We start from the raw sequence: 72089 nt of genomic DNA, 5'->3' as shown, positions 1-72089 counted from the left end.
TTGAGTTCTCTCCTTCTTTCAGACTGATGTTACCCAGCAAGCCATGGTGATCCTGGCAGCCACTGGAATCACAGCTTATCAGTAGCCATGTGACAGATGATAGACCACTGAGATCTCCTGTAACCTTAACTAGGCCACATGACTGAAGCCAAGTAGTCTTTTACTTTTACTCTTCTTTATCATGGCATAATGAAGAACTAGAAGTAAGCTATGTCTTTGCCAATAACAAAAAGAAGAAATTATATTGCTTTAATTACTCACTACATACAGTAGCTATCAGAAAACCAAAGAAAGTATACAAAATAGAGGTGCTTTCACATTTTATTTGTTAAATGTTTTCTGAAGGAAATTGTAGATAATAAAATCTACTGTTATTTGTAAGGGCAGGAGTGAAAGTGCTAGGAATTAGTCCACTGGCAAGGTAAAGATAAGAAACCAAGACAAAGAACAAAAAATGAGAGCCTTTTCTTCAAACCATCACTCATGAAAGCAAATTTACAAGAGATGTAGCAGTCGGTAAAAAATGTGGATTGAGATTTACAGCTAACAGAAGTTTGGAAGTATCACCAGAAAACTACTCCATGAGAACACAGCTAAAAGAAGAGATATAATTTCAGCGTCTTTGTCAATGCTTCGTTAAATGAGATTTGGTGATTTGCAGTGACATTGAGTAGAGGTTATTCTGACTTCAGGCACCTAGACTAGGAGTCCAGGTGCTCCTAGAACAGTCAGTGTAGGCTGCTTTAGAGGGCTGGCCAAAGTGAGGAGGTTAACTTTGGTGTTCAAAGACTCCTTCACAATGGACATATAGGAAAACCATCCTTACTAAGCTACCTACCTCAAGTGTTCCTAGTAAGAAGTTGTAAATAATTTCTATCAGATGCTGTCACGTTAATAGTCAGCACATTTGCTAATGAAGAAGAAGCCCCATTCTACGTATGATCATTTGACCTTGTGTTAGGAATATGTGCTCTGAAGTTGTCACTTCAATTCACATAATTAACAAATGGATTATTTGTGTTATTGCTGGTAACTAGGTCTAAATAAGGTTATTGAAATAAATTGACTCTGCTGTGTGAAGAGAGTGAAAATGATGCTTGCCAGTGAAAACATTAATAAGTAATGAAAGGGCAGAATAAGATTTAATTAAAAAGGCATATAAAAGACGGCAGAAAGGCAGAATAAAAAGACAGAGAAGTAGCACTAACTAATAAATACAAATGAGGTGTTGTATTCAGCAGTCCAGGAAGGAAAAGAGACAGGCAGAGACCAGTGTTTCACTTATTTTCAACTACAAAGAATTACCAACTATAGTACAGCCCTGACATGGAGTACAATATTTTTTTTGTTGTAGGCATGAAAAGATGATGATGCAAATCAGGATTTTCCATTAAATCATTTAAAAATTGCCAAACTGTAAGTCCAGATTCTGTTAATAGTTTTCTGATAAGTCAAATGAATTCCCAAAAATCAAGTATCTGTCTGAAACTAGATCTGCAGTGATCTAGGATAATCTTTTAAGTGAGAAGAATTATTTCACTAACAAAATATTATCACAGATTTTCTTTTCATGAAAAACAATGAAGTTCATTACAATCACTTTCCTCAAAAAGAGATCTTGGCTTACAAAAAATGTAATTTAGTTCATTATGGGTTTTTTCCATCAACTTCTTTTTCATTAGCTCATCAGTTTACCTGTGCCACATCATTGTTTCTTTTAGTGGATTGAAATGCTTATCAAAGAATTTATTTTTTTATCAATCATGTTTTCAGAGCTTGGTAAGACATCTAGGGATTTTCTTCAAAGACAAATCAGATTTGAAATGACTACAGTAAAATGGCATACCTGGAACTCAAAACAGTAGAAATATTATAATAAGCATATTAGTTTGTTACTTTCTGTGTATGATCACTGAAGATGCTTTCAGACAATGAAAACGTGAAAAACCATGGTAGACAACATTTTTCAGCTCCTTACAGAGAAGTTAAATGTTTGCTGTTAGTTCTTCACTCACTGATATTACATAGTATGTTTAATAACCATAAATTAATCGATTAATCAATAAATTAGTCAGTCAATCAAGGGCATTGAAGATAGCATCTATATCATATTCTGTAGCCAAGTGAGGGACTGAAGAGATGGGACTGTCACATGGAAGGTGGTGGTGGGGGGGTGCTTTCCTAAAATCCTTTTTGTTTTTTTGGTCTGTGAGCATCCCAGGAAAGCTGAGCCCCTCGTGTCTGACCAGTCTGTCTGTGTCCCACTAAGGGCACACTGCTGCTGGATCAGAGGGTGGTTTGGCTAATATGTTCAGGGTCACAGCATAAGAGGCACCCCTCCGTGGTCCCCACTCTTAGCTGAGTGTGTCACCCACTGCAGGTGAGTGCCATGAACATTCCCTGTGCATGGAATAACACACTTGATTTATATATACCCACTGTTAACAGAAAAGTGTGGCAGGTTAATTTGAATATTTGAAAATTTGAAAATGTTTGAAAAGTTTTGAAAAGGTGATAATATCTGACTGCAAAAATGTATTCAAAGCAGTATAAAGACATGCTCTAATCACCAATAAAAGTTAACTCAAGGTAATAATTTAGCAAGCATAGAATATGGCTCCTTCACAATAGACATCCCAATGGGGGAGAAGACAGGTTCAGTCCATCAACTGATTCCACAAGTTACAATGGAGTCTTCCCTAAATTCTCCCCATTCTTAACTTACTCTTATACTATTTATTTATATTTAGTTGGAAATTGAGTGGCTCTAGTCATGTATACCTTTGTTAATGATGGGTGCAAAATTCTCTTGCTTCTTGCATTAAAATGATAATCAATAAAATATAGAGCACATGCTCAGTGAAATGTGGTCATACCTTCAAGGCAGATAATTTGGGATGAGTGTTAGTCTAACAATTAAATTATAATGAACCTGGTTCATCCAATGAGAGCCATTTCACCCCAGTTGCTGCTTCAGCTCCATACCTGCCCTACATGCTATGCAGCTTCTCCTTCTGCTCTATTAACTATTCTGTAGCAGTGTTATTAAATTGATATTGTACTGTATTGCTACTTGAAGGGTAAAGATAAAAGCAGACATTGAAAAAAAAGAAAATGCAGGTACTTGCCATTTAATAATCAAACTTTTCCTGGAAATCTGATCTGTGCAACAGGACCCAGCTGTCTTCTATCATTGCTATATTTGGCATTTATAGCAACAGAAGCCAGATTTTCCTGGGTCTCATCCAATGGTGTAGCCTGACCTACCATGTCAGGCTGGCGGAGTATGAGGAAATGACAGATGGAGAGAAGATGAAAAAATGAAGTCAAGGAAAGGGAAAACAACTGTTGAGGAGTTGAAGGAATAGAGACAAAGAAACAGATGTCTGCTCTGTTCCAAGAATGAAAAGAAAAAGACATAAGAACATAAGAAATGTGACGGGGAAGTGTTCAGGCTTGTAAAACAAACTGTGGAATGAAAGAGACTGAGAAAATTCATTCTAGGGGGCAAGAACTGGCTGGAACAATATTGTGGTGAGCAAAGAGTGGGAAATATTTTAAAAGGGCTAACTGGAGAAAAATATGGAATGTGAACAAAGATGGTTGTAAGTGCACAAAGTATAGGGTATAGAATTGAATGCGGCACACACAAAACAATCAATACATTCCAGTAAAACTTAGTGGATTCTTTGTACCCAGCAGATGGTAAGTAACTGTTTATGAGTTATTTATACAAGCCCTCTGGAAAGGCTTCAAAATGTATCAGTCCTGGTTAGACCTATTTTAGGCTCTATCAAGGATAGATGGTTGTCCACAAGACCTGAACTGGCAGCTGGCCTTGCTGGGGGTTCTCCAGGACAACTTGATACTTTCTGCTTTCCTAGGAGATGCGGTTGCAGGAGGCAGTGTGCAGCTTGCCTTGGCTCGTGTTACCAAACGTACTGTGAGTTTAGGGAAAATGTTGAACCACCAGAGGTCCAAAGCACGATTTGAAGAATATCTGCAGTCCAAGGAGGAATCAAGGCTTCCCCAAGAGATTTGGGAGTGTTATCTCATGCAGAAGAAAAGGCTGGGTGCAGGCACGGAGGAAGCTCTATGAACTGACAGAGGCACTGTACTGAGAGCAGCAGCCTGGAAGGGTATGGAAGTTGAATAAGGAGTTGGTTGTGGGAAATGTGAAATACTAGAAATATTTTCACTATGATATTTTAAATAACTCTTCTACACCTGAAAAGATATACATTATAATTAAAGCTACTTATTACAAGCTTTGTGATTAGGAGAATTTTGGCCTTTAGTTTCCTTACAGAAATCCCTACAGACATTACCATTCCCAAACACTTTTCTGCACTTAATGCTGTTTACTTTACGTGCCTTTATACCTTAAACGGTCTTAAATTTAAATGTTGGAAGAAACTGCTTTCTTAGCATTTTTTAAAGAAGTATGATATTTGTTATACATCTGGAAATAATGCATTATATAGCTCCCTCAGAACATATTTTCTAAAGTGTATTTTAGGAACCTTAGAAATTTCAGTTATTTTTATCATGATTAGTTAAGCATAGATGTTGAGTCTTGCTGACAGGCCATTTTTCAAAACCTTATCATATGTCAGTGAGTGGGTGGTCCTAAAGTCAGGAAGTGATTGTGGAGGGAAACCTGGCTGAGGTGAGAAAACATGTAGAGTTAAAATCTGCCCAGAGGCAGGTGGGTCACCACATTAATGCTGTGTGGCTTTTTATCATGATAGTAATATTTTGAGTACGTGATACACTATCATTCATACATAGTAATTCCATTGTCAAATTCATGTGATATGAAATATTTAGGAGAAAAAGGCCACAATACATAAAAATGTCATCCACAAGTTTTCACCAAAACCACAAGGATCAGTTTTCACAATCTTCAAAAAAAACTTTCAACTTCTAAGAATTTTCTGAAAAGTATTTATCCCAGGCATAAGAACCTTTTAAGAAAACCTTCTCAATATGCACCCTGACAACTTTGCACATAAGTGGCAGAATTTTACCATTTTTACTATTTTCAAAATGTTATGAGAATTAAAAAAATGAGAGTGTTAAATGAGAATTAAAAAAAGCACAAGCCCAAACCAAACTGCTGTACACCTCTTGCAGAATATAGTACAAACCCCCAAGTATTAAAATGCCACTTTCCTAATAACAGACCAGAGATCAGAAATTTTGTGCCATTCTATTACAAGACTGACAAGCAATATCAAAGGACACAAACACAGCAGTATTTTGATTTTCTAACTGCAAAGGACATACAGACTATCAACAATATGTGAGGGATAGCTCTTTTTCCCCTCCATTACTGAGTCAATATGATTTGCACTGAGGAAATGAAGAAATCAAACTTTCCCCCTTTAGCCATGCACTCACAGATGGGGAAGTTGCGCGTCTGGTGATAACAGCAGCAGACGGTGATATCTTTCCCAAGCAGCCTAAATGTCCCAGTCCATGACATTTCCAGGTACACATCTCCACAGCACAATCATACTGTGACAGCCACAGACACTTCAGCATCCTCTTTGATGTGTGCCAAAAGGATGATGTGAAAAAGCCTTTCAAATTCCTGCAAGACCCAGACCACGAGTCCTACTGCAATTTGAACATTTCACACCTCCTCTCTCAAATAGTACAAACTAATTAAAATAAAGCCACATCAAATTTCTTTCCCATAGGAAACAGGCTTTGGGCAAATGTTGTTAGGTTTCTTCCACCTGGCTGCACTGAATTTTATAGCATCCTTTGGAGGATCATTTGCAAAAGACCATATGGGTCACAAAGTTTTTCCTCACACTGGTCAGGTTACTACTGCAAAGATGCCAAGATCCCAAAGCCCTTCTCATCAGGAAAGACCTGCCACTTTTCCTCTTTTTTCAAGGCAAGAAGGATCTGTGGTGTGTAAATACTGCAGTCCATACCCTCTGTAACAGTCTTGTTTGCACATATGAATACTGCTTCTTTAAGAAAAACAGACACTGGCACCAGTGTAAGAATGTATGTTTTAATACTTGCACACATACAGATATCGGTCTGTTTAGAGCAAAAAGGCTGAAGAACAGGCACACACAACTGGCACAAAAGCGGAGCTGACCTTTCAGTGTTTACCCTGGTGGTGTTTGCAGTGGCACCTACCTGGCTGACGTTGGCGACGCCGTTTTGGAAAGCGCCAATAGACTTTGCAAACCTGAAAGCTTCTTTGCAAAACTTGTACTACACTGCTTGCTTGAACTTCCTCTGCTGGGGCCCCACATTCTGTAAGCAACTAATTATGTTTTATAACATAAACAGGTCAGTATTTTGATGTGTATATCCTGCACTCCTTTAAAGGTTCTATTCCTTCAAAGCAGCAACTCAAATCCTCACATACCCTCTTGTTGCTGTAGCTGCAGCAGTAGCTGTGCGAATTTGCCTTCTGCTGCAAATGCTGTGGATGCAGCATTTTCCCCAGCCCTTGGCTGTGGTGCTCTGTTTTAACAGTGGGTCTGAGGAAAGAGGAAGTTTGGATTATGGGATGCAGAACATCAGAATATGGAAGACTAATGAAATGGGAGATTCCTAGGGAAAAGCAGCTCTCTAATAAATATCCCTTTATATTTTTTCATCCACCTGTATACCCAGTCCTATACTCTTGCTGATTTTTTAATGCTCTTACTTTACAGACTTGCTATACAGGCAAAACAGGTGGTAAATAAATGACATATCTATTTGGAAACAAGCACAGTTATTCTGAGTGGCAAGGTAGGAAGTTAAGGAATTGTAAGGACATTGCTCCTCCTCAGATTTCCCAATATAAGGCAGGTAAGTAAATGCAGTAGCAAAGTTGAAAAGGCATAAAATAAAGGGCTGGGTGTTGCTGTGAGAGTACAGAGTCCGGTTGCTTGTAGGCGGAAGACACAGCAGACATGTGGAGGGAGGGGGAAGTGTGGGACTGGGACAGAAGGAAGTAGAGAGGAGAACTGGCTGATTTCCTTCTATTAACATTTGACGCTGTTTAGTTTAAAGGAGAAATAAGGGAATAATGGCTCTTCCTGTACCACCTGCACTGGAGGCACAGAGCTGAAAGCTGCTCCTGCTGGGGGTGGCAGCCCATCCACATCATGGTATCCTTGCAATGGTTTTAGTCTTCCATGTTCGTATCTGTATCGCCTTGAGCCAACCAAATGTGCCCCATGGATCAATCCCCAAAGCCATCATTGCCTCAAAAAAGACACTGCAGCAGACACTTTTTCCTGATGCTGGAAAATAATTTACCCAGCATGAGAAATGAGTATTTAGAGGTGCTAACAGTCAAGGCTACGCACTGAATTGTAAATGACTGGCAAATAAGCTATTAATTAAAATAGAAATTGATTCCATCTTGTGGGATTTAAGGAGAAATAAGATTCTCACAAGGTCTCTTTTGAGTGCTCTTTTAGTACAGCTGAAGGCAGTATTTTAATTTTCAAATAATCCAACCCCATAATTAAAGTTACATTTTTTGCCACAAATTTTAAAATATTAATGAAACTTGAATAAGTCTGGCTGAAGTGCTCCCGGGCAAAATATAGAAATATGCTAATGAACACCTTCTTCAAAGATCTACTTATGAAAGAGCTATATTCCTACTGACAAAGTTCATTGCTTTCATTGTCCCTCATAATTGTAATTAAAACTTCTTTTATGAATCAATTTTTAAACCATTCTATCCTTTCATGAGCTTTTGGAAACTTATATTTAATTATACTTATCTGGAAATTTACAGGGAATACAATAATAATAAAAATTAATAATATTAAAATCTTTATTTTAAACATTGTGTTGTTTTTTTGTCATTTAGAATGAGCTGGTATTGCAAACTGAGGTGATATGTAGGATGACATAAATTAATTCTTAATAATTTGACCATAACTGCCTATACTGGTATAATTTATAAAGACCCTGTTTTGCACAGAAAGGTATGAGTGCTTTATATAGAAGAAAAGAAAAAAAAAAAGATTTCTAACAACCTATAATAGTAGAATTAGCATGCTTATTCATGCCAACGCAAAATCAGAATTAAATATTCTTACTGATTATGAATATCTGCAATGAATATCTGCACCGACACAGATGTGCTGGATGTATGAGATCTCTAGAAGGTTGCTGCCAAAGGGACACTTACTAGCGTGGCATGGATGGTGTGAGATGTTGTAGGTGCTAATGCAGATGATTCTGTATTGGCACCTGAACGTGTTTCTCACATGAAGAGCCTCTGCTGGTGCCACTGTCAGCCTAGTTTGTTATTCTCTTTCAGTCATATGAAGTTTGACCTAAGCAAGTAGGCTGGCTCTTCCCACTTCCTATCCACACAATGGCACACAGATTTTAAGAACCAGGATGATGAAGATGAATCCAAGATAGGGGCACAGACATGGCAGAGGCTCTCCCAGGGTAAAAATGTGCTCTTTAGAGAAAGATTACTCCTGACTACTCAAGTCATCTGAAATCCTCTGATTATGCTGCAGGAAACTGTGAGTAAAGAGCAGCCCATGTAGAAGCTGTTCTATAGGTCCTTTTCCATTTGTGTTTGATTTAAAAACCAAACAAATGACACTTAGGGACATGTTCTAGTGGTGGACTTGGCAGTGCAACGTTAACAGTTGGCTTGATGATCTTAAGGATCTTCCCCAACCAATGATTCCATGATTCTATCAGTATGTACGTAACATGGACAAGACAGACCCAAGCATTTCTGTCAGCTGGAAACATTTATGCCTTGCACTGTTTCTAGCTCTAGGGCTGGGCAGTGCTATTTCCTATACTTCTCATCACTTCATCCATCTCCCAGCTTACTTACAAGAGCTCAGGACCTGCACGGTTTGGAGCACTGGTATCAGTTCAAGGTACCTCACAGTGCCGGTCCTTCCAGTGCAGTGTAACTGCTGCTTTTGCCAGAGACAGGGTGATAGTGCTGCTGAAATCTGACAAATTCACATGAAGTTATAGTGTGTAACCATCTGCCTTACCACTACTGTGAAGGACAAAACACACAAAAAAAATAATAGGACATCAAGTCTGACACCAACGCATCTTCATCTTCCTTCCAGATAGCAAAATGGATAATTCACATGCAGTCGTACAGTAAAGGTCAGCCTGGAATTTGCTGGCAATATAATATTTGGAATCCTAAGATGGTGGCTTGATACCCACAGCATCTTCTTCACTGTCAGTGGGAATCTAGTTTGCTCCGTGGCCGAAGCAGCTCAGCACAGATGCCTGTATCATTTTTCCCACACAGTAAAGATCACCAGTCATTTCTCCTCCAATATTCCCAACCATTTTCAACAGGGAGTAGAGATGAGGCTCTGGTGCAGGTGTTACAGCACCATGGGGAACACGTGTGAGGCTGATACTTGCAGGCTGTGTGTGCCATAGCTGTGCACAGTTTGAGCTGTACAGGTTTGCTGGAAGTCTCCCCAAAGAGGCCACATGCAAGAGGCCTGGCAAGTTGCTCTTGCAGAGCTGTTCACTGGCGATAGCGAAGCGATAGCTCCCTTCACATTTAATATAAAATATAAGAAAAATGATGAAATCTGATATTAGGTTTTGTTCCAAACTTATCCTTACAAAACTTCTCTCTTGAAGTACAAGTTAGTTTTTGGCAAAATTCTCCATTCTTGTCTCTGCAGAAACACTGTGCACAAGAGCAACAATTAATTCAGTTAATTTTGCAGGAGAAATAGCTGGAGACAATAACCTCCAACAAAGTCCTCAGTTGTATTCCAAAACAATCAGTGACAAAGGGATTTAGAACAAAGTGATTCTGCACTTAAGGCTTGAATTTATTTGAGCTGTCTGGGTATATCAGTCTAGGCAGAAAAAAACAACATGCTCATAAGTACCCTATTCCCCCAAAACAATAAAAAAGGATATGGTGGTGAGCTTGAGAGTGAGCATAATTGTGAGACTACATCAATAAGAATATATATGATACCATAAACCTGCCACAATTAGTTCTTTATTTCATATAGATTAAATGTAAATATTGGTTTTCAGTGTGACTGCATTTTACCAGAAGTGCCCTCACCACTGGCTTACAGAAGTGTTACTACACATCCTTCTGGCTCAAAGTATACTTGATTATTTTGTGAAATAGAAGTGACAGAGAGAATGTTGTTCTGACTCACTCTAATGTACAGGTTGGAGAAATTAATCATGGGCAATCAGGCTCAAATTCCTTTAGAGAGGGGTGGAAATAGAAACCTACTCCTTCAGATGCTGGCTGATTATGTCTTGTGATACTGTGTAAAGGAAAAGGCGGCATGTGTCTTTTGTTTTGTTTTGTGAACAGCCATATTGAAATAATGATTCTATGTACTAAAATCTGATGTCAGAGACTATTTCAAAGGAGTCCAATTGTTCTTTATTTCAAGAGCTTTTTGTTTGGTAAACAAAATACCTTTTGATCTTGATGCACTTATGAGTAAATTAACCAGTTATATAATAAACTACCATTCAGAAATCGCAATAATTTCCTGTATCTTTATTTTAAAATGTATCTTCAGAGTAATTTAAATAATGGCATTTTTCTTTTTAATGATATCCTGCCTTCCATTCACACCAGCTCCCCAGTGGCCTGCCGCTCTGACATTTCCCCATTGGTTAAAATCTTTATTGGATTTCATACCAGTTGAAGAATGTTAATTGATGATAACTTTTGTTCATTGTTGATCTTAGACAAAATCAAACTAAAAAAATAAACAGTCCTTAGTCTCAATTAGAAGCAGAGTAGAAGATTCCCTTAGTAGAAATAATTGCTTCCAATTCCTGTAAATGCACAATAATGCCTTTTTCAAAGTAATACAGTGATATAAAGTAATAGTTCTGACCTCATGCAATCTCTGTATTAAAATTGCAAAATGAAATTTTTAAATTAGTAACAAAAAAGTAAAAGTTTAATTCCATTTATTCATAACAAGTATAAAAACTTATGTTCAACTAATTGTTCTAGGAATCATTGCATGACTTTATTTCATAGACTTCATGTATCTTTATATTTGACTATTTGCTTTTACAGATTTTTATGATTACTTTTTCAGTTACTTCTGTGAAATAGCTGGTGAGGGCGGTGCAGAAAAAACATTTCTGCCAATCTTGCTCTTTATCAATGCAATGGATAGTATGTGCTACCACATAAGGCTGCTATTCCTGAAGGCCAGGAACTGTGATGTGCTAAAAGTATCTGTTAGATGCTGTTCTTTCAAATATTTTTCTGAGAGATGGATGGTAAATATGATCTTTGGGAACTCTGATGGTATACCACCAAAACCAATGGATACAAACTTTTCTCTATAATGTTACAATGTCTAAAGATGACCAGCACTTGAATGAACATCATGTAGCACAAACTTCACTGGGGAATGCACAGTAACACCGAAAGGAAAAGGTATGGAAGATAAAGGAAAATGCATGGAAATGCTACCTGGTAAATGCAATTTGTCCAGGCACTTATACAACTGCTGATAGGTGATACAGGATCTTAATGAATCTTTTTGTTCTGGTAAATCTAGCCAAAGGAAAACTATTCCTCCTCATTGTTTTGTTCTGCATTTTTTTTTGGTTTTTTTGGGGGTTTTTTTGTTTGTTTTTTTTTTTTCTTTCTGTGTATGTGTGTGTGTATGTGTGTGTGTGTGTGTGGTTTTTTTCCCTGCTGAGTTCTGTCTCTGAATTACCAATAAAGCTGTGCTTCTCAAGGAGAAGTCAGTTCACAAAGTCCTCAACAATGATGTGTCCAAGATATTTGTGGCTGAAACAATCCATCTATCAAAAGATTTTGCAGCACTGGAATAATCTTGCACAGCATTGTAACCACACCCAGAAGAGCAGGGATACTGACACCCATCATCATCTCATCATCTCTTTTCTTTATTTGTTGTCCTCCCCAGAAGTATTTAGATTATTTTTTTTTAATCTGAGCAGAAAATGTAAAAAAAAACAACCCCCCACCCCCCCAAAAAAAAAAAAAAACAACAAAACAAAAAAGTTTGGCAAAAGCTTAAAGCAAGGCTTTGAGCAGAGTTCATCCATTTTAGTCAGCAACTTTCTCATGGATATATTTACCTTCTCTAGCTCTATGTATATTTAATTGTAGGGGAAAAAAAAAAAAAAGAACAAAAAAAAAAAAAGAACATATTAAACAAGAGTCACCAAAAGCAAAATCAGTTAAGACCACTCAGCAACATAGCAGGCATATTAGATCTCAGCAAAGGAGCATTCAAGGACCTGCTCCACATTAGGAAGAGACTAAATCTGAAAACTGGTCTCTCACTGTAGAGACATGTCTCTTGAAATATCTCCTGCTTGGCCATTTTTGTGTCAGTCTGAAACAATTGGCCACATTGTTAGTACAGACAGGCAAATGGGGATCCTGATTTGGGAGTCACTGGACTTTATGTGTCTGAGAGCAAGTTTGTGATAAACTCAGTAATGTACACCTCCAGGGGTTAAACTTCAGGTGTACAGCAGGTCTTTCTGGCAAAAAAATGTTCCCATGATTATTAGTTGCCTATTTAGTCACCGTCAGGAACAGGTAACAACTAAACACTGTTTTTGTGAGTCTAATTTTTAAGTAAAAACAAGATGCAAATTGCATGGATCAGACTTTTTAGTGGCTATTTTAGTCAATACAGTGCTGTGATGTTATAACATCAAGCAGAAAATCACAAGGTGGATTAGCTAAAGCCACTTAAAATCAACAGAAAAATGGCCTGAGATTCTTCCTTCTGTTTTAAATTAAATTTCAACTCTTACAGTTCAGCAGATTTGTTAAATATTCTTTATATGTATTACAGTCTTTCCTTGTCTTCTTAATTGGCGGTGTCACTCTTTCTTAGCCCAATTATCCATATTTGCATACTCCATATATTCTTTCTATTAGGAAAGCAAATTGATGGTGAAGTAAAGTATCTTTTATTCATACCCTTGTTGATGTACAATGACTGCTGGAACTTGCTCTCATCAAATGCAGGAAGATTCAGTCAGCAGAAGATACTTTTTTCCCCTCACACTTTAAATCTCTTTTAGTCAAAGTTCAGGCTAAAATCTTCCTTTCAATGATTTTCTTAGTGCCATGTTTTCTTTGTGCAGCATGTACCTGGTGACCTATTACTAATTTCTTTCAAGTGGGTTTTTGGTTGCAATTTTTTTTGTTGCTGTTACAGCAATTCAGAAAACAGTTACTCAGTCCATCTGTTTGAACATGCACATGCACTGTCTGCATGTGCCTTTGGTAAGGGACGATACTTAGTATTAGTTTCAAGAGATGGAATGGTGCTTAACTGTTTATTATAATAATTTTAAATTGTGGGTGGCAGTTACGTATCCAGTGGCAGAGGTTTAAACTAATCCAGAAAAAAAAAAACAAAAAAAAACAAAAAAAAAGAAAAAAAAAAAAAAAGAGAAAAGGGCCACTCCAATTCTGATTAAGAAAAGAGATCCAGCAATGTTTAATTATATTATACACAAAAATTAGTGGATGTGTCAAAATACTGTTTGTCAAAATCATAACACTTTTATGTGGCTACAAACCATAGAGCCATAAAACAAACTCAAAGGGCATAGTCATGGAGTGCAAAGGATTTATTCATTTGCTGAAAAATTAATAATTGACAACCAAAAAATAAAAAAAAAGAAAAAAACCAATTTCAATGAAGCCTATCTCTTTTTACATTAACATTTATTTTAATGAATCTGAAACTTGCATCATAAAACAATGTCTTCAATTTGACAAAGACCAAATATGATCAAGTGCTTTCAGGAAAAAGTATGGTGAATACTCAAAATCAAAGACAGTTACTGATATTTGATCTATATTCTGTTTGAAGCCCAGCAAGTATTGTGTTGATGGAAAGGGGCAACTATTGCAATTTCCAGTTGATGTGAATGCCATAAATACCCTCACTCTCTTAAAATTTTTCAGTTTTTTGTGTGCAAGCATTACTGGGTCTAATAATACAGCTATTCTACTGCTTTATAATGAAATAACACTCGTGCTGGTACACAGAATTAAAGACACTTTACTAGGTGATAATGCTAAGCTATGCCTTGATGGCACAGAATCTGCATCTTGGTCTGCAGAGGCCTAAAGAGGATGGAAACAAGATATAGCAATGCAATAGTGATGTGAGCATTAACAAAAAATCCAGATGTGACATATAGATTCCAGCAAATACTTCTAATATTTTGTTTCCTTCCCGTTTCTTTAAACTCTTCTGCATGGCCAGTCTGTAAGTATGGCTCATTCTTCTGTACTCAAAATGACAAGTGATAAGTTGTCCTGGTGCGTGAGCGCTGAGAAGACTTGCATCAAGTCTGTGTATGCAGCTGCAGAGTGGTGTTTTACCTCACACAGTCTTGTTATTAAAAAAAAAAAAAAAGTTTAGTGCCCAATACTTGAGAACAGAAATCCAATTCCAGGATTGCAAGAAAAAAAGCTATTAAGATCAACCAATATGGAGCATAAGAACTTTTGAATATCACAGTGTGTAAGTAAAAGAGTATGTATAGCATCCTGCACTTAGTTCCAAAGACTTTGGGGAAATTACAACTAAAACTGAAAAAGAGAGAGCACAAGAAGCAGCAGTGTGTTACTTGCATGGCATTGTTTCTCTTGGGCCCACGAAATTTGGAAGCATTTATAGAGCTGGTCTGAAGCCAGCTGGATTCTGATGAATTTTAACCTCAGCCTCTCAGTTTCTGAAAATGAAAATACAGAAAACTTCTGGAAGCTGATACAGCAGTCCTGTGAAGACTGGAAGTTGGTCAATCCAGCCGTTAGCTCAATGTAACAAATTATACTAAGTAAATTAAATGTCAACCCCATCAGCTCGCAAAAAAATTCAGTCTAGAAGACTTCTATACAAAAAAAGTATGTATCTGATGCCTATTCTTGCTACGCACAGAAATGAGTGCTTACAAACTTTTGAATTCTACTTCGCAAAGAGAAGTCTCATGTGGCTGGTTTGAATCCACAATAAAATTCCTCTCCTGATACCTCCAGCCGTATTCACATGTTCTGGACTTCTGCGGAGCTCACAGCTTTTACTCTTTCCGTGTCTCACCAGGAGCAGGCCGGTTTAGCATCCTCTTGCCTGCTGCCAAGGATGGAGGCGGTTGGGGATGGGGCCTCCCTCGACTTTTCTGGGCGATCGCTTTTGCAGGACCGCGGCCAGCTTCTGCTTGAGGCTGCGGTGCCAGCCAGCCCTGCTGCCCGCCGGACTCCAGGTATCGGCCCGGGAGCTGTTGCGGGTTCCGCCGGCCCCGGGTGCCGATGCCGCTGGCGGGGCGAGGGCGCGGGGGCCGGGGCCAGGGGCGGGCGCGGCGCCCGGAGCGCGGCCGTGCCGTCCGCGCCCGCCGCGCCGCTCCCAGCGCTGCTCCGCCGTAGCCGGCGGGGCGAGGCCGTGCCCGCGCCCCCCGGCCCGAGGCGGGCGTGGCGAGGAGGCGGGCGGCGGAGCGAAGCTGGCTGCGGGGAGAGCAGGCAGCCGCCGCCGGAGGGGTAAGGACACTGGCGGGGAGCAGCATCCTCCCCGCAGCATCCTCCCCGCAGCATCCTCCCCGCGGCGGCGGGAGGACGGGCTGCCGGGGGCCGGGGGCGCTCCGGCCGGGTCGGCTGCCCCACGGAGAGCGGGGCCGGGCGCGGGAGGCGGCGGCGGCGCGCTGGGGAGCGCTCGGCTCTGCCCGTGCGCCTCTTTGTGTTTCCCTCCCAGCGGCCGGGTCCGGTGTGGCGGGATTCGCGCGTGCTCGCCCGGAGTGAAGGAGCGACCTCGGCTTTCCTGCCTAAAGCACTCAGTCGTGTAGCAGGCGTTGTTAGAATATCGCGTTCTTGGAAGTGGTGCTACTTTTTCTGAGAGTTTTCAGTGCTTTCCCTTGTTTGGTGACTAGAAAAACGCCGTCTCCTCCGTTTTCGTGTCCGAGTTGAATACCTTTAGTTTCATTAGGGTTTTGCAAATTGTAAAACAAAAACTTGAATCAACGTCATATTTTGAAATTCACTAAGAGGGGATACTTTGTATCAAGTTTATTGTGGATTTCAGTTTACACTCTGGCAATGACTGCAAGCCTTTAACATTTTTTTGTTAAGTTCCAATACTGGAAGACCTTATCTACAGTCTAATCTTCATTGAAGTCTGGCTCCTTTTAAGTAGATATGAAAAGCATGCTGTTTGCATGCAAGCACTGAAATGTGCATGTCAATGCAATATATAAAACCACTTGAACAAACTGAACTTCAGAAGGCTGGAGATAAGCTATCTTCCCAAATCAACAGTGTGCACTTTTAGAGTAAAAAATGCAGCATCCTGCTTTCTTCCCCTAGAACAACAGTTACAAAATCTGTATGAACTAGAGATTTTGTTGATTAATACGTCCATACAGGCCAGTCCTTCAGTCTACAAATTACATTACTCTCTCTTATGCATTTACAGCCAGCAAACGTGGAAGAAAGACTTTGTCTTGGAGCTAACTGCTGAGCATTTTGAGATCATTCATCATGAAGTATGTAGTACAGGAATGGCTCAGAGTAACTACCTTGCTATTCATAGCTCAAGCAGTTTCTGCAATGGTTCTTCCCAATGCCACACTCTTAGAGGAACTTTTGGAAAAGTACATGGATGAAGATGGTGAGTGGTGGATCGCCAAGCAGAGAGGGAAAAGGGCTATCACAGACAGTGATATGCAAAGTATCTTGGATCTTCATAATAAATTACGGGGTCAGGTGTATCCACCAGCTTCCAATATGGAATATATGGTAAGGAAAAACGGATAGTGACATGCAGAAAAAAATGTGCTTAGAATAGTTGCTATCACTTTATAAAACAGCATACTTTCAGTATTAGCTTGCTTGTTTTCTCATTTAAAGAACGTGTCACTTGTTTGTCTTTTTATTTTGTTTTTTGTACAGGTATGAACTGTGAGATAAAAATGCCTGTTTGCGGATCAAGTGTCATGCTCTAGTTATAGTAATGTGTTTAATCTCTCATAGCTGTCCTAAATTTAAGTGGCAGTTCCTCAGTGTTAGGGGCCAATTTCCAAAATTGCAGTACTCAATAAAGTTGATTGTAATTGTGGCCTAAAAAGTTACCATCTGAGAAGAGTACTGAGCAATGAAGTTTCAAGATAGCATGCATGTATTCTTTCCCATGCTTCTAGGTTGGATGGCATTTCTGAACAAAATGAGGGTCTTACTACAAGGAAGTCTTCTCTTTAAGTTGGCACGTGTTACTGGAGGGCTGTATATTTCTGTGTTCAAGTTAATAATGTGATTTCTGTTTTTTTTTTCCTTAAGAAGCCTCTATATTTGGACTATTATTAGTGGCGTTAAGTTCCATGTTTCTGAACTTTGTTTTTATGCCTTAGTTCAAGGCTAATTCTATCTCTCCTTGCTAAATAGATGAAATCAGGTCATTAGAGCTTTTAAGAAGTCTAGAGGTTTAACAAAAATGGGCAACTTTTCTTTTATCAGCACCTTTTTCCTGTGTCCACGTGGCATATCTGTTCATGCACCAGAGAAAGAGCATTGGTATAGGTTGAGTTGTTTATATCAAGTATTATACAGGTTTCTTGGCACTTTCCATGACAGAGGTTTGTATTAACACATTTCCATATCAAAATATCTTTCCTAGACTGGTGTCATTCAGGTTGGAGATTTGCTTGAACTGAGCATATGTGGGTCCTGGAGAAACCATGCTTGCTTAAACCATCAGTAAAATCATAGAATGGTTTAGATTGGAGGGGACCTTTCAACGTTCTCTAGTCCACCCCATATTAAAGGCAGTTTAACTTAAGTTTACCTATGTAAACTTAAGTGTTTAAGAGTGTTATTGTATTAGACTAAGAGCCGCCAGGAATGGAATCACAGGATATATTGCCACATCATCTCCATACAAAGGGATGATAATACCTGTAACCGCTTTAACCCATTCAGTTACAATTGTCTGCACATACTCATAAGCTTTGTTTTCTGTTGTGATTTTTTCAGACTTTGCTATAATGGAGGTTAACATTTTTTTCCCCAGTCACTCAGGCTTTTTTCTGGAAAGCTCAAGAACAAGCTATTAAGTATTTTTGTAAAAGAAGAATTGGAAAGACTGTTTCTTTCCCTTGCTAAAATACTGCAAGCCTTTTTCTTGAGATTCTCTGAAAGTGTAGATATTTGTAGTTATGTGGTTTTTTCCATTCCTAATGCCATACTACATTTTCGTGTCTTATATATCTTGGAAAGGAGAATTTGGATATATTCACAGAAGTAAGGTTTTTGACAGCTTTATTCAAAGATTCCTCCAGCACTGCACACACTTGGGCTTAAACTCTGTGTTAGGTCTACATCTGGAACAAGTTCTTTTGGTTTTGTTGTTTTTTCTGTGCTCTCCAGTGATGCCTGAGCCAGAGAGTACAAGTAGCATGGAAAAGCAATTACCCAGTTTTAACATCAAGGATGTTACTCAGAACAGGGCAGCAGCTTTCAAGAGGGTGGGATTCAACTTTGGCATAATGTCCTAGGGAATGAGGGATTTGGATAGGCAAGGGTTTGAGACCCGTGAAGGCAAAGGGTCTGTGTAAAGTGTGTGGTCAGAGGGATAGATACCTGTGGAGGGTATGAGAAGGGTGTGGAGAGAGCGGTCAGAAAGGTGTTGAGAAGCCATGGTGATGGAGAGAAAGAGCATTTGAGGAATAGATACGGTTAAGCTAAGACCTGTGACTGTGATTTGGATCAGAAGTTTATGGAGGGAGGTTAAGAGCACAGACATTTGCTAAGAGAGGCTACTTGAAAAGTCTAAACCTGTTAGGAAATGGGGAGGAAGATTGTATCTGGCAGAAGCAGGTGAGAGTTGATGTTGGGAATGGAGACAGGAGCATTTAGAAGACAGTGGGAACCACATGCTGCTTGAACAGAACAAGGAAAGGACAGGACTGCTGATTGTTTGCACATATATTTTTATGGTAATCTTAGAGATTTTAATTTCAATGTCTTAACAAATATAATTATTAGTGCTTCAGAAGAGGGAAACCATCCATCTAAATGCTTGCCTGATGTTTAGCAAGATAAATGAGTGCATTTGAAATACTTTTCTCTACTTTTGGTGTGGTTTTTTACTATAGATATACTGGCAAACAGGTCTCCTGCTACCGGCACACTCATGTCCCTGTAAACTGCCCTTTGTATTAGTAAACCCTCTCCTTGTGAATAGAGCTAGTTCTGCTTGGGGGAGTGAAGTTTTGTGTCTCACTGAACCTGAATGGAGATGAGCAAGGTCCAGGTGCCTCCCTGATAAACTTGTGTCTCTATAAATCTGTGGCATAGCTGAGAAACTTAAGATATTCAAGAGTGCTTGGAGCTGGGAGAATTACGTGGGGGCTGCATGCTCTCACTGCCCTGTTAGGTTACCTAAGATGTTCCAGACTAAAAGGCAGCTCTGGTTGAAATGCCTCTGTCCTGCTCCTGCTGATGGAACACACCTGAGTTGATGATGAGACTGATCCAAGTACTTAAATAATCAGATTTAATTTAAAAAAAAATGTAATTTTAGGTTTTTTTTTTTTTTCATTCTGAGTCATGACATTATCTCCCTGTTTGGCAGAATCAGATGAGTACCACTGCTGATAAAAGAACATTGGAATGCATAACTAAGGAATGGGTGGGATGGAGAACCACATTGGGTAGGAGCTATTGGTTTTATTATTCACAAAGTCCAGCATTACCTTTGAGATAAGGCCTGCAGCATAAGATCTTGGTTCTATTAAAAAACAAAACAAAACAAAACAGAACAAAAAAAACCCCAAAACCCAAAATAAACAACCAAACAAAACCAAAACAAACAAACAAAACCAAAAAAACCCCAAACAAACAAGCAAACAACCAACAAAAAAAACCAAAGAAAAATTAAAAAGTTGCATTACTGAGCTGTGCACACTTTCCATATGCTTTAAAAAAGCAAACATTACTGGGCTGTCATAGTTCAGAGACCTAAAATTACAGTAAGATTCACAGTAGCTAGGTCTAATGAACAAAGTGTTCTCATGGTTGTCTGGCTGAACTTACTGGATGAAAAGTTCATTTTCCCAAGTACTGTGGCTCTGGTGGTGAGCAGTAATGGATTCCTAACACAAGAGGATAAGAATAAAGCATATGAAAAAAGAAACTTCTGCAGTGAAGCCCCCCACTTTTCAGCAAACATCAGCTTAGGGACTTCCTCAATCTGCTGTTATACTTTTTGCATCAGATAGAATACTCTCACATGGAATTTTTTTACAAATCTGAAAGCTTCTGAGTCCACTTGTATTTTTTGAATCCGTGGCATCAATTTGCAGAGCTCTATAAATTTAATTATGCAGTGGGTGAAAAAGTACATTTGTTTTCCTTTAAACTTGGTCTTTTATTTGATGCCTTATTTTTCTTTATTGTGAGAAATGATAATTTCCTCAGTGATCACAAGGCTTTCAGCTGAAGAATCCTAATTCCTTTTCTTGAAAACTGTTCTATCTGAAAAGCTGTTCCATTTTCCTGTTTTCCTTTTAATGCAAAGGGGACAAACCAAACTGTGGATAGTTATGGCATACTTCAGATTGTTATAGTTGTATTTATTTTCTTCACTTCCTAATAATTTCGAACATTGTTTTACTTTTTGACTTAGTGTCCTACAGCTGACATGTTTCACAGAGCTATTCACAATGACTTCAAGATCTTTCTAATGTGCTAAGAGGTCATTTACTATACTACTGTGTATATATAGTTGGCTGTTATCTCCAGCAATGTCCTTATTACTTTGTATTTATTCACGTTGCATGCTATAAATAATTTTGTCTTCCAATCACTTAGCGTTAGTGAGTCTCCTGTCTTTATCTTTTATTTTTCCCATCCTGTTTTTGCCTATATTAAATAGTGAATACTATATTGCATTTTCTTTTCTTGGGCTTTTGTGGAGAAGGTGTGCTGCAGAGATCGTGGACACATCTTGTAGGGAATCTGAAAAATTATTTTGTATTCTTAAATCCCTTTTCTGTCATTTATCACTTCTTCCTTTACCTTATGATAGCTAAATTTTGTTTGTTATTTTTATGTAACTTAGGAACTCTGTGGAAAACTTCACTGCACTTACATGTTGACACCTTCAAGGTGTAATATATGTGGGAGTAATTATCTGTATATTTCATATTTTTTTAACTTACCCTATCAAATCATCCCAGTGGAAGTCAGTTTTTAGTCTGTGGTTTCTCAGGATCTTCTAGAAGCTTTTAAAAATATTATCAACCATGTGCTGTTTTTTTTTTTAATGTGGTAACAAGAGAGATAATGTACTGCACAGTAATTAGAAGTTTAATGAGCAAGTTCTTCCAGGTTCTTGAAAGATATTGTTTGGTCCCAGCAATTTGTTACTGTCAGTATTTTCAGTTTTGGCTATCATTTCTTAAGGCTGATTTGGATTTTCCACCTCTCCTTCTGTCTCTTTTTCTATATGGAATAATTCTGGTGTGAGAACGTACATAAGTTCCTCTGTAGGGAACAGTATTGCAAAATTTCATGAAACTCCTCTCAGTGGCCTTATATGACCTTATGACTGCATGTTAGATCATTCTTTCCTAGACCTCCTCCTTCAAAGCTGAGAGTTTTTGGGTTGTTGACATTATGACTTAAATAGAAAAAGAAAAATCTTTTTTTGAGGTTGTGATGAACAGTGTGCTATGAAAATGGCAAATGCATGTTATATATATTTTTTTATCTGGATTGCTTTCTTTTAAAGGAAGGTGTAAGGAACATTTTCTTTTTGCTGCACACATGAATTTAACAACAGTGGAAAAAGAGGAGAGAGGAATGAGGTTTCCCTGCTCCCCTTTTAAAGCACCTGAACAGATCTTAGAGCATTGTGTCATGCTTTCAGCATTTCCCTCCTGGGCTGTTGCCACCAATGTGGACTTCACACCATGTGTGCACTTGGGGTACATCCATGTGGAAGAGGCACTTGAGTGAGTACTGGGAGCTGTGGCCAAGAGCTGCTGGCCCTGTTCAGTCTGACCAGAGGAGTGGGGCTGTGGCTCTGCTCTTCTGCAGCTGCTCAGGTGTCCTTGTCTGGTCCTCTGCTCTGCTGGAGCTGCCTGTGCCTGCCCAGCCTCTCTTGCCAAAGACCTGTCCTTTAGGGAAATAATGGGAGCCATCATGCTTTGTCATATACTTGTCAGTGGGATTTGTTGTGGGTTCATGCAAAGTAGTCCCCTTATTCTTTTATTCAGTTAGAAAGGGTTTGCTGCATATTAATAAATTCTTACTAGATTGTAAAGGCTTAATAAAACGTGAAAAACTTTCTAAACTCCTAAACTCCTAATACTTTTTTTTTGTTTTTAAGCATTAGTTGTGTATCATGAACTGAAATTGGAAAAACTTTTTCCCAATAATTTCATTGGTAATATTGCACCTTAGTAAATCTGAATATATTAATGTAAACAAATCTTCTTCATGATTATTGCAGTCAAGACTTCAGAAATAGTCATTATTATTTGGATAGTGAAAGTTGTTAATTCCTTTATATTCTAAACAGTTTGGTTTGCAAAATAAAATGATTCACCAAGAATAATATTCACAAAAGTCATTTTGGTTAATGAATTTATAATGCACTCTATTTTAAACCATTCTTTTAGTATTCATTCCTTGATTTCATACATATTTTCCCAAACAAAGAAGTCAAATCATTCATGTGAAATCCTCATTCCATGCGTGTGCCTTTGCTGTACTTAAGAGTATTCAGGTTTCAGCTTGATAGATAGCAGAGCATTTCAATCTGGTATTTCTTGGCCCCGAGCCATGCACTGCATTTTGTAATTACTGTAATTGGAGACACCAGTGTCTTCTGGGGCGAGGAAGTCTTTGCTTATTTCATTATCTCTAGTCTTTTGGCCAGGTCTTGCCAATAAATACCAGGGATGTCATTGCAAAGCCCATAACTTGCTTCTATAAAGTTTTACTTTGGAAGACTTGTGAAGAAAGTACAAAGTTCTAGAGGTGCTTTTAAAACAGTTCAGATTAGAATATTTATTTGTGTGTAGCTGTACATGTAGCTGAACATATTTTGTTTATAGTTGTGTGTAGCTGTACATATTTTCTGTATAGTTGTACCATATAGCTGTGTGGTTCTTCAGGAAAATTCTGGATGTGTATTTGGCAGCAGTGTTGGACCCATATTTTGTTCACAGAGGGGAAAAAAGAAATATTTTTTCTTAGTTTGGTATAATGTTTGGTATAATATCTCTGAAGGCCTTAGTTTGAAAACTTTGGTAGTGATGTGTTGAAAGTGCTAATACCATATTACTCCTTTCAAAACCATGACTAATTCATAACTTCTATGCAGGGCCTTATATTTTGGGAGGTTTGAAGATTTGTCTCTTCATTTCAGCAGCTTCAGGAAGACTTCAGAAGAAAAAAAAAATGAAGAAATATTGCTTATTTAGATTTGTAAAATTTTCCAGTAGGCAATCTTCTGTTATAGTTAAATAGAAACCATTGGACTTTGGATTATATGAACCCACTAGTGGATACAGCTCTTGCATGATAGTAAAAGATTATTCATGACATCATAGGGACTGAATAGGGATAAAAATAAATTTTCTGTTATTTTGTTATGCATTTAGGTTCTACGATCAGTTTAATCAGGGAGTAGCAGCTCCTCTCTGTGTATCTGTAAGTTCCTAGATGAGGATTTTTTGTTTTTGTAGTATTCCTAGGAGAATTGAAACAGCATTAGAAAACATAAAGGAAGACCTGGTAATGGATATACATGTTTTGGTGAATTTTTCTGTTCTGAAGTGCCCTTTTAAATTTCCTAGACCTTTCTGACAAAACATTTTGATGTCTCAGTGTATCTTGCCCATCTTGCCAAAACTCTTCAGTGATGCTTGATTAAAAACAATTCCTGTTCCTTTTGAGCAGAGGGCTTTGGTTTGTGGAATTGCCTAAGTGGTTGAAGAGCACTTTAGGTGCCAAGAACAGAGCAGCTCTATTCAGAGTGAACCTGCCCTCTTTCCCTCTGGTTTTCCACTTTTCTGCTTCACTTCAAAGATTGGTAGAAGTGCTTCAGCTCCTTTGCCTGTGCTCAAAGGCTACTGACTGCATCAAAGAACACAGTGACGTTGACTTATCCTCTTATTCTCCCTGGCAGTTTTAGCAAAGGATTGTACAATGTGAAGTGGCCAAGTTAAAAAAAGTGGTATGACTTCTATTGATGTAATGCCAACAACAACTAAGCAACTCCAAGTAAAGAAACTGAAAGTGGAAAGTAGCAAAAAGGCTCACTGTCTCAAAGTTTAAGGGAGCCTTCCCAAAATAAAATAATTAGCAACACAGGACAGACACTGTTCATCTTTTATTTTTGCTGTCAGAGAAGTTTTTTGTCCTCAAATTAAAGAAGATTGTTAAATATTAATCAGTAGTAGCAGAATCTAAGCTGAAGTATCAAATATGAACAGAACACAGAAAGGATCAATGATATTTATAAAAGTAGCTCCCTGTTGCCTGTGATCTTCATGATAATTGCCTCAGAATCTTCCTCAACTAATTTTTTTCTTTTTGATTTAGAAAAAATTACTTATTTCTTAACATTATTTCATTGAAATGCTAGATATGAAGTTATCCTGTTCTATGTTAATATAATCAGCCTTAGATTTGGCGCGAGTCACTATCATCAAAAATGTGTGATTCAAGCAAAAGACTATCCTCTGGTAATATAAAATGGACAAATTTCACTTTATTATGAAAGAAGATAACAGTTTCTTAAAATGAGGCTGTTAAATCCAGAATTTGGCTGCCTGATATGTATCACAATAGATTTGTCCTGAATTCCCTGTTGGATCTTCAAGTGGTCAGGGATTCCTTTAATATATTTTCCAATGTTTTTTGAGATTTTATTTGAAAATATCTCTGAGAGTAATGCCAGGTCACGTATGATCAATGAATGCTTTCTGGCAGTAAGCGCCATTCACTTATGTCAAAATACAGTGGTCATCTTTTAAAAGTATTTAGTTTGACACATATTTGAGATACCATAACTAATTCCTGTTCAAAGTCCAGGAAATTCTGTAACATGTCTAAAACTGCTGTATGAAAGCAATCAGTTACAGTGAGTTTAACCTGGTAATCACTACTAGGATTTGAGGTAAGGACCTGTGCTCTGGTCAGTCTGTGATTAGCTATAAATATTCATGAATACTATTTGTAATGAATGTGTGCAATTCATAATTTGACAATGGACAAACTAGAGAAATCAAGATCAGCTTTCATGCTGTTTCTTCTCTTCTATTCCTGTTAGAATATAGAAGTGAATAGATGATTTTTTAGTCATGTTCTAGTAGACAGTCTCAATGCACTCCTTTTAAAAAGTAGCAAAGAAAATGCTCGTTTCAGAACACCTTGGAAAGCTGAATATTCCAGCATGGTTTTTTTAACATGCTTAGAGTACACAGAGAATTAAACGTGATTAGTCATGTCTGCTAGTTCCTATTCCTGGTTTTACTTCTTCAACACAAGGAGCTCAAACACATGAAGCTGTAATAAGGAGATACTTCTAAATATTGGTGCAATTTTTTCAGTGTTTGGGAACAATATTTTTGGCCATATACCACTTTCCTGTTTCCAGGCAAAAGCCACAGTTTTCCTGCTTTCTACTCTTTTCCAAAAGAGTAGATGAAACCTCAAGGTCTATTCAGGGATTTCTGCCCAGTTTAAAGCTCTATAAACTCCAGTCTGCCACATGGTAGCATGTAAGTTCCTTACATTTCACTTCTAGCCAGGTAGTAGTTTTCCAGCAGAAAATGCCTTTCTTAACTTTCTTGGTAGAGGAAATTTTGACAGTTTTAGCTATTCTTTCTTTGTGCTTAAAGAGTATACCAGTACTAATTAGTATTGTTGGGTTTTTATTTTCAAGGCAGTTTTGTCTGGTGTTTTTGCCTGAGTTTTTGTGTTCACTGCTGCATAAGGGACCTCAGGCTGTGGGGAGACCACATTTTTTTCTGACTTAAATGGCTGGAGGTAAGTTCTATGACTGAGTGCAAGATATTTGCTTTTCAGGTGTGCTAATTATGATCAGTTTTCATGGACTTCCTTCAGTATCTTTGTACTGATGAAATTGCCTCGCTGAAGCATGACTCAGAGACAAGCTGATGAAAACTGCCAATACCTGTTCATCAAGAAAAGATCATGTCAAACCAATCAATTTTTACTTTTTTAATCACCCAATAGTTAGGGAAGTATTAGGTGCCATATTTTGGCTCTGGAAAGATCTTGACACTCTCTACCCTGATGGTTTTGTGAGAGAAAATTGACAGAACCTCCTTTTAAACAGGCAGAAGATTGAAGGTGTTGGAGCCTCTCCTGTTTTGGTTAAACACTTATGACTTGTGTGAGCAAGGAGTACACCTGAAAACTGCAGTGTGTGTGTGTGTATATATATATATATATATATGTATATATTTATTTATTTATTTATATATACATACATATAGAGTGGGCATAGGATGGGGTTGTTTTAAAGAACATGATCAAAATTAAAACTTGAGAAGTAGAAATAATGGCCAGGGATGAACATGATGAAAATTAACTGCAAGGTATGGAACGAGGAAGAAATCAAACTGGTGAAGTACAAGGGATAAAATGTAGAAGTAAAACTGCAATATAAAGATGCAGGACTTGCACTGACTTAAAAAATAATATGTGGCACCAATCTGTAAAAGGAGTTGTCCATGTGTGAAACTGATGAGAATTCACCTGAAATGGAAACGTCCATTTTTGGTAATTTTTGAAGAATTGTCTACCCACTCTAGAGAGAATGAAAGATATTAGTAAGATTGATTATGAAGGCAGGATATGTGATTTATAAGATCATTGAAGGAATGAAGCAGCTGAATTTGGTTAATCTGGGAAATAAATCAAGGTAGTTACAGGAAATAAAGAGATTTCTTTTTATGTGACAATAAAACATCAGCTAGCATTGCAGGGCAGGAGGTTTAGGTTGCATACTAAGGAGATCCTCTTTGCTCTTACAATCTAAAAATCCATAAAGAAATAAAAGTAAATATTATTCTGAAAGTACTGTTACTATTTTAAATTATAAAAATGAGGATAATACACATATATTTGGCTCTGTGGAAAAAGCTAGATAGACTACAGTCAGGATCAGTCTCTTGAAGTAACTTTTAGGTATACCTTTCTGTTTTTCTGCGTTGGTGCCATGCAGGTGATTTCTAGTTTTCAACTGTATTTCTGGCATATTTGCTCATGGCATTTCTCATTCTGTGTTTCATCTTTACTTTTTTTTTTTTTTTCCTTCTCAGTGTCATTAGTCTTAATACAGTGGATTCCTTTAAAAAGTAAATAAATACCCATACTGTACCGTGGTATTTACTTTACCACTCTTTCCCTATATTTAGAATGTATACAGCAATGAGGTATTTATACTATGCCATGGTAAATGTTTACTTTCAGTGGTGCCCACTGTACTTACTTTTCCATCTTTACTGAGCTTAAATTTTAGCTCTTCTTTAATTTCTGTATAGTCCCAGTCCATATGATTTTTTCTGCCTTCCAACATATGTGAAAATATGTTAAATTAAAATGTTACCACTGCTGAGGGTTTTTTAAAAATTATTTTTACTGGAAAATGTTTTTTGGGCTACTGGCTTTTGCAGTTCTGTTGCAATACCTTTTGGTGTAATAGGTGGACTCCTGCTGCTGTGCTTTGGATGAGAATGTACATTTTTGATTTAACACTCATGCAACACAAATGGTGGGATTCATCTCACAAAGTCTTTGATGTCTGTGGTGTATATGTCTGCATTTGAACCAGTGTCCTTTAATTAGCAGAGAAAAATGAGAACTTCCAACACACAGTTTATCTCATTTAAAAGTGGGTGGCTAAAATTATCTCCTTCTATCGATGCTTATTTGTCTATGTAACTGTAAAAGTTATTTAGATAATTAGCTCAGATGTAGGTATCTTCTTGGAGGCTGTTTAAATTCAGGGTACATTAATCCCACCTCATGTAATTTGTATGGCTGTAGATGAATTTTAATTTAAGATGTGGTAGTCTCACTGAAACAGCAGCTCCTCCAATAAGTAGAACATTGGTTTAGGTCCACACTGTACATGAACCCTTGTTGACAGAGGTTAAATTCCAAAATTTGTAGTCCAGTATGTAAAGCTAAACTGGCATTAGTTGTGGTTTATATAAATGTGATATGGTGTAAACCAGAAGCAGTCATAGGATCCAGAGTTTCTGCAACATCCCTGCTGCAAAATGTGGTGCAATCTTCTGGGGTAGAAGAAGAGTCAGCAGCTGGAGGCAGTAACTACTGCTACCATTCAGTTTAACCTGCCCAGCTGGGTTTTGGCTTCAGCCAGGGTAGTGTTTGAGAACATTTGTGAAACACTGATAGTGCCATATCTGTATGTCTTTCATGGTGCACTAGTTTTAGCAGGATACTGATGAAAGAAATGCCTGTGTTGACAAGTGTTGTGGTGCCATTCAAACAGATTTGTAGAGCAAAGGAATTAATGCTGAGAACCTGACATTCATGCTAATTGCATTTCAGGGTTTGTTTTTTTTTTCTGCTCTGTCTCTCTGTGTGGAATGAATACCCATGAACAACTTCAAAGTGCACTCTAGCAGTGTTCTGCAAAACAAAAGGAATAGTTCCAAGGAGGTTCATACCGCTGAGCAGTTTGTGGTATTTTCAATGTGTGTCTATCTCAATGTAGAAAGTCAACCCTGATAATGATACCTTACCCAAAAGATAGATCTCATGGTAGTTTTCTGACAAAGTGAGCAATACTTTTTCTTGATAAACAGGTTGAATTACCTTGAATGTAGTAGGAAACGATTCCCAGTCAAAGTGCTTGTCAGACCTGGGAATCAGCTGCCTTGATCCACTTCCATCTTCTTGTGCTCCCTTCACTACCCTGCATTTACCAAGGAATTTTCATAGAGCAAAGTCATTGAAACCTGGCCACATGCTCACATCAGAGCATGGATGAGGGAACTAGTGGGTGAGAAATCAGGTGCTGTGCACACCTCTTTTTCAAAAAATTATGGTCTCCTTTTTTATGAAATTTCCTCTATTTTTAAGTAACAGTGTTTGAAGATTTAATTCATCCTTTGGCAAACAAAAGGATCCTTGCCTATAGCTATGCAGAGGTTTCTTTTCAACTTCACCATTTCTTTCAAAGAGTTAAGTTGTTTTAAAAGTGTCCTTAGTTTAAATCTGTAAAATACTGACTGTTTCTGAGTATTGTGGAAGAACTTCTTGCATTAAGCTTAAAGCTTAATTTAGGTCAGCTCAATATATATTTCAGTAGCCAGATTTTAATACATCTAATGACATTGTAGTTAAAATTTGAGAAATACTTACTTCTGGTAGGACGTAAAATAAATAGATTGCTGTGACTCTTCATATTCTTCCATTTTTATTCTAGTTTCTTTTAAAATCCCAAGCATCTCGGCATTTTAAAGATCACTAATTAGTTTTCTATTTGAAGTTATTCATTGTGTTATTTGATCCAAATGATAATGAAAACTTAGGTGTTTATCTTTCTTTGTATATGGAGATGCTTTCATTGTTTGAAGCCCAAAGCTTGCCACCATGTAAGTGAAACAAGAGAATGCTATTAAAAGTACAAGAATAAAATTCGTATTCCAGTAAAGAGGTATGTTTTAAGTACTTAGGCAGATTATTTTACCTGTTTGTGTCATTTAGCCTACTTTGTGAGTGGAATGCATTATATTTCGAATTAATCTGACAGGATTAGTATGAAAAAAACTTTAAAATAAACAGTCTTTTATCCTTAGAATTAAGATGCACAATTTTTCTTCATGCAATTTCAATTAGAATAATTACTTTAGGAAAGAAATTTGAGTCTTCTATTTTAATTACTGAAAGAGAAGAACAAAATTCAAGGTAGTATCAAAAATGTAAAGCAGTTCCTCCATGTTCTTGATCCCATCTCTGAAACATGTTGATAATACAGTAGAAAATCTTCAGACTTCTTCAAATTCCACCTACACATAAATGTAGAATTGGCCTTTAAAAATACCTTTAGGCTAATTTTCTCAGAGTAAGCTGTGATGTGGCATTGCAGTCTTACAGATTTCTTGTGCAAGTTTTTAAATTTTTTCAGAAATTTCATATGTATTCATATTACTAGCACCCATGTATAATTTTTGCATTACTGGAGTAGTCAGATAGAAATTAAAGATAGTTTTCCAAGTGGTTGCATCAGAGATTAGGATACCATTTATAGAATCACAGAATTGGTAAGGCTGGAAGGGACCACTGTGGGTCATCCGATCCAACCTCCTTACTCAATCAGGGTTATTCTAGAGCACATGGCAAAGGATAACATCCAGATGATTCTTGAATATCTCCAGTGAGGGAAACTGACAACATCTCTGGGCAACCTGTTCCAATGCTCACTCACCCACACAGTAAAGTTCTTCCTCATGTTTGGGTGGAACTTCCTCCATCAGTTTCTGCCCATTGCCTCTTGTCCTATTGCCTGGTACTACCAAGAAGAGCCTGGCTCCAGTCTCTTGGCACCCTCACACCTGGAGTTTTTCCTCCCCAGGTGCAGGACCCTGCATTTTTTGATATTTACTCCATCACATCTCAAAATATATTGGAGTGATTAAAATGAGAAAAAAAATTAAGTTATGTCTTGGTACTCATAAATTAATTTGCTTCAAGGAAGGTGCATTATGATGAGGCCTAGGAAGTGGGAAGTGTGCTTATCTCTGTCTAGGTAAGGTAAAGGGAGTAAAACCAATATTTTATACTGTGGATGAAGGCAGAGAAACAGTTAAAGAAAATGGAACTTTTTTCAAGACCATATCCAATTTCAACAGTACTTAGAGTGTGGGTGTTCATCTGTCAGGAGGATTAACGATGAATTTCAGTTTTTCATCAAAAAGCTCTACTTTCATAGTTCTGGATGGCTCTGTCATGCATAGCTTTCATCACTCTTTAAAGAAAATTTTGTTAAAGGTATTTACTTCACCGGCTTGCAGAGCTGATTCAAGCAGCTACTATTGATTGCCTAGCTCTAAACTAAAAAAACAAAAAAAAAAAAGTATAATTATTTCAGTTAAAATAGCTGCATAAAATATATTTAAACTTATGTGGTGAGAAAAATAGTACAATAGTGCAGTTCCTTTAACCACGACTGACGCCTTCAAAATGGAAAATGTGGGGGGATGCTTTACAAGAGAATATCTTCTGGCTTTCTGGAGGTTGTAAAAGCTATAAGAAGTTGTCGCTAGCCTTGGAGGTAGGAAGGTTTAAAACTGAGCAAGTGCCAAAAATTTTGTTCTATCGTAAGTCTAATTTATTCTAAATTTGTATTTCAGTGTCCAGTTAGCAAACCCATTCTTAATAGCAATTATCCGGGAAATATATTAACTCTATGACTTGTTTATCCTAAGAACTAAATCTACATATTTTAAAGACATTGAGGTGACTTAATACCATACAATATATGCAACAAAGACAAATTATAGTAGCTTTTATTTTAAAATACTATGAACTTGTGATTTTGTGGTAGAAGATGAAGAAACTCTACTACAGCCTATAAGAACAAAGTATAAATGTGGAGAAAGTGTGTTAATCTTCATGTGTTTTTACAATGGGTACAATAGGGAGAAGAACATTTTATGGTGGTGTGACAACTAAAGGGAAGGGGAAAAGAATTACACAGTCACTTCATGATTTAAGATTAGTATATTTTCTTCTGGAGGTTAAATGTTATGGTTTATGACATTGAACTAATGGCCTAGGAGAGTGAATGGAAAATTTGTACAGTTTTCTAAAGTCAGTGGTCTTTGTATCCATTGGTGGGTTAAAAGATGCATTTTTATACTGTTTGAGTACTTCTATCAAAATAAATGTTGCATTTTGGGAGTTAAAATATACCCTGAAAATTGTTTACTTGCTAATAATATCAATAATAACAGACAAAATGCCATGCAATGCTTAACAGATTTCTGAAGAAGCAAAGCAAGAACAGATATTCTAGGATTAAACTGAGTGATAATAAAGTCTTCACATAATAATGGTCTTGCATAACCAAGGACATACTTGTTTTTGATGAGTTATCTGATTAATAATTTGAAAACTGCATATCAAAATCCATAGAAAAATAAATTTTAGCATGCGGAATTTGTCTGTTGTATTTGTGCAATCTTTGGCTGTGTTAACGAGTTTTCTACCTTTTATCTGTGCCAAAAATTAGTAGACATGATCTCCAGTGTCTGCATGGGAATTTGGATCTGGAAATATTGAATTACTGTTATTTAGATAGCATAGTCTTACTTAATGAAATTTAGTCTGAGCGTATGATTAAATACTTCAGGTTCTATCAACATGTTTTTCTTTCCTGTAAGCATTCTAGTTTCCTAACCTGAGTGTTGATATTAGTAAGGTATCTGGAAACTATTTCTGCAGCTATCAGGAAATTCCAAAAGCCAAGCAAAATTATAGATACTTTGCACTAGAGCGATGGACCACTTTGAGCAAACCCCAGACTAGTGCAGTAGAAACTATGCATTCACAGTATGGTATGACTTTTTTCAGGAAGAGTATGTCTTAGTATGCTTTTGAAAGAAAGAAACTTGGATTTGCCTTCAGCTGCAACCTTATTCTTCCATCTTCCTTAAAGAATAAAAATTAAGGATAAACAACAATTCATAATCTTTCTTTTTTTCCTTCTTCTAAGCATGCCTCTTTACTATGATGAATGTCCCTTTTTTTGCTAGCCTATCCATAAAATCAGTGAATGACAACCTTACTCTAGTTTTTATAATTTGCATTGGAATTGTGTATTATTTCAACAAAAGGTGGTTATAGAAAAGGAAGAAGAAATCTCCTTCATTTCACATAAACTATTAGTTTAGAGGAAATAAAGCCTTGTTTGAAAGCAGGTTGGATAATACTCTTTCAGTTAAGAAAAATGCCCATTACTGAAAAACAATCTCACAAGACAAAAAATGCACTTAATTTAGCTTGGAAAATTGAACTAAGCCTTTCAGTTTCATATTTGTGCTTTATTCACTGCAGTGTGGCTGCACGTGGTTTCTAAAGGGAATGCTGAGAAGGGATTAAAACTTTTTTTCTCTTGGTGAAAGCATTTTTCTTTCTTACAAAACACAAGTGCAGTGTACATTTTTCAATTCTAACTTTTCAGTCTTCTTCCTCAGTAAAAAAAACTTCAAAAAATTTAAAAAATTGACAATTTTTTTTTTTTTTTTTTTAAGAATAAGATACACAGCAAATATTCTTAAGAAGATTTCTCTTTGTTTTCTTTTAAATTTCAGACATGGGACACAGAACTGGAGAGATCTGCAGAGTCATGGGCTGAAACCTGTCTGTGGGAGCATGGACCAGCAAGCCTTCTTCCATCAATTGGACAAAATCTGGGGGCACATTGGGGAAGGTAGTTTAAGATACTATTTTGTGCAATATATGAGAGTTTTAAAAATCTAACAAAATTTGCTTGTTAATAAAAGGAAAAAATGGCAGAAGCTACAACTTTTGAATTATCTAATACACTGCTACTGGCTTTCCTAGGTACAGACCTCCAACATTTCATGTCCAGGCATGGTATGATGAAGTGAGAGATTTCACATATCCCCATCCTCATGAATGCAACCCATATTGTCCATATAGATGCTCTGGTCCTGTTTGTACACATTACACACAGGTATGTAGGTGTGCTTGATATTAATCACCTATGGAAAAGAGTGGCAGAGATTTCCAGCTAGGTTGCTGTCTGACAGAGCACACTAAACTTGCAGTACATTCCACAGCACAAAAGCACAGAAAGGTTTTGTTTAGACTCCATAGTTACAAGCACTGGGTATCATTGATAAAGTAAGGTTGTCATACAAATCTTTACATTTCATCCTCTTAAATATCAGCAGGATTGAGGAAAAAGCTCACAAACCCCAGGGTTAAACTGAGTATTACTGCTCATTTTGCATAATCTGGATAGCTCTTCCTATAATATGTTGAAGAAACAGCTCATTAAAAAAAAAAAAAAACCAAAAAAAGTTTTCTTAGATGAAATCCTCAGATCAAACAGTAGTCTTAAAAACCTTGCTTTAACTTCAGGAAGATTTTAAAATTAGTGATAATTTACTTCCAATTTCTGAAATCTGTGTATCTAGCCTCAATTTTTTGAGGGGTACTAGTCATGCTTTCAATGAATGGGAAATACATGATCTTCAAATTATACTATGGTCCACATATAATTATTGATATAACATTGGAAAACTTAAAAATTATTAATTTTTAAACACTTCTATTTACTAGCATAATTTACAATTGTATCTAGTTTTAAAATAAAGTTACCTCTATATTCTTATTTACTGTATATACAACCTGTAATTACATTTACTGTTTCATGTAAGATCAATACATATATACAGCTTTTTTATGGTACTAGGTCTTCACAACAGTTATCTCTTTCAGCTCTTGAATCCTGCTGGATCTACAGATTTGGCTTACCTTGAATAAATAGATTTTCAACACCTGTCATATTTTTATCATTTGAACATTCCAGACTTTGTCATTTTGATTATTTTTGAGATTTGTGGTGAAAGGTGAATAGAGGAGCACAGCCACCTTAGGTTGCAATGACATAAAAGCATATTCATTTAAAATCCATTACTTGGGTCTATTCAGTGTATGAGTATTTTTCTTAATGTTTTTATCCTTTCTTACCTCCTTTTACTGCTGAAAAATATCTGTTGTCTCAGTCCAACCAATCAAAACCCCTCTAGGTCTTTAGATTGTACGGGGAACTCCAGCACATGGGACCATAACTTCTAGCTCAAAATTATCAATTAATTGTGATTCCAAGAACCAGATCTTCAGCTCATGTTTTGTAAATGTTTTGCTACACTTTCAAATACATGCTTAGAGCATTTGTATAAAATTAGAGCCATATTTTTACCACCAAGGTAAAACTTTTCTCTCTAATAAGGGTATAACTGAATGGCCTTTTGACACCTGTAATTAGGCCACTTCAAGCCATTTATAACAGAGGGGAATACGTTACTTTGGTAATTTGAGTTTTGTATTTTGGAGAGTTTTGATTTTAAGTTGATCATCTTTGGTTTTCCTCTTTTCTTTTCCATAGGTTGTTTGGGCTACAAGTAGCAGAATCGGTTGTGCAATTAATTTGTGTCATAACATGAACATCTGGGGGCAGATTTGGCCAAAAGCAGTTTATCTTGTATGCAATTATTCTCCTAAGTAAGTAGATTGACACGCAAAAATATCTTGAGGGGGCAAGATACTTTATAATAGTCCAGGAAATAATCTGCAAGGAAATCAGTCTGAATTATCTGATTTTTGTACCGTTGCAAAATAGAGCCTTCCCTGTTCCCAAACAGCCTTCGGCTGCACAAATACTCTTGTGAGTTTTCTGGTGCTTCAGTTTTCTGGCCTGTATTTTAGTGCATATACAACATTAGAGACTTTTATTATAGTGTGATATTTTTCTGAAAAATAAATGTATCTCCCCACTGTGACTTAAAGGAATGTAAAAGGAAGCCCATGGTTAAGATAAAATTTTATAGGATATTCCTTCTAGGAGAGAGTGGAGCCCATTCTCATGAAGTGGAGGAGTTTAGTCTTATGGTGCTATGCCAGTCTGAAAAGAGATCTTACAGTGATTTATGTCAGCTCTTAATTTTTTTTCTTCATGGACTTTTCAACTAGATCCTATGTATTTGGTGTAGAATCATAGAATCATTTGAATTGTAAAAGACCATTAAGACCATTGACTCCAGCCAGTAACCTAACGCTGAAAAGTCCACCACTAAACCATGTCCATGAGTGCCTCCTCTACACACCTTTTAAATACCTCCAGGGATGGTGACTCCACCACTTCCCTGGGCAGCCTGTTCCAGTGCTTGGCAATCCCTTCAGTGAAAAATGCTTCTAAATATCCAGTCTAAACCTTCCGTAGTGCAACTTGCTTGTACATTGCTTGTAACTTGGGAATATTGGAAGAATGTTACCGTCTATGTGCCTGCTGGTTTTCATAATTTATTTCTTGATATATTAAGTGCTGTTTAATATTAGCATGTTAATATGCTTATTGATTAAGGTATTTTTTGTGCTTTTTTTCTGTAAAGGGGTAACTGGTGGGGTCATGCTCCTTATAAACCTGGGCGCCCCTGTTCTGCATGTCCCCCTAGTTTTGGAGGAGGTTGTAGAGAAAACCTTTGTTACAGAGGTATGTACTATTTCACCATTACAACTATAAACAGGAATAGAAATGTAACTTTTCTTTTGATTTCTTTCCTCACTCTGCTTTAACATAGTGGAATAAAATATATTATGGGTGTTAGTTAGGCCCTACTTTACTATGCTGGATGGGAATATGTACTTGTGATACGTGAGGCTGAGTTTCACCAGAGGGAATGAAGTGCACTGAACTCCTGCTGATAATGCTGATTCAGGGGTTTTTGTACACAAGGATGGAGACTCATTTTATGCTCTTTTTATGCCTTCCTGTAATTACACTGGAAGTCTATGAAGTAATTTGTTTATAGGGAAAAATATCTCAGTGACAAAGACATGTGATGTGTGTGAAAAACCAAGAACAAGAACCAAGAAGACACTGGTAATTAAAGAAAATATCAGCTAGGATGATTATTACTTTACAATTTTTGGAATAGCATTTATAGCATTGAAACACAGCATATTACAAAGCTGCTACTTCTTTTTGTTCTACTCTGTGAACAACTTATTTAGCAATTTTTGTTAATAGCTTCTGAGATTTCATATGGACCACATGAAAGCTGCATGTGTGTACCCAAATAGCTTTCTTATGGTTCTAAGTAAGAAATGTAGATACAGTTATGAGTGTTTCAGAATTATTTTCACTATGTATGAATAGAAGAGCCTCATTTTCAGGTGACTGTTACTATGAAATAAGCTTTAATTGCATGCTATCTATGAGCTTGGTAAAACTTTGCCCATGTGTAACAGAGATTGTCCTTGACCAGTTGGTTTTATGATGGCATGAAGATACGAAAGGAGCATTAAGAGCAGTTTGATACTTCAATTGTGCTACATATGCTGGGAAAAAAAATGTATCACAAATATACTTGAGGTGTTTTATTAATCTTGAGTTCTCCATCTTATGAAGCAGTGGAGAGTTTTCCTTGCTTTCTTCCTTTTGTCCACCATTTTGTGAGAACAAAGCTGTTTTACTGAAACATGGTAAGGGATTTACATTCCACACTGATTCCATTTTTCATCTGAGAGATTTTTTTTTTTGCCCATTTTCTGAAACAGAGGATTCAGAAAGGCCTTATTCCCCCCATGAACCAGAAGAGGAAACAAATGAGATTGAACGTCAGCGATCCAAAGCCCAGGATGCAACTGTGCAAAGCTGGCCAAGAACACATCAACCTTCAGCCTCCACAGGCACTGACGACAGTGAGAAAAATGAAGTGATAAGCACGCAGCAAATGTGTAAGGAATTTACCTGATTTGCAAGTGGTCAACAAAATTGAATTATCTAGTATCAAATTCATTACAGTGAATTTGCTTTTTGCTTGTTTTAGCTCAGATTGTTTCATGTGAAGTAAGGCTAAGAGATCAGTGCAAAGGAACAACTTGCAATAGGTATGGTAAATTTTACAGTTATCATTTTGAGATTTTTCTGAAAGGCTATATTGTACTTGAGCTGGAATATTTCCCCTTTTTGTAATCCCAGGATTTAAAACCAAGTTGTATTTAATTCTCTTAGGTATGAATGTCCTGCTGGTTGTTTGGATAGCAAAGCCAAAGTTATTGGAAGTGTACATTATGAAATGGTAAATACTTTTAAATTAGATTTTGTACCAGTAGAGTGTTTGATGAAATGTCTTTTCTGTTGGCATACTAGTTAAAATTGTATTAAGAGTGGATTTTGAGGATGTCAGCATTCACCAAAACTAAAAGCTCACACCAAATGTTTAAGAAAGCATCAGATGATATAAATTTGCATCTGCTATTCTGTGTATACTATACAAACGTACTTCATACTTATACATACACAGAAGTAGAATTTTTATGCCCACATATTTACATGCAAATATGTGAAGGTGTGACTAAAGGAGGAGTACAGCAATGTGTGAGTATGCTTGTATAAATTGTTTCAGTAAGATGGACCTGCTTGTGTGTAACCTGAATACTAGCTGAGAGTATATCATTTACTCTGTAGAATGGGAAAACAGTATAGGAAATGACAGCTACTGTGAACAAGTGTACTGTAAGTGAGAATAGTTTATATCTGACTAAGGCAAAGTGGTGGTTTATTTGCTTGAAATAACACCTTCATGGACCAAGTCAAACATAAAAGACTCTCTACCAAGTTTTTAATGACAGATTGTAAGTAAAACCTGTTTTCTTCTGACATGGATCTGCTTTTCCTGCTCTGTTTTTCAGCAATCCAGTATTTGTAAAGCTGCCATACATTATGGCATCCTAGACAATGAAGGCGGTTGGGTTGATGTGACTAGGCAAGGGAGGAAAAATTACTTTATCAAGTCGTACAGAAATGGTGTTCAGTCAATTGGGTAAGTTTTTTCTTAAAATTAAAATGTATGAAAAAGTTTTCATCTGTTTATTTTTATTTAATTCAAAATATATCACGTTTTTAATAACATTTTGCTATGCTTTTTGTCATAAAGAATATGAAAATTCTATAAAAAGGCATGTGGATATAGAGATATTGTATGCATTCTGAAACTTTAGCCAGTGTTTAATGGTGGACAGAGAGTAGGTGTAATAGTAATGTGAAAGAAGGTTAAATAATTTACAGAATGACTTGGGCAGTAAGTTAGTGTTTGTAATTAAAACTGTTGAGAGTATTCAGTTAATTAATTGATGAGACTATATATTTATTGTCAAAAACTAGCACATACTGGCAGATTATGTTTTTTGGACATGGACGGAGCAATCTATGACAGTTAACAAAGCAATAATATTACAAGTTCGTGTTTGTAAATGACCCTCTTGCAGTGTGCATGTGGAACAAGAAGAAAAGACATCTCTTCCTGTATGCTTCAGTAATTTCATCACAGTTCCACAGTTTACATATGACATTTTTCACAAATATTTTGCACGATTTCTACATTGGCCAGTGATGGAATAATATTCCATACTGTGGAAACTTAGTTTGGAGGTATACTGCACTGCTGAGGTGCCTTCCCTAAGACTGGTATGGGAAACAGCTCCAAATACTTGTAGATATGCTAAAGAAAAACCCAGAAAAGCAACACATAGAAATGGAGAATGTTTGGCTGTTTCATATATAATTATCCAATGATAGAAAGACATCAATATTAATATATTTGAATCTAAGATATTACTGGTGGTTGCAAATTATGCTTCACTGTGTCGTAAAGTATTTTTCGGAGCTTTACATTGATGCCTTTATTTCTGTCTATACTTAGTACATGTGTAATAGTGGTATGTGTGTAGCTCAAAGAGCTGAAAGAAAACAGGATTTTTCTGAGACATATTTGGCTCACATGCAAACCTAAGAGTCAAGGACATAGGTAATCATCAGTGGCCGTGCTCTCACTCTGTGCTGTTCAAAAAAATGATACAGGCTATGACACCAACAGGTATGTCTAAGCCAGCATGGAGAGGAGCATTGACATGGTAGACCAAATTCAGTGGCCTATAATTTGGGCTACCAGGGTAGCGCTTAAGGCATTGATATCAATCAGTTTCTTTGGATCATCTGATGACTGGACTCTGGTTTGATGTACCTTCCTAAAAAATGAAGATACAGGCAAACATTTCTCTTTTTTACTTGCTTTGATACAAAGACAGAAGTAGATCTTGATTATATCAATGCTAACATATGAAGAGCCAGCTTGCTTACAAATATAGGAGTAGATAAGCTGTAAAAAACTTTTTAAACTGGAACAAATTGATTTCCCATCAGTTGAAATCTCTGAGTTTCTATGCTATATGAGAAAAAACTGTATGATTGTCCAGCCTACAGAGTGTATTTAGCACCTATTCTCTGAGAATTGGAACTCAGGGGAAGTTATTTTGGTTGTTTGCCAAAGTTTCAAACCTTCAAAAGGCCCATCAATAAGGCAGGGGATGCCTTGCAGCTACCTGACTCTCACCAGTGTATGTAGATGGAGCTTTGCACAAGCTACTATTTAATCTATTCAAGAATAGATTAAATAAAGTGGATCTCGCCTATACTGTGTATTGCAAAACAGAATACAGAATACAGAAAAGTGTCAGGGAAGCATACAGCAAGTGTCCTAATTTTCAGCTCCTTGGATTTCTTATCAGGATAGCCAATACCAATGTTTTTTCAGCTGTTGGATTTTCTTAGGATATGGTACTGTTCTGAATATCTCAACAAGCTAGTGAAAAATAGAATACATATTCCTACATCAGTGTTTGACAGTGCTGGGGCAAGAGAAGTATGAGCTACATCAGTGAAACTAATTGGAATCCAATAAATGAGCAATGTGCCATTGATGAGTCAGACAAGTAAATAAACTGACGCAGGCAAACAGTGAGATCTACAGGAGCAATTTGCTCTAAATCTAAATAGGGAATAATTTCCTTGGTTTGTTGTTATTTCTGTTTGGTTTTTTTTTTTTTAATAAGTAACTTTATGGGTGCCAAAGGCATCCTCAGCTTTTTTGTTGCAGATGAAAAATACCATAATCAGATGCATATCCTAGGAGTCAAAAGAGGAGGAAAATAGAAGATGGGGGGAATAAAATAGAAACGTTCATCAACTTGTAATGAAACAAAATAATCTATGTACCTGACTTTTTATAACAAGAGGAAGCAGGTACATCTGAGTGCCATATAATTACATTAATTAGGTTTTTAATGATGCTGATGATAACAGGAGATTCAAGATCCAAAAGTAAAATAGGATCTTTTACTTTTGAAACATTTCAGGAAGGCTGTGAGGAGAAACTCATCTCAGTGTTGGAATTTTTTATAGGAATGAACCTTTAGCAAAAGGTGAATGAGCTCTTCAGATAGATGAAAGCTTCTGAGCAACCACATGCTGCATTATGAGAGACCAATATATTGCTTAATTGGTTCCTATCACAAGTTCTCTTTGAAAATTAAACTCCTGAAAATGTTTAACACGCATTTTGAAACACATTTGCTGGGAGTACAAAGTAGATGTGTCATTACAATAAATATATTTCCAACTGGGGACAAGGGGGTGCAGTGAGTAAAAACTGTTTGGGGACATTCTCTTGGGTTTACTTCCATATTTTCTAATAGAAACTATTCTAGCTAAAAGAAATCACTGAGATATGTTATTTACTGATAATTTCTAATATTTCTTCTTCAGAAAATACCAATCTGCTAACTCCTTCACTGTCTCTAAAGTAACAGGTCAGTATTTATTTCTTACAAGCTCAGAACTGCTGTTTTTTCTAAATAGTAAACATTTACTTGTTTGTGTTTTATTTTCTTCAGTTCAGGCTATCACCTGTGAAACCACAGTGGAACAACTGTGCCCATTTCAAAAACCAGCCTCACACTGTCCGAGGTAAAATTCATAAAATGTTATTAATTTAAAGTGCTGCTCTATTTTCTGCCATTTAATAATTATTTTAAGTCATCTTAAGTTGTTGAGAAAGGTGACAACAGTAGCTGTAAAAATGAAGTAAAAAATGTTCAAATGATATTTTAGTCTTTGGTCTCAGTAGAAGGCAAGGTAGGTAAAGATGATCTGCAGGATTTTTCATTAAGAAAATCTCTTTTTCTTTCACTCATTAAGATCCTGTTGCTAATCTTAGTGAAATCCTTACACTAAAGACTGTGAATAAAAGTACATTTTTATTTTTCTTTGTCCATTATTATATATATGCACCTTGGGCAAAGTACACTTTATTTCAATTTATTTACCTGTAAATCAGATACAATAGAAGGATAAAATTCAGATAATTATCATAGAAGTTACCAATTTGCTTGGGAGTTCTGCAGAAACTGGATTTTAAAAAAAATTTGAAATATATCTGGTTAAGGTAAGGCCTGGTCTGCAGGTTGGCTTTAAATATCTGTGCCATTTCTTTGAAGCCTGTGTTTTAACTCTTTGAAAGGCTCCTGTACCGCAATATTTTGACAAAAGAATTTGGTAACAGTTCTTAAAACCATAGATGAGTCAAAGGTAAATACACCGGAGCATGACTTACCACAAATTAAGCTGGAGATATCCACAGGATTACTTTCATAGCAATCCTACAGCCAACACAGGAAACAAGTACAAAGCCAAAACTGCTAGGAAAACATCCTTTCATGTAGCACTTGGGTCCATGGACTTACTTGGTGTTTGGCTATGACTCCTGGCTTTCTAGCTGGAAGATGTGGAGAATTAAGCTAAGGACTGGAACACAGGAATGGATGGGTACAATCTCCTATATGTTTCTTTTTCTTTTCATTATTAAGAACTAAAGCTAGCTTCATTAAGAGAAAAACATGTTTTTTCTTTAGGAAAATTAAAGAATAAGTACAAGGTTTAAAATGACAATTCTGATGTGTCAACTTAAGGAACTTCACAATAGCAGTGATTCATTCAAGATTCCGTGCATGCTCTTCATTCTGAAAATGTAGTCTTGGGAATTACAAGAAGTAGTCAGTCATGGCATTGATTACACAACCTCATTTTTCCCTCTTACTCCCAACTCATAAATCAGCAGGTCTTCAACAGGCTTCTTCAACTTCTTTCTTCCTTCTGACAAAAATATCTTTCCTGACTCTTATCAGCATGTTTTAGTTACCCATCTGGCAAGACTCTAGCATGCCCAAGTGATTTGACTTCCAAATATTGATTGGAGCCTGGATAACATTTTAGAGAGGAACACTTGCCCAGGGCTGTCCCATATAGGGTGGCTCAGTTTTTCAAATGAAGTAGCTCAGAATAGACCTAGAGTCAGCTGATGGTTCTTGCTTGTAGCATATCAACAGTTAGCAAATAAAATGCTGACACCTTTTGTACTACACTTAGTTTGCCACATGGTTTTCCTGTGCATTTTGAAGGCATAGAAGATGTGAATCACAGAGAAAATTTTCCTCAAATGTTAACAAAATGTAGTTAATAAAGACAGTGTTTGTTTTAGTAGGTTTCTGACCTCCCAGGATCAGCTAGGAGTTTCACTGTTTTCCAAGAGTTTTCGTTCTAGCCACATATGCCAATGCTCAGTTTCATTATAAGTTGCTAAATTGGCTTGTGTCACCAGGTCATCAGTATCAAAGCAGGTCCTCAGTCACATCTGCCTCTTCAGAGAAGGTATCTGACTGTACATTTTGTATAGGGCACTTAGATAAATTATAGAATAATGAACAGGCTTTCTTCTCACTGACTTTTCTACTTGCCTCACATATGTTTAACAAGCATACCATCTACTTATTCAAAGGAAAGAAGACCAGACTTGTTAAAGTATGATTTTAAGCACTTCATATGAACTTCAACACATCAGCAATGCTTTCAGTTGTATGGTCAAAGCCTCGCAAACTGACAGGTTTTAAATAGCATTATGGACCCATATGTATAGACAATCAACTTGATTTATACTTAATAATGCTGTCATTGAGCATGATATATTAATCCTCTGATACTCTTCCTAACTGTATGTGGTTTTGTTTTTGATCTTTCAGGGTGTATTGTCCTCACAACTGTATGCAGGCAAATGCACACTATGCTCGTGTAATTGGTACACGAATTTATTCTGATGTAAGTATAGGGATTTACATTGTGTTATAAAATGAGACATAAAATTCCATGAAAAAATTGTAATGTAACTATAAGATAGAATATTGATATACAGTTTTCCTCCATATGATGATTTTTTTACAAAAAAACCCCTTTCTTTTAAAAAATTCTTTTTCAGAGGCTTCCATTTCAGTTAGCAGTAGTCAGATGTCGAAGATACGGAAAATTATTTGGAAACTCATTATAGGCTTTACTAGGCTCTTGACCCATACTTTAAATTATTTTTAACAAAATTCACACTCTTCAATATTTGTCCAACATTACCAGTGTATACTCATTTAAACCCTTGCATTTCAAATTCTGATGCAACCATAACTTCTATCAGACTATACAAAAAATATTGATCTTAAAATAAATGTCTACATTCTCATTACTTTGAATATTTATTTTCTGTGTGAATAGCTAAGTATTTACAACAGAGTGATATATTTGTGTAAAGTGTCTCACACCATCATATTATTTTAACAGTCTTTTTTTTGTCATTCTGTTTGCTAGTCAACTTTTTTTCCCTGTCTTTTCTACAGCATGTTTATTTCTGAGGTGGGTAGAAAGTCTGAAAAGAGATTTCTAATTTAAGCCCCTCTTTTGTCATGTCTCTATGAAGAAGCCAGGGTATAGTAGCAGAGAAAGCAGTTTGTATTTTTGGCAGTAAATTGTAGTTTAACTGTCTTATGTATGTCATAAAGAGTAGTATGGCAACCAGTTGGGTCAGATGATGATTTTCACTACTTTTCAGTTCTTTGAAATGTGTGAAAACAATATGTGAATATTTACTCTTCAGCATTATAAAACTAGCTAATGTCCATTGACAAGACATATGTCACCTGAGTGTCTTGTCCTGAAAACACTCTTGTCCCTAAGTAGTGTCATGGGTGTGAGTAGTATTCCCAGTTCAGAAAGATAATTGATTTGTGAACTGGATCCTTAACATGCAGGGCATGTTAAAAGGGGCAGTGAAAATAGATTCAATGCAAGTCCAGATCGTGGAAGATTATTTTCTTTCAGCTCTGTGGTTGCAATTAAGGGCTACAGACAAAGTTTCCCAGTGAGTTAGAAGAGACTGCTGTAGGAGAAAGATGTGCTTGTGTTTAACCTTGACAGCGTGAAATCTCAGATTATGTATTTTTGAATGAATTCAATGAAATTTACATTGAATATGTATTTTCTTTGGCTGAGAAGTCCTAGGTGACTTTAATTAGTGATATAGAGGTACACTTTAACATTATTTCAGGTGTACTATCTCGTTATTCATCTTCATTATGTAGAAATGTGTGCAGCCATACTGCTTTTACGAAAGAATGGATATGCATGCAAGTGAAAAAACAGAGATGGGAGTCTTCTTATCAACTTCACATGCTATCAGGATAGACATTTACACTGAAGGTGCTGTTCTAGGTTATGTTTTCAGTAGTTTTTAGTACAGAGAGTATAGTGGTAAAGGAGATAAACAGGTGTCTGCAGAGCAGAATTCGTTTGAATTTTTCGGTGTGTCTGCCTTACTTCTTCCAGGGGCTAGAGGCCACAAATGTCTTTTATCTAAAGTGTTCTATGAAGTTGTATAATTTTATACCATTTGAGCACTTAGGTTGTACTAATTTTTGTTTCAGTAACCACATATACAAATATTCCCTGAAACTTTTGCAAGTATTCATAATTCTCTATGATGGTAAAATATAGAGAATATTATGTAGAAAGCTATTAAATAGATCCAAATTCCTATGATGGTATGTTAAAGATACTTGTGATTTAAATGCCTTTGTAGAGTAATGCTGTGCTATTAGATACTGGTATTTGTTGAGTATCTGAAGAAGGAAAATAATTAACTTGGTATTCAGATCCCGTGACCTGTTAAAAATACTAACAAACTTAGGAGTGTTCACAACACAGTAATGCTGCATGAAATGTTCTAACTAACTTTAAAATACTGCCTTATACATCCTTTGGAATTTCTTCATCAAAATTAAAGGAACAACCGTAAAACTTTTGGGAAAACTTTGAAGTTTTCCCGAAAGTGACACCAGGATGCTGATGTATACCACAAATAATATGCTGAAATTTGTGACAGACATAGTGAAATCATGTTTTGCTTAAATCAACAGGAGGCTTGCCTTTGTGGTTCAGGGAAGTGTGATCTGGATGACATAATATTGAGCACAGGAAATACTGTGACATCACTACTGGAATCTGATTCCATTTAGATGCATGTCTAATAGTATCATTCCAAGAAAATGAGAAGTTATTGAGAGATAAGGCCAGATAATACTTGTAAAAAAAGATATTCTGTATATGTTTATAAAACTATAGGTATCTATTCATAGCTATTCCTACAAACAAGTTCATAATTATGAAATTATACTCATGTAATTGTTCATTTATTCAAAAACTATGTGAATTTGTTCTCCAGTCTCATCTGGAATGTAGCATCAGACTCTCAGTTTATTTTCATCTGAAAATAGCCTTTGAGCTGGCCTCATGAACCTCTGTCTTCTGACCTCTCCTTTTTCACATTTTCCATTCAAGTGTCTTGCCATCATTTTGAAATGTTGTGCATTAGCCCAGCCATACTTGATTGGTCCAGTTGTGGTGTCAGCCCTAACAATGGCCCCATCCTTTGCTGGAGATTGTTTCCAACAAGCAGTCAGCCTGCTCTGTCAAAATCTCCATCTCTTGACTTTTCCTTTCCTTTTTACTTGACTAGAAACTTCCAAATAATGTTGGAACAGCCACCACATCTTAGCCATCCTCAAATGTAATTATGAAACCCCTATGTCATGATGTAAATGGTGAGGGTACATTTTGGTTACTATTATAGAGGTGAAAAAGCTGATCTTTCTTTTCCCCAGTTGTACCTCCAGCCTTTTTTTATATCTCCAGTGGGAACTGAAAACAAAGTTACTGCTGTGTTATTGTACTAGGAATGAATAGAATGAATAGTTTTCTTCTAGTTCTTCAGTGTAGTTAATTGCTTGTAAATATCATCTTTTATTTCTTCTGACTGTAATCCTGTACTGGAGAGGCCATTATTCCCCCTGGGTATTTGAAATAGCACATGATCAGTCTACTCTTTAGTTACTCCACGGTATGGATAAATAAGGCTTGCTATAATCTTAACAATAAGGCATCTATTGGTGTTCAGGCTATAAAAAACGTTTTGCAACATTGGGAGGAGGAAAAATACAGAGGGGTATAAATGGCATCCTTTCTGGCATGTTCAAAAACTGCGCCCAGCAATGTGGAAATAAAAACTCTAAAGCATCTTTGCAAACAATTATTTGCATAAATTATTTCAGATCTTTACTGCTTTAAATATTGCAACGTTAACAGACAAACTATGTATGAGTGAACCTGGCAAGTCCTGTGCTTTGAATGAAAGTAGAAAAATCATTGCTGTTTTAAATTCCTGATTTCATATAGCATTGAGGTTGAAAATGACTATGATAACATATATAAATTATTCCAATTATAACTGGAAGAAGTGCAGTTTATTGTTTAAATCGTGGTCTGTTTGAAAACTTTTCCCACCAAAAATACTTGTCTCTAAGTGGAGATACACTGAAGCTGGAACTGCACTTTGCTATGCTGTGTTTTAAAGATTGGGACCTACCTTCTGGAATATCTAAGTTTCATTCTTCTGACAATTATTAAAATGCTGAAAGAGTAATAGAGTACTGCAAGTTTAAATCAATTATTTAAATTAACGTTATCAAGATGGTCACTGAGAAATCCTTCTGTGGATATTGTTTATTCCTCATGGGTTAATAAGGGAAATTCGTGACCAGAAAATAGAGTTTCAAGCAGCTATAAGTGCTGTTAACAGAGAACTTTCATTTTAGACCTCTGTCTTCTGTCTGATGTTCACATTATACCCTTCATCTAATTAGCTTTTAGTATTTACCCATGCCTGGATAGAAAACTGTGATGCTTCCTTTAATCATGAATCATTTTACTAATGTTCGAGATTTTGGCTGTAAGATCATTTAGTTTTGAAAGGTTGAAGAATTCAAACATCTTCCTGATCTTTGAACTCAAATAGCCTGAAATAAATTATTTTTGCATCATGGTGAAAGTGATCTGAAATCTCTTTCTGAATTCCTATAAAATGGCCTAATTCCTAATGAAGCTGGTTTAAATATCATAAGACTAATAAAATTAGTCATGCAATAAATATAACTATTTTATGTTTCCTTGGTTTAAACACCTGTATTTGTCTTCTTTTAAAAAATGGTGAAATGAAAGGATGAATGCAAAGCTAATCTGTGTCTTCACTCCCCAGATCTCCAGTATCTGCCGGGCAGCAGTGCACGCGGGTGTGGTCCGCAACCAGGGCGGCTACGTTGATGTGATGCCAGTGGACAAAAGAAAGGTCTATGTGGCTTCCTTTCAGAATGGGATATATTCAGAAAGGTACAGAGCCCATCTGCAAAAGTTACACTTTACTCTTGGCCTCGCTAAGGTTCTCAGTCTTGCATTGTGTCTGCTTGTACCTGGGCAGTGCTGGAAGCCAAACAAACGGGCCACAAGGGGCGATTTACAGGGCTTGTGTAACAGCAGCTGCGCTGACTCTGGAGAAGCTGTGCTGCTGGAGCTGCCTGCCTCCTCTAAGCTCGTGCAACATTACCCTGAAAAGCTGCTTATGAAATAAAACAAACCTCTTGTTTGCTTTGCTGGTTCTGTTGCAACTAACACAATAAGAAAATTGCAGCTACTCCTTTGAGGATTTTTTAAAAAATTAACATTAATGATGCAGGTTCCTTGGTTCCTGATGAACTGTTCATTAGTGATTTACATGGTATCGAACCAGTGATCCTGGATCATACTTAATACTCACAAACATTGAAATTCACAATCATTTAAACATATTTTTTATGTTCTTTTTAAATAATTTGTTGTTAACAGTGTTTTTTGAAAGACAGGGAGATGCTGTGAAAGTTCACTGCTTGTATTGAGTGTATTTGTGCATTGTGTGATGATAACACGTGGCTATATGTTGCAGGTTTAATTTAATCCCTGAAAGGGTTCTCCCAGTTCTAAAGAAAGAAAGAGAAATCACTTTTAAAACATTGTGCCACTCTTTTTGTCCTGTAAAGCTAAAAATGTTTCTTAGACTAAATATTATGGTTACCTAACCAGACTATAGCCTTTCTGAGAAATTTGAGTGGGAAAAAAGTGTCAAAAATTTTCTGTAGAAAACTCAGAAGTAGGAAAATATTGAGTATTTTTGTCTTGTTTTTAATTGTGGGTAGGAGAATGTCTTCTGTCTTTCTCTTAGACTATTCAACAATTCTGGAAGCTTGTGAAAATAAAGATTTTCTTTGCTCAATGGATGACTGATTTTACATATTTTTTGACTTTTCTCTGTGATCATCCAATTCCCTTAGAGTGCTTCCTTACTGACACTTTTACTCTCAGTGTAAATATTCTTGAGTAGAGAGGCAGACAGGAAGAATATTGCAAATTTGATCATTACTTATACTTTATTATACATATTAGATATTGTCTATAAATATAAATTTAAAATATGTATAGATACACATATTAATCACCTTGGTAAAGTTTGGGAGGTCAGAAGTTTGGAAAAGAGTCACATACAAGTTTTCTGCAAAGCAGAAATTATGAATTCTGATGCTGTTGCAGCCAACCTGTTCCACTGTGCCTTTCCTTGATTCCACTCCATTTCCCTTTCCTTCCCAGATAATCTTCAGGCAGGGTTGTCTAAAGAAAAAACAATGGACCATTAAATAGGATGTGCTGGTCCAACTTTTAAGGCAAAAATACTTATTTTATCAACATTTCATTGCAATTGGGTATTTTTGTTTCTTTTCTTTGAAAGCCAGATACTCATCCATTCAGAAGGCATTCCCTTTGCTTTTGTTAGACATTAGGTCTCTGCAGAAATCTATTATTCATTGTATAAGCAACTAACAAACAAGTGATCTCCTAGGTCTGCAAGTTCTCTCCAAATACAGTTGCTAGAAGAGTAAGAGTGACATGTATGTTTTCTCTATTTCCAAAACACTTTTAGCATTTTGCTTCAGTTCTTTAAACCACAGTCCCTCATCACAAAGGATGACTATTGAATTTTTCTATGTTGTATTTTGTTCCTATCAAACTTTTTGGGAAAAAAATTCTAAAATTTATGTAGTTTTTATTTGCAGCAGTTTTAAAGAAATCCTAGATAGATGAATTTAGGAGTTGTCACAAGAAGTGCTGCAGGACACTAGAATTTACAATTGAAAATTTTAAAAAGTTGTTATTGGAGTGTTATCGTCTTAAAATAACATAAAAACTGTTTTTATGTTTCAGTTTACAGAATCCTCCAGGAAGCAAGGCTTTCAGAGTATTTGCTGTTGTTTGAATCTAGCAAGTAAAACACACAACAGGCAAGTGAAGCCCGAGCACTTGGAAAAGATTAATACAGGCCATTTGTTGTGATTCCTAAAATTTGTATAAAGCTGTAACATTGTTGTACAGAAGATGTATACTGCTTTCCACCAACAAATTTAAGTTACATATAAATCTTAATGAAAAAAATCTGTAAAAATAAACATGGGAGAAAAATTCATTTGAAAATCTATAATGATATATAACATTACTTTGAATCCTGTGTTAAATATTGCTATATTTTCTTAGCAGTTACTCCTATACAGTTAATTCAAAGCTCATAAATGTTCTTTGTTTTCTTCATCTGAATATATTATTGTATGGTGCTTTATATATGCCACTAACAGTAACCTTAAAACTATACCAGAGGGAGGCCTGAGTTTTTATTTTCAATGTACATAAAAGAAGTCATCCCAATATTTTGATAAAATAAATCATGCCTTAAAGTAAAATAAATACATATATAACTTTTTGATTTAAAGTAGCATTAGCTATGAAAGCATCAATGAAGAGGCTAGATTGTTCTCAATTTCACACTAATCATAACAAGTAAAAATACCTATTTTGAAATAAATTGGGATAAAATCATAGAAAATATAGGAAGAAGCCCTAGGTCATGCTAGCATGTTTTCCTCCGAAAAATTCTTAAGAGACTGGGCCATTCATGTCTATTATTTTTAAAATAGATTAATAAAATATTTATTGGATGCTGCTAAGCTCTTTATTTCAAACAGCCATAATTCATTATGGCCCAATTCTTCACAGATATCCCACTGTTTTGGGATGGGTGTGTGAAACATATATAACCTTGAAGGATCTCATAAAATCTTTGTATTGAGAAGTGCAGTAACCGGAAATTAAGGAATAAGCTTGAAGTTCTGCACAAACACGTGCTTTACTTTTGCCATGTGATTCCTTCAATTTACCTAAATTTGGGTTCACAAAAAATGTAATATTGTACAAATCCAAAACAATTTGCATGCTTATAGCCTTGAGCTGTACATGTTATCAATATGCTAAACATTAATATAGGAGTAAATGTTCAAAAAACCAAAGAAAATGGTAACAAAGGCTAACCTTGCTCCTTGTGACCTGGCAAATACTCCTGCAGGCCAGGAAGTATAGTGGCACGAAGCCCAGTGACAATTATGTCATTTGTTGCTTCACAATTTTAAAGAATTCATTTATGATGAACAGCTTGATACATTAATTTTACCATATTATGGTATATGAAGAACATGTAGTGGTGATACTATGTTTCTTTCTATGAAAAGTGTATTGGTGCTTTAAGACTGAAAAGCTTTTAAACTTTATTTTTGGTATATTTTGTTTCTGTTGTTGAATTTATTTCACTGCAACGTGTAAACTTATTCATATTCTTCATATTTCAGAACATTATATTCTGCCTGCTCTTTTGCTACATGTACTACCTCATGTAGTTAGGCAAGCTTTGTTAGTTTTTTTAATCAGTTTTGAATAAAATTAATTTACATTGTAAGAATACATTTCATTGGTGGTTTTTTTTTTTTTTTGGTCCTGATTCAAGAGAAAAAATGTAATAGCCACCCTGAATATTAGCCTTTGTTTGTTTTTCTGACCTAAACATTGCAAGCAGCCATAATCTGAGGTTCTAAAACTGTAAAGGGAGTTTAGACCTAAAACTTTCATTAATTGCATCAGAAGTCTTATGGATAAATCTCATTTCTTCAAGTTTTGACCAGGGTCAAATCGATGAGGAAGACTAAGAGTCTTTTATGTACAACCCTATTTTTTTTCTGCAAGTAGTGGCCATTGAAAGAAGCTTTTATATAGATTTTGCAATACTGGCATTAACCATTTCTCAGGATTGAAACCAAAGTACAAGTTCCTGTGCAACAGGGCATGGGTTTACCCTTGGGGCCATAACAATAAAATTAGTGCTTGGTGGGAGGGGAAAGAGAGCTCCAACATTCCATGTGTGAATAATTGCTGTAAGCAGCTCTACTAATCAACACAGTGACAAGAAGAAAGTTACTCACCACCCTTTATCCTCACATATTCCATTGCTCAAATTTTTGGAGTTCTATTGCTTTCCCCCATGACTATCCTGTTCTTATCTAAATATTCCAGCTAACACCAACTATTTGAGAAACTTTCTTCTGTATTTACTGTAAGTAATAAGTCAACGAGGAGACATTTCCAGAAAGTTGTAGAGTGGCAGATACACTTTGGTATTTCTTTCTGCAGCAGAAGCAACTGTAGGCCAGATGCTCACAACAAATTCACACAAAGCCCAAAAGAATAACTAACAGTATTAGAAAACTTGGCTGATGAACAAAGCATACAGAAAATTCAATTTTTGACTTTAGTGAACTTGGGACATTTACGCATAGTACTAGCTGGACATGAATTAAGGAAACTTAAAAAATATTTCCTAAAATGTGGATGCTGAGGAATTTTTATTAAAGGGTTCACATACTTTGTTGTGTCTTGATTTCTGCATAGAGGACTGTCTGATCGAAAAATTTTGCATAAAGTGATTTGAAACCAAACTTGAAACACAGGTTGGGAGAACCTTTGTGTAAGTTTACAGCTTTTTAATTGAAGAAATAGATTCAAGTTGTATGTAAATGTCAAGAGTGTCAGCTGTCTATGGGTTCTCAGTGGATTTGAAAGAGGAAAATAACATCAGCTTTTTTTCATGTATTGATAGATATGTTCAGGACAATGCATGACCCTTTACTTCATATGGCAGAGATGTAACCAAGGTACTCACATTAACAGTGTCTTCTGTGTGACAATTGCTTTTGAAGTATGTTTTGAATTTTGTTTAAAAGCCAGATAACCCAGATTCCTGTGAATACACAAGGGAGGGTTTATTTCCTGCAATTTCTGCAGTCATACAAAGGGCAAGATTTAGAAACATAAATATTTGGAAGTTACAAAGATTATTCATACAGTGCAATATTCCGTTCAGAAATGTATATAAATACTGTATGAAATACTGTACAGTCACACTTCTATGGCTTAAGGGTTTTTATAGCATCTGTAGAACTCTAGGGAATTATACAAGGAGTGAAAAGCCTGAAGATTTTTTGTTTCATTCAGTGCATAATATGTATCTTAGAGAGCTTTAGATATACAAATGACAGCACACTTTAACACTCAGAAAATTGCATATGATTTTATCAAAACATGCATTGTGAATATAGGAAAAGAAGCCATGCTGTCAGTCTTAGCTTTAGCCTGCCTTTGCTGTCAGAAATAAATGATGGAGATAGTATTTTATATATGGTCGTTATTTTTATTATTGATATTGTTAGTAAAGCAGAAGTCCTTGACATGACAAGTGAAAATACAATATGATGTGATTCCTGCTCCATGTTAGCATAAGATGATAATGTGACACCTGGAATTTGCCATCGGCTGTTCAATGATCTGTGCTGTCTTGTTCATCTCAGCCTGTTTGCTGGGAGACAGATTCCTACATCATTAAACCATCACAGCATTTTGTAAAAAGTGCTAATAATGAGTGTTAAATATTCAGAAGCTAGCAAAGCCCCCCAGTCAGACCAGCTTAGTATGGTAAGGCACAGGAAAATAGAAGAGACGAAAGGAGGAAAGTCAAGAACATGCAACCAAAATGGCCATGAAGCTCCTATGTGTTACTATCGGCATCAATTACTGCAGTAATCACCCCAGTTATTCAATACAATATCTGCCCCCAGTGCTCTATCCAATATTGGTTTTGTCTTTGCTAACAATGGGGTTAGTCTCTGAGGGTTGGCAGCAAAGCTGTTGGTTACAAACTGAGATACGCCGGCCAAACAACACTTTGTCTTAGTAGGCACAGAAAAGATTTCAGTTGCCAATATCAGTAACTCTTGGGCTTTTAAATCTCCAATTTTATTTTAAACCATAAGCATTTATAACAATATTAGCAATAATATTGAAATTTAATATGAAGTCTGGTTATGCAGTTTAAAAAACTTTATTTGATGTGTTTGCAGTTATTTTTGAATGAATGATTTTCTATGACAATATCCATAATAAGAGTATGATCTTAAAATAAATGCAAGAACTTGCCTTTAGATTTGCTCACGTATCTGCAAGCTGAGAAACTCATAAGACTTTGTAGTAATACTAATTATTTTTAGGATCCTCAAGAAATTAGAAGTGCTAGGAAGTAGTAGGGCTTCCAAACAGCCTACACAGTTTGAAAAACAAGTACTTCAGAGGCTTAATTATTCACTTAGGCTTCTTTATATGTAATGTAAATAGCAATCTGGCTCTGACTTCTTATAAATTGCTGCTACTGTACATCTCAAAGATAAATGGGAAACAGTTGCTAAATAAACCTCCCTGTAGTCAGTTCAATTTTCATTCCATATTTATCTGTTAAAATCCATCTGTTTCTTATTGGTGGTTGTTTGCCTACTGAAGATCATGTCCTCTGAATAAGTATTTCTTTCATTGTGTCAGAACAACTCCAAGACCTTTGAGGCTGCAGGCTGCACTGAACACAGAAACAGAGCAATCATTTTATGCAAAAGGACTTAGTCTCAGATTTTGGATTTAGCTCAGTTTGGTACACAAAGAAGTGCATTGTATGAATTGATTTAGTGCTTACTGTACAGGAGGTGATAGTCCTATTCCAGCATAGCTATAAAACTGAGCCAAGGAAAAATTTTGTGAAATACTCTGAGCCCTTCTCTCTTATCCAATAAGAGCTGCAGGGTAAAGTAGATCACTTTGCCATTTTAAGTAAGAGGAATAGCTAGACAGATGGGTTAGGTGGCTTATTAATAAAGACATGCCCTTCTGCCAGTGATTGAGGGTTTATGCATGTTATACCAAACATGTTCAGTGATGTGCAGATGGTGCAGATGCTGTGATTTTTTTGCTTGGCACTAATATTAAAAGGATTTAAATTTGGACACTTCTGGTAGCTTTTAAAGCATTTTAAAGCAGTTTTGTAAAGTAACAAGGCAATTAGTTTCTAATTTGTTATTGTTTTGTAATATGTAAAGATTTGTCCTAAAAATAAGGAAGTCATACCTTGACTGAGATGCACTGTTGAATCTACTACACAATAAAAGTATTGTTCTTTCTTTTCTGCTAATGCTTCAATTCAGTTTGTAGTTTTCATTGCAAGTCCTGGAGAAGTACAGTCCAATCAAAACACCTAAATATAATTGAGGAAAATCATCATCTCGACCAAAGTGTCTCAGAAGACATTAAGCTCTTATTTATCTCATCAGTACAGCACCCAAACAGTAACTCAGAACCACTCCTATAAAAATGTCAGTCTATGGCCCCTGAGAAGGCTGAGATTCCAACCCAGCTTCTGATTTAACATAAGTCAAAGACATGGAAAAAGGTTTAACAGGAAATGTGAGACAAATTTTCAGCAAAAGCTAGAATAGTTGAGATATCAGAGAATATGAGAAATGCCTCTTAAGGAAAGAAGGGCACTTTGATGTATTAGGAGATGAACCTATGTGCTTGTATCACACAATCCATGAGTAGAACTGGTAGATGCTATTATAGAACAGAGTGAATATGAATAAGGATTGATCTCAATAACTTAAAACTGTCTGTTTACTATCCCAAACCAAATAACCTTTAAGCAACACCTGAAAGCTCATTAGGTTGGTTTTTTGGTTTGTAAAATTAGGGAAAAACTGAGGTCAGAGGGGCTGAGAATGAGAATTTTTCTGGAGTTTGCCTAATAGGGGAATAAGAACTTGATGAGGTATACTGGTGCACAAAAATCGGATGCAAATTTTCTAGTTCACTCACAAGTACTCAAACTCTCAGAAAACAGTTTTCCTGTGAGCTTTATTCTTTCTGCCAACAAAACACTGAAATGGGTATCCATTTGAGTTACATTCCTTTGTTTTGTAGGACTGGCAGAAAAAAATTATTTGTAATTTGTTTTAAAAAATGTAGGTCTGAAGTTATTTAGTGATAGCTGTAAGACGAAATAAGAAATATCCCTTGTATTTCAGAAATACTTCTTTATGCCTTGAATCTGCTTATAATACAAAGCTACAGCTCTCAGTGTTCTCTGATTAAATAAAGACTATTATGGATCTTCCACATTTAAGAACTATTCTAAGAGTCAGGAGGTGATGGATGTGGAAGATGGGGGTGGGGGAGTTGTTTGTTTTACAATTTTACCATAACAGGTTTCCCGAATTGGTTAGATTAGTTAGCAAGTACATCTTCCTGTCTTCTAAACAGAGCAATCTCCTAATTTCTAGAGTTAGATTTTGTTTAAATTTGTAGATATAGAGGTGCCAAACTGTAATTTATTTTAAATAATTTACAAAAACTTAAAACTGAATTTATATTCCTGTAGTATGTTCAATTCAAGACTCTTGTCTTTGCTTGTTGTTTCCAATCTTTAGTTCATCATGTGTCTCTGCCAGTTTGGCCAGTAATACCCTCCTGATAATATATATTTCTAGGCAGCAGTGTGTTAGGAGTGAAAATCCAGAGAATATGCATTGATAAAAGGTTGTAATGATATGTGGGTTATCCTCACAGTGCAAGGAAAGTAATCTGCTTGTGTGGAATGCATTTTTTTTTCCCCAAAAGCCAGTATAAAGGAAATAGTATCTTTCAACCTACTGCCTAACTGATATGTGTTAGTGAAGGACTTGTTATTCAGTAAAACTTCTGGGGTTGACCCCGGAGTTACAAAAAGTATCTGCACAGTTGAAGTTGCTACCCAACTCTCATAACTCATGCCTAGTGACAGAAGTGACTGTGAAATAGAGGCAGTGCCTCTCCTCCCACCTAACCCAGCTTCTTTGTGTCTCAGCAAGAGCATAAATGTCTCTTTTCCTTCCTAGTCAAAGGTGCGAGTTTCAAAAGAAGAGAAAATCTTGAGAGGATGTCTGTGGTGCTATCACTCTGCACAGCAGGGCTAGAGGGATGGCAGACTCCTTGCAGGGCTCTGTCACTGGAAATGCTCATGTGAAATCACAGAGAGAGGAAGAGAGAGAGGGAGAGAGGGAGGGAAGGAGTCCTGCCATAGAAGGAGTGTGTACAAGGAAGAATGATAACAAAGGCATCTTCAGCATTGTAATAATAATGACAACAGACCATTTTTGAGCACCAGAAAATTTAGCAAAAAGTATTATGAAGCGATCAAGCTCTTTATTACTAGATATAATGGTGCAAAATTGATAGATGATCTTCAAAACTGGAATAAGGGTAGCTTTTCTTTAAATAATAATAATAATAATAATAATAATAATAATAACAATAATTCAGCTGTTGGCCAAAATTTTATGATGATGTCATGATTTTTTATCTTGGTATTTCAGATTTTTTTTAGTGGAAAAAGGGTAAACATTGTCTCTTTTTAATGATGTCTTATGTTGGTATGAGGTATGTTAATATAAAGAGACTTTTATAAAGGTAGCTAATCCACTTCACTGGGACTTTCATTGCTCATGATCATGGAATCACAGAATGGCTGAGGTGGGAAGAGATCTTTGAGTTCACCCACCCTGCTTTAGCAGGGCCACCTAGAGCTGGTTGCCCAGAACCATGCCCAGACAGTTTTGGAGTGTCCCCAGGGATACCACAGCCTACCTGGGCACCCTGTGCCAGAGCTCAGTCATCCTCACAGTAAAAATTAATTTACTGATGTTTAGAGGAAACCTCTTGTGTTTCAGTGTGTGCCCATTAACTCTGATCCTGCCACGGGCACCACTGAAAATAGCCTGGCTCCGTCCTTTTTTCATCCTCCCTTCAGGTATTTATGGACCTTGACAAGATCCTTCCGAGCCTTCTCTTCTCCAGGTGGAACAGTCCCAGGTCTCTCAGCTTTCCTCATTGGAGAGAAGCTCCAGTGCCTTAATCATCTGTGTGGCCTCTTGTTGGACTCTCTTTAGGGGCACTGCTGGCTCATATCCCATTGGTGTCCACCAGAGCCCCCAAGTTCTTTTCTTCAAAGCTGCTTTCCAACTGGGTGTCCCCCAGTATACAGTGGTGCACAGAGTTGTTCCACTTCAGTTGTAGGACTGTGACATATGACCTGGCACTTCAGCTACTCCTCCCAGTTTGCGTCATCAGCAAACTTGCTCAGAATATGCTGTCCCCCTTCACCTAGACGGTTAATGAAGATGTTGAGCAGGCTTGGACCCAGTACAGGTGCCTGGAGAACACTGGCCTCCAATGAGACTTTGTGCCACTGATCATGACTCTCTGGGTGCCGCTATTCATCCAGTTTTTAATCTACCTCACTCTCTGCTCATCAAGGCCATAACTCATTAATCTTCTCTGCAAGGGTCTTAAGGGAAAGAGTTGATCTATTGACAGAAAGGATCCTCTTTATGCCTTGCCTCTAGTGCTTTTTACTAGTCTGTGATTAATCTGCTCAACCAGTGGCTGCAGGATCAGGAAGTTTAATGCAGGGATTAGTAGGGATTAGTTGATGCTTTTCATTCTTTAGGTGGGGGCAGTCTACAGACACTGGCAAACACTGTTCTTAATGTATACATACATATACATATATATATATATGTATACACACACACATGCAGTCATATTTTCATATTATTTTCGAAAAATAACAAAAAGTAACCTTTTCAGTCTTATCATATGACTCTTGCTGGATGTATGTCTGTGACCTTCATCTAGCTCTAAACAATGTCCTGAATTTCCACTGTCAGGAGCCCAAAATACCCACCTCAGAACACGTCCTTTACAAAATGGAACAGTAGACTGAAAGTGATGACCAGTTTTGCTGTTTCAGGTGACTGTTACTCAGTCTTGTAATCACTGACAGACATATTCAAATTTAAAGCATTGTGTCAGTCTATTCATGCCTATTTGCATAAACTAAAGACACAACTCAGGAAACAATGCAAAAGTGGAAAGTGTTGTAGTGCCATGAGATAAGACAAAACTCTGTAAAAAGCGAATGTTTTTTCTACATTATGTCAATAAACAAAGCAGAGAGATTTGAGTGTGATGAATGAACTGATTTTAAAAAAAAATTATTTTTCTGATTTCACCAGAACAGCTCTATGGAGAACAGAGGAAGTGAAGCACATTGGTTTAGAAATGTTTGAGGAAGTAGCATGAATTATAGAAGTTTCAAAACAGTATGAAATTATTTCAGAGGGGAAAAAAATACTAACAAAGAAATGAACAAGTTTTTTGAAATGCTTTGCTTCTCTATCACATAAGAATGACTGACTCTGGTTTTACTTCAGACAGCCTGAGTGGTGTTTAAAATTCCAGGTGGAGGCTTAATCTTAGATCTCGCTCCTTTCTCTCCACTACACACATTTCCTCAACAGTCTTATCCCTGCATGTCTTTTTGGGATGCTTTGCTGTGATCCAGCTGTGTGTATCTCTCTGTGTGCCAGCCTTTTTGCACAGTAAGATGACTAATCTTGTACCCTCTACTACTGTGAATAAGAATAGTGCACAGAGACACAGGATGTTCTTCCAAGCAAGGTACAGTTTACTTCAACCAAAGGAATGAAACGGGAACGGTCTCATTGCCTCATTGCTAGAGGTCTTTCTGCCCCAGATAAGTCTTGAGCTTCCCCTCTGTTCTCTATGTGGGCTGGTTCAAACTTGGTGTTTGGAGATGAAGTTACAATTCTTTTGGCTTTCAGACAATCTTTGTGCTTGACACAGCTGACAGCTCCGTTGATCTCTTTCTGCCAGGGAATGAATGCCCTGGCATAATGAACAGGATTTATTGGTTTAAAGGACACAGATTTAGTAAAAAAAAAAAAAAATCTGCTAACTTTACTGTCATGTGGAAGAAGCAACTGCCTGTAATGGCTCATTGTCCCAGTTTTCTTTGAGCTGCATAGCTGAAACTCTTCTAGCCCCAAAGCTTTTTCTTCATTTTCCACTTTGACAAACAATCTTAGACAAGAAAAACAACACCAACATTTTTTCACAGTGATTTTTAAAAGCTCAAGCCAAATTTTCAGCTGGTGTCAATCAGGCCAGTGATCTTCACTTCAAGGAAAATTTGCTAATTTACATGAGCTGATAGTATAGTTTAGAATTCTAAAGCTACAGTTTTCAAAAACTCACAGAAAATAAACATTTACAAAGCTTTTTAAAAGGACATCAAAATTGGTTTCATAGTCTGTCACCTCCATAAACTTATACAACAGAGCATACATGATTTCCTGTTCCCAGGCTCATTTCCTGGTCTACAACACAAAATGGTATTGCAGGGAAACAAACAAAACTCTCTTTAAATTGATGGTGTTTTTAAAAAGTTACTGCTTTTGAAATAAATATTTCATAAATAACTGGTTATACAATGGAGTATATCTCTTCCAGCATGAAGGTAATTGGATTTGCTGCATGGATGGGACAGAAACTCTAGCTTGCACCATGAAGTAATTTTACTGTCATTAATTTTCTTTGACTGAGAGAGAGACTCTTTTGGCAACTCCTGCAGAGCCCCCAGCACACAAACTATTTATGCAAGCTGAACTCAGATCCAGAGTTTAAGCTAAGCACAGTGGAAATAATGGTAATGTAAAAAGCCAGGTATTTGGAGCAGTCTCATACAAACTAATAGGTATTTGTTTTTATAGGTGTGTCCTGGTAAGCCAGTTCTAGATGATATTTTGCCAGACCCCAAAATGTGCCAAATCACAGGGGAGTGGTCTGATTTTTTTTTCTCTGCATGTAGTGAATATTTAGGGGGACTGAACAAGAAGCTCTTTAAATTAGTTTTGTTGATTTAGTCTTTGTTATTATTTGGTGGAATATAGATTACATCCTATGAATATGTATGGTATTGCAGAACCCAAACCTCTGCTCCTTAGCATTGCTTCAGGAACGCTCAGAGGGAAAAATACACACACCCCTCTTGTTCTCTGTTAATTAGGGCAAAAATCTATGATACAAACGGTCCTAATTGAACCTGAATGAAGTAACAATGGTGGGTTTTTATTTAATATGTATATATATGGATACTCATATATGTTTCTTGGTACATAACCTGTACATTTATGGACAAATTTTCTAAAAAATCTGATTTCTGGAGTACAGGGTTAGAAACTACACGTAGGAACATAAAATCAGAGTAAAACAATACTTAATTCACCTAGTCCTTTGAAAAATCTATTCCTGCAGAAGGCACTTGTCGATAAGATCAGAGGTATTTTGAAAACCTAATAATTTTAGTAGATGATTCTGGGGGAAAATAGCTACTAAATCATGAACATATTTAAACTACATTATGAAACAATGTGATAGTCATATTTTTTCTTCTTTGTTTCCATCAGCTTTTTAGAAAATCAGAGTATGTGTGTGTACATATAGGCATATATATGTAAATATGCAGAAAATATTGAGGAGTAGGGAAAGGAAGACAATAAGAGAAAAAGAGAAAAAAAGGAAATATCTCTTTTATAGTTTGGGGAAAATATTTCTGTATTAAAATAGGCGTGATAATTTTTGCATTCTGTTGGAATGGATAAGCAGAGCCATTTTCTAAACAGATAGTAAGTAAAATGTGCTAACAATTGGCCTGGCATTTACTTGTTTGAAATCAAACCATTTGAACACTGGGAAAATATCATACTATTATGTGTAACGTGGCTGTCAAATTTCAGTAATAACTTTTTACATGGAATACCATAATTCATATAAGCACAATTAACATTTCTCAGAATCACAGAAGGCTGAGCTGAGAAGGAATCTCTGCAGGTGTTCTGGTCCCCTGCTCAGGCAGGTTCAACTAGAACCCGTTGCTCAGGACCATGACAGCTTTTGAATATTTCCAAGGATGGAGGTTCCACGACCTCTGAGGGCAACCTGTGCCACTGCTCCATCATTTAAAGCAGACATATGATGGAAAACAAGGTGTGTAGCACACCAACAGGGGCGAAACCAAAAATTGTCCTGCTTGAGAAATAAGTAGGAGCTCGTGATCAGTTTTGAAATAAAATTTTCTTATTTCCTTTTCCATTACTGACTATATTCCCATGCCAATATTTGCTTTTTCTAAAATGTCATCACTCACACAGTCTTTTGTCCACATATTATTTTTTACCATCCTCTATATTTGGAGGGTCCTGAAGGGGTAGTTTAAATTGCAGATGATTATTTCTATCCCCACAGGCAGTGTTTCCTTTCTATTTGAATGTATAAGCAATCCAATATAATTTTGACTTTGTTGTTGCCAGACTCAGTAAAAATAAAATCAGAACGACAAAGTTTGTATGCACAGCAAAACCAGATGTGTTAACATGAGAGGTAAAAGTGAATAGGCGAATTTGAATGAAGGCAAAATCATTTCTCGATGGGGTAAGATGAGACTAAGGATGTTTGAGGGGCAAAAAGTGTGCTAGCCTTTATAATAATATTTTAAAACTGCTTAAATTTTATCCAGAAGAAAAATCTACAGTTCCTGCACAAACTACTACTTGCTATTGAAGAAGAAAAGTTATTGAAATGAAAATTGACATTTGACTGGAACTTGGCTGGGCAAAGCTTTATGGGCTACAACAAACCACTTATCTTGATATATTTGAGTTACTAGTATCTTAATGTATTTCTTCTTATCTAAGATTCCTGAATTTGTCATAATTAAAATTACCTTCAATAACTTCAAAAACAATACCTTTAAAGAAGCATGGGCAGGGATAATAGGCCCATCAAGTGTGTCATTTGAAGACACACCTTCCCTTATACGAGCATAATTCCTCCAGTTAGAAAAGGTATCACACACTGGTGGTGGGTCAAAAGACTGCCACTGGTGTTCACCACTCCCTTTTATCCAACCACCTGGAAATCATCCACTTCTGGACTTTCAGACTGTTGGCCACCCATGAGCTAGAAGATCCCTTGATCCAGGGAGCTGAGGGCAGCAGGGGCTCCCTGGAGGGGCAGTCCAGGGCCTGGAAACCCATCCAGGAGCAGAGCATTATCAGGCTGGGCATGGTGACAGTGGGGCTGCAAAGTTTCTTGCACCATGCTAGATTTCATCCCCTGTGCTCAGATGAAAGGATCTCAGCTGTTCCCTAGAGTCTATGCTAAGATGGAGGCAACAAGCTCATCAGTAGCTGCAGCAGTTTCAAAATGCATCAGTTCTAAAACTGAAATATTTATTTTCCTGCCATAAGGAATTCCTAGTAAAGATTACTCAGTAAAAGTTAGTGTTTTGCTTTTGGAGATCGAATTTTCCCATTCTATCTGCTACAACTTCTACAGGATATAATTTTCCAACAGAATCCCTTGAAAAGTGCTTTAGTTCTGAAACTGAACCAAGTCTGTTATTAATATTTACCTTCTGTCTTCTTGTACTTCATGCAAGACTAGGAAACTTTTTCCATACATAAATCTACACTTCTTTCCTTTCTCTCTTCTTCATTCTATCTACAGTCTAGCCTCCTGTGACTTATAGCATTAAAGAAAAGGGAGTATATATGACAGAGTCAGGTTCTGAGGAATGCATTATGCTATGAGAGATGCAGTCACTTATTGGAATGTAAAAATGTTAAGTATTCAACCAGGCCCTTGTTCAAGAGAATCAGTTTCAATGCCATGTTCAGCTAGCAGAAGAGGTGGAGTTTTTAAAATGATTGTTGGGTTCTCACTGAATGTAAAGTTTCTCAAAAAATATTTATGTTCTGGTCCTCAAAACCCCTCTAATACTGATGACACTTCAGTAAATAAATAAAACAAACCATCAAATTGCACTGAAGTGGTAAAGTAACTGGGAGACAGATTAGACACTACTACTAGTTTTTCTTTTTCCCTCTTTGGTACTTTAACCCATAAGGCTGGAGAGTGTACACTGAGCAGGCATTTAGCTCTGTTCAGCTCTATTGCTTTGCACTTCTGAACAAGCCAGATACTGTAAAATCATTGAAATTCCTCTCAGATCCACAGGCCTTTACAGATATGGTGCTGTACACTAGGCATTTAACATGGTCTTTGGGAAAGAAGAGTCAATAATATTGCCATATACATTATTTAGTTGTGGTAGAATTGGCTATCACCCATGAAACACATAATTAAGAACCATTTTTCATAAACAAGTCTCCTTGCAGCCCAGCAAATAAGGATACTTACTGACTACTATGCTCAGTGCCTGTTTCCGAGATCTTTTAGAGACAAATGCCAAGCACGCAGTACCTTCTAGTAATACCTGTTTGTGCTATAAGATTATTTAGAAATCATGAGCAGGTTTCTTGTTTAGCAGACAAGGTGTTCAGAGTTAGTTCATAGCATGACATTTACTGCCTTTAGTTCAAATATTTTTGAGTGGTCTGAGGTGGCAGTCACATTACTAAATTGGGCTTTTAAACAGTAATGTGAATACTTGGGGTGGGGGCAGTTGTGGTGAGCTGCTTCTCCTAGATTTTAGATAGCACTAGTTAATGGAAAAGCACCAGCTGATCTTTGCCTTTGAGCAAGACATTGACCTCACTTTAAACTCTTAAAGTAAGATACAGAAACTCACATTTTCTAAAAGAAATGTCGGAAATTATGTATTTGAATCCATACATGGGCAATTGAGTGATTTACTCAACATTCACTGCTTTACTGCTTTTGAGCACTGGGAGTTTTTATTAATTTAAATTTTTATGGGAACACAAATAAAAGTAAGCAAATCTAAATAAACATATCTTTTTCTTTGATTTTTTAAATTTACATTTGTTTTGTGTAGGTTGTGTTTAACTCCAGTAGACAGCTATAGCACCACACAGCCACTTACTCACTCCCCTGCAGTTAAATTAAAGACAGAATCCAAAAAGCAAAAGTGAGACAGCTTGTAGATTCAGATCAAGACATTTTAGTAAGGACAGCAGAAGCCACACAAGCAAGCAGTCCAAAACAAAGAATTAATTCACTACTTTGACCTCCATCAGTTATGTTGATCACTTGGGACAAGAGAGGTGATGTGTTGCCCTAAAGTCATTGGGCAACAAAACCAGTTCTGGTCAGGCCACTGCTGCTCTTGCACTTCTTCCATGAGGCACATTCTCCATTGGTGTCCACTATGTTCTGTCCACCAAAACAGAAAACACTAGAATTTCACAAAAAAAAAAAAAAACAAAAAAAAAAAAAAAAAAAAAAAAAAACAACAGACCAGAATTCCTGGCCAGGAGACAGTAGTTCTTGAGCACAGTAGAGTTCTTCTTTATCCATGCAAAAAGGGTAAATATACACTCTTAATCTCTAAAAACTCTTTTTCACACTCAGTGTTGATTATAGAAGAGTGATGGCTCTTCAGAAACAATGAATTGTTTAGACAATGTATAAATTGAGTTTTTATAAAAGGAATGTTCGCAAAGGGCACACCTATATTAGTGATAGAGTGCAGAGAAAGGTTATTTCCGGTGTGAATTTTCCTTATAGCTCCACTTGGAGTCTTTCTATATACTCTGAAGTGTATTACTGCAGCTCTGAAGATGCACATTTTTGATGGAAAAAAGACTGAAGCCATCTACCTAACTAGAATGCCCTGTTTCTAATGTGTACATACAGGTTTTAATAAATTTTCTCATTATTAATTAATGGTAAGAAATAGAAATGGGAACTGGCAGAAACTTCCCTGCAGGCAAAAATGTGATACAGACATTTGATTTGAAACTATAACAGATCACAATTCACAGATCACAGATCACTGTTGTCTGCACCATTTGCAAAGAGAAACATCCAAAGAGTACCAGCGGGGAACTTCTCAATTTGGCTAAATTGATCATGAGCTACTGATACAAAGTTCCATCATATTGGAATATACTAAATCAAGTGACCTCTTGCAAAGATAAAGTCAATTTCAGCATTAAGTTACCAATCAACAAAGCAGAAGGAACAAAGGAGAGCATGCTCAGATTATTTCTTTTTGAGTGGCCAATTCTTTGTCATCCTGTAAAACAGAACTCAGTTTCCCATTACTGCTGCTCTGAAAAGTATTGCAGAATACAGGAAAACAAACTCCAGGTATAAAGGCTTTAGGATTTGGAAAACTCCAGTTATTGTGAATGCTGCTATGTGTAATCATTGAAGAATACAGAAGGTGCATTGTACTCATCCTCTTCCTATACTATTTGCTGTGCTTTTAATCAGTTTTGTAGAACACCATATTCACATGTTTGTCTGTAGACTGGGAAACTTTCCCTTGGAAAGTGAAAGGCACTTACAAAGCATGCCAAAACATAAAATGCTTCTCTAGTAAACTCTACTTCTCTCTCTAGGGAGAATTACAGAACTGGAGAATCATTAAAGTTGGAAAAGACATCCAAGATCATCAAGTCCAGCCCTTAATAAAAGAACAAATGACACAAACTAGAAGTTACTGGTAGAAGATGCTAATTGTATCTGTTAATGCTCAACTGGAAGATACTCAGATACAAAGAGCAGGGCATCATTACAGAACCTGTTTGAAACATAACAGAAATATAATTAATCAGGTGGAATTCACATTTCTTAGCTGCACAGAGGAGATGACTTTGAAAAATTGCTTATTTTGTGGATTTTGTGCAATTTTATCCAGAAACCACCCTTGAACACTAACCATCATTGTTTATGACTCACTCTTTGCCATGTAATTTTTAATAGCCTCTGTTCTTGTCAACAGCTTCATTTAGTAACTGCCTCATTACTTTTCAAATTACAGGAGAAAGTAATCCAATTTAATGAAAGCTACTATCACTTTGAAGTCAATATTGATGTAAAGCTGCAGGGGAAAAGTAGCTAAATTTAATAAAAGCCGCAGCTTCTAAATTAAGCTCTGTGGCATCTATGCTTTTAAATTGTGTTATGCTTATTGTAGATGTAAAATCAAAGATATTTTTCAAGTACACACCTGGATGCCAGCTCTGGAATACAAAAATTCTGAACAAGGCACAGCAGTGCTGGTTTTTCTGGGTGAAGATTCTAGATGGGATTTAGTTAATCTATAAAGCTCATATTTTATAATAATATAATTACTAGTACAAAAGGCCAAGGTTGCCTGCAGGTGGAATTCACCCCTGTTTAGACACCAAGCATAAAGACTGCATTGCTTGCAGTACTGGTCTTAATAAGCAATACAATCATCTGTGGGCCTTTTATTGTCCCATGAATAAAGGTGAGCAGTGTGAGCAGAATTCAATTCATTGCAATTACTGAACATTTTGATTAGAGAGGACAATCAAACCATGAAACTTTGACTTTGCCTCTTGCCCTTCTTATATAAATGAAATATATTCTAAAACATCATTGAAATCTTATTCATTCTGGAAGACGAATGAAAGCATTGTTATAAAAATCTCCCTCCATGAATCTACTTTGCCTCTTCACGTGCTGTGGCTAAGGTTAAAAGACATAACAAAAATTATTATTCAATACCTGACACTGGACAATTTTACAAAAGCAGTCTTTCACACTGTTCTATGTATTTCTTTGACTATAACTAAACAGATTGTAGGGTAGGAAAGAAAAGTTATAAGAAATATATTTTTAAAACTTAAGTTCCCTCTGTAAGACTTACATTTATTACTCTTCATACCTCTCAGCATAAATCCTTACCTAGTGATTGCTTGCATGCCTGCTCGTGTGCCTTTGTATGAACAAAAAACCAAAGTTAAACAGGTTTTCATTTCAAAATATTTTTCCTTGTTTTTGTGTGAAAGGCAAGAAAGAATTGTTTAGTCTATGTCATTTCATTTGCCTGTTTCTGGAATTTTTATACTATCTATTCCCTTGAGAGTGGCCCTGCCTCTTATTTTGTATTGCTGGTAAAGACTGATAAGTTCTGCTCTTAAAGCACAGCAGTTGTTTTCTTTTCTGTATTCTCTAAAGATGATTTATTATACATTTTAAATGACTGTGTGGCAAAGTCAGTGTATATTTAGATTTGTATGAAATCACCTTTATCTACAAAGGTGTGAGGTCCAAAGACACTTACCTTGTATTATCTGTTCTTAGGCTGAACTTAAGTATTTCATTGGACTTAGACTAATTTGATTCAGTGATAAATGTTGACATAATTCTAAATAATCAATTCCTTTTGTGTATCTAAAGGAATACATATTCTCTATACAGAGAGATAATGATATTGCCATAAATTTCATTCTTAAATAGCTTTCTGTGAGGAATATTTATATAGCAAATTGTTCACCAGTTTAAATCACATAATAAAAAAATACTGCAATAAAAAAAAAAGTGTTTAAGGATCTGGTGAATGACACAGATATCATTCTTTTCACATTAGAACTGTCTCCACATACACGTAATGGAGATATAGTGCAGAGAGTTGTAGTTAATTATTAACTTTTTAAACAAGTTCTCCTTTATGTTTTAATTGTCTTTAAAGAGTTTCTTATTATTATAGGCATAAAATAATTACGAAAACCGCAAAACCAGCATTTCTAGCCAGCCGTACTTCTTATACTATGTTTGTAAACATTCTCAGTATCCCCAGTAAGAGAAATAGTTACAATGTTTGTTTAAACTCTTGCAGTTACCCATATGGCAACCTATTAATCTTTACATAATTGACTTGAGATTGGAATTCATTTGATTTAGCCTCACACAAGGTATAGAATTTCTGTTGTCCAAAAAGATGTATTGGGCTGTATCATTTTATTTCTTTAGACCCTCAGAATGAGTATGTGGGGAAAAAAACCCAAATTTACCCTGACAAAATCTGGATGAATTGAGGAATGATGTACATGCATGTAACCAACTGAAAAGGCACCTGAAAAACTGCAAATGTGTGTACTTAGAACATCTTTACCTTTTGAAAAAATGGTAAAGGATAAATTAAATAAACACCTAAGATGTTCTTAGAATATCTCTAACTTTTGAATATGAAATTTTGCAGGACCAGACACACATAGGCAAGATGTTGAATCACATTTGAATTCCAAAAGTTCCATAAAGCAAAAAGGGCTTAAGAGGTTTATGTAATGTTTGAAGTGTCCTTTACAATTGTCAATTACCAATTGCCTCTGTCATAAAACAGGAGTTTTCAATCAGTCATCAATATCAGTCACTTGGATATCCCCATTCCTAGAAGTGTTCAAGGCCAAATAATCGTACCTGAGAATATCCGTAATGCTACATAGGTTTTTGGGTTTGTTTGTTTTTTTTTTTTTTTTTTTTTTTTTTGAGGGCAGAGAGCAGGGAGGACAGTTTTAAGATTAAGAGAAACCAAAAGGTTCTGCAAATTACATTATTAGAAAATTGTTCATATTACAGTGTGACACAAGTGGAAAGCAGAGCAGTTAGGAATAGAACCACATTTCCTGACTCCCAGTCTATTATGCTATTCTCTAAATCTTGGCTAATTTTGCATACTAGCATAAGACTTGACACCTCTTGCCAGTCACATTTGATTGAGTTTCATATTGTCCACCCAGCAGTTTCAAGGACCAAAAAAGTGTTATGGTAGTGAAGGGTTTAATTTCAATCCATCCTTTTCCTATATTTAATCTTTCTGAAAATATGTGAAATTATTTTTAATTCTTTCTGTATAGTTAATACTGTTTGAGAGTTTTGTTAAAAATTTAGATTTTTTTTCTGATTAATTCTTTTAGAAGTTTTTTTATGTTTTCAAAAATAAAATACCTTCTTTCACTTTTTTAATACCTTAGATGGCATTTTTGCTATAGAGTTAAAGCAATGAAGTTGATTATTTTCAATGGATTTACTTATTTAATTTTCCATGGCAGGTGTGGCAAAGGTACATGACTGGGAGAGACACAGATTCCTCCCACTTCCTTTCTTGATCCAGAGCAGAGTAGTTCAGGCAGAAATTTTCCCAAATGGGTGATATGCCAAATGTTGCACCTCTTCAGAAGAATATGCTGGCAAATCTTGGCTTACTCTATACTGATATGTTCCTGCTTGTTTCACTGGAAAGATTTCCCTTTGTTCATGTAAAGGTGTTTGGCATACCCCAGAAGACAGTGCTCTGCACTCTACCCAGAGTGTGACTGATTGCATTTTTTCCAGCTCCCTTACCCCAGAACACCACCTTTTTGAAATGTGTTTCTACAGAAAGGCATTTCTGCCATAAAAGTGAGTTGCATTTAATTGTGGTGGAAGGAACTGGAATCAAATAGATTTGAGAAGCAAATAGGGCAGTGACAAAAGCTTCCCAAAGCTGGAATACCTCTGTCAAAATCTGAGGATGTAATGACGCTTGGAATTACTCAGGAATGTTGAGATAGAAACCTTAACTTTGTGCATTTATTCTCACACTAACAGAGGTGTCAGTTTCAGGACTTACTAAACTTTAGTTTTAATAATTTTCAGTATTATTTCCTAAATTTTAAAACCAAAATAGGACTCTTGGTTAGCCAGTGAAATGGAAAAGGGCTTCATCAGTGAACCAAGCAGTATTGTTATTCAATAGAGCATTTAAAAATCGTCTGTCAATCCTTCTATGCAATAAGTTCTTCATTGAGAGAAGGAAAGATAGTCTGGATGATATTTGAAGAAATTAGAATTCTTACTACTATCTCAGTTGATTTGGTTTGTGAACTAGTAGATTTAAAACAACTGAGACTGCCTTTGCTTTTCACATCTGTATATGCAGGGAGAACCAACGGTGGTGCCATTTGAAACCACTGTTTGTCTTCTTCAGTCATCTGGCAAATTCCCTTCTAAACTGCGTTGATACGGTGGTTTCAGTCTATTCCATTGTCTGCATTTTTCCATTCAGGATCTCCTCTAATTTATGACACCGTTTAATAACCAGTCTCTGTTATGAACAATAATCTTACTGTGAGCTGCCAACTGTACACAAAGTCTTACACAAGCTGTGGGCTGTTATCACTACATAGCTACATGCCTTCCATTAGTCATTCTATTCCCATTCAGGGAATAATCACCAATAATAAAATCTTGCACCTCTTAGACCAGAAGATTATCAATGGTTTTTACTGCTTAATTTCTTGATCACTTTATCCTGCTAGATGTGTGAAAGAATTTACTAGACAAAAGTGCTGGACTAAAACTGTGTACTCCATCAGGTTTAGAAGGATGTGGTGCATTATGCCACCAAAGATCTTGTGCTTATGCTTAAAGTGTTTAGCACATCCAGCTTAGGGAAACAGGGCCAAACACAGCAATTCTATAGTTAAAGAAATTGCAAAAGTCAGTAAAATTATGATGGTTTATAACCTCTGAATATATGGCATAATTTGTCTCATTAGAAGAATTGGGGCACATTTAGATCAGTCGTGCCTTCTGCCACATTATATACTATTATAGAGTATGTATCATACAGCATATGCCACATTTTATATACATATAATTTTCAAGAAAATATTAATTAAAAAAAAATCAACGTTAGAAACTAATCCAAAGCTAGAAACTCAATAATAGTTGAAAAAAATATGGAGGCTCTCTTGAGAAAAATATTTTTTGTGTTGAATGACTGCAGGTTGTTTTCATATCCAGACCTGTCCAGCAGAATTTGAAGAGCTGGAAAAAGCAGAGATTTCACTATTTTCATGAAGAAAGACATGAAACAACAATTGAATTCTCTATCATTCTGTTTTTCCTTACTTTGTGAAGGAAGACCTCAGGCTTCGTGTTTTAAGCACAAACCAGATAATCCTTTTACTTATTGTGGATTGGATTAAATTAAACTGACATGAATTTGGGTGTCTATATGAAGAGTTCTGCATACCTGCCAGGTCTCACTAACAGCAATAGAGAACTCATCAATATGTTTAATAAAGGCACAGAAGACATGTAGTCCACCCCAAATGCACACCTACTGCCGTGTTCCCAAGGAGGAGCACTTAGGATGCTTTGAGCTTCCTGACCATCCTGAAGAGGAAGCATAGAGTCTTCCATAACTCCTGCGTGTAATCTACCACTATTTTTATTGCAACATATTATATAAACTCTAGAAGTATTATA

The 72089-nt window shown here is 36.4% G+C and overlaps 1 protein-coding gene across 3 annotated transcripts; it reads left to right on the top strand.

Moving 5' to 3' along the window:
* Positions 1-15407: 15407 nt before the first annotated feature.
* On the top strand, positions 15408-51736 carry CRISPLD1 (cysteine rich secretory protein LCCL domain containing 1). Of its 3 annotated transcripts, XM_041464532.1 has the most exons (15): positions 15408-15541; positions 16470-16792; positions 33382-33500; positions 33635-33767; positions 35208-35323; positions 36211-36311; positions 37379-37558; positions 37651-37711; positions 37836-37902; positions 38516-38646; positions 41427-41470; positions 41555-41627; positions 43736-43811; positions 48124-48254; positions 50154-51736. In XM_041464532.1, exons 2-15 carry the CDS (start codon positions 16535-16537, stop codon positions 50203-50205), a joined length of 1542 nt encoding a protein of 513 aa, XP_041320466.1. In that variant the 5' UTR covers positions 15408-15541; positions 16470-16534; the 3' UTR covers positions 50206-51736. The 3 variants fall into 3 exon arrangements, 2 of the variants coding, with proteins under 2 accessions (XP_041320466.1, XP_041320467.1); XR_005954871.1 differs by lacking the exon at positions 43736-43811 and having other exon boundaries at positions 50154-50268; XM_041464533.1 differs by lacking the exon at positions 15408-15541 and having other exon boundaries at positions 16569-16664; positions 50154-50331.
* Positions 51737-72089: the final 20353 nt, after the last annotated feature.

Source organism: Pyrgilauda ruficollis, unplaced genomic scaffold (genome assembly GCF_017590135.1).
Source record: "Pyrgilauda ruficollis isolate IOZ18807 unplaced genomic scaffold, ASM1759013v1 scaffold18, whole genome shotgun sequence".
Lineage (NCBI taxonomy): Eukaryota > Metazoa > Chordata > Aves > Passeriformes > Passeridae > Pyrgilauda > Pyrgilauda ruficollis.
The sequence above is the reverse complement of the archived record's forward strand: the minus strand, read 5'-3'. Positions and strand labels throughout refer to the sequence as shown.

Bases quoted from the DNA above. Each gene is read 5' to 3' on its own strand.
- CRISPLD1 (XM_041464532.1), top strand. From the start codon at position 16,535: ATGAAGTATGTAGTACAGGAATGGCTCAGAGTAACTACCTTGCTATTC. The intron at 38,647-41,426 runs GTAAGTTTTTTC...TTTCTTCTTCAG, and splicing joins AATGGTGTTCAGTCAATTGG to AAAATACCAATCTGCTAACT. The intron at 41,471-41,554 runs GTCAGTATTTAT...TATTTTCTTCAG, and splicing joins CACTGTCTCTAAAGTAACAG to TTCAGGCTATCACCTGTGAA.